This window comes from Ictidomys tridecemlineatus, chromosome 2 (assembly GCF_052094955.1).
Source record: "Ictidomys tridecemlineatus isolate mIctTri1 chromosome 2, mIctTri1.hap1, whole genome shotgun sequence".
NCBI lineage: Eukaryota > Metazoa > Chordata > Mammalia > Rodentia > Sciuridae > Ictidomys > Ictidomys tridecemlineatus.
Genome location: NC_135478.1, coordinates 149,350,054 through 149,422,142, shown reverse-complemented (window position 1 = coordinate 149,422,142; position 72,089 = coordinate 149,350,054). Strand labels below are relative to the sequence as shown.

General features: G+C 40.8%; 1 long non-coding RNA gene across 2 annotated transcripts; it reads right to left on the bottom strand.

Moving 5' to 3' along the window:
• Window positions 1-17,259: 17,259 nt before the first annotated feature.
• On the bottom strand, window positions 17,260-67,528 carry LOC144375370 (uncharacterized). 2 transcript variants are annotated; one of them, XR_013435102.1, is made up of 5 exons: window positions 67,236-67,528; window positions 33,643-33,715; window positions 33,108-33,219; window positions 32,531-32,996; window positions 17,260-17,998 (listed from the first exon to the last, which is right to left on the bottom strand). It is a non-coding gene; the product is annotated as an uncharacterized LOC144375370 (long non-coding RNA). The 2 variants fall into 2 exon arrangements; XR_013435101.1 differs by lacking the exon at window positions 17,260-17,998 and having other exon boundaries at window positions 32,275-32,996; window positions 67,236-67,520.
• Between the last annotated feature and the right edge of the window lie 4,561 nt (window positions 67,529-72,089).

The window sequence follows — 72,089 nt, the reverse complement described above, 5'->3', positions numbered from 1 at the left end:
CCATCTCCTACCTCCCTGCCCATCTCTCCTCTTGAAATGTCAGTCTAGTGATTGAGCACCTTTCTTTAAAATTTAACTCTCTAGCCAACTCCTCTGGAAGGTTCTTTCTGGTTCCCATTGACTTCGATGCTACTCCCCAGGGTTCCTAGAGGAACATGGATTTAGTTATTGCAATCCTATACTGGACCATTAGTTCCCTAAAAGAAGGGCCCGTGTTTCAACACTGATGTTCCAGCGTAACACTCAACTCAGATTTTGACATCTGCTAGAAATTTCATAAACCTTTGCAAGAGGAAAGTGACAGAAGAGGGATAACTCCTCTAGGTAATTACATTAGGGCTATAAATATGTTTTGGGAAAAGTACATAAGGTTTTAAGCTGTGCGTATCCAATCTCTGAGGATGTTTGCAATCTTTGGGGCTGAATTAGTTGGCGTGGATAGAATATGATGGTTAAGAGGAGAACAGACCATGCGCGTCTAAATCCCAGTTGAACCATTTAGAAGCAGACTGCCTCCAAGCATGTTACTTAACCATCTTGAGCCTCAGTTTCCTCACTAATAATGAAAAGAATGATACTGTCTCCTGCTAAAGCTGGAGTGAGGTTAAATAGGATAATTCATGTAAAAGGCTCAGCACAGTGCCTGGGAGCAGTAACTGTTCAATAAATGTCACTAATGATAATGATGATGATAATCACTAGGAAACAAGACACCAAAGTGTTTTTAATAGAACAGCAAGGGGTGTTCCAGTAATAAAATTACCTAGTATATCAACCCAGAATCACATCAGTGATATTTCAGGGGCCAGCCCCCGAATTAGCACCATCATTTCAGGCTCAGAGAGACCAACCAGCTGCTCTTTACTGTTGCATGAGCCAGCATCACAGGAACAGGTAATGGGTTGTTCACATTTCTCACAATTTAACAGCAGTTTCAAAACTCTGTAATCAGAATCATTCTGCAGGATGGCAACATGTCTCACGTGGGAATCGAGTGTTCCATGATCAAAGGGGGAGAGTGAGACCTGGTAGACCAAGTCCCAGAGTGTTGTGCACGTACTTCAAAACCTCTCTGAGCATTCCTGAGAAGGGAATGCCCAATATTTTTATCTAGAATATCTGGTGTTTTTTAAATTATCTCCTGGGACTTCTTAAAATGCCCTAATTCAAGGGAATCTCTAAGGAACAGCATTTATAATCACGAGTTAGTTTTAGTTAGGTTTTTGTCACTATGACAAAATGCCTGACCAAAACAACGTATAGGAGGAAAAATCTGTGTTGAGCTCATAATTCAGAGATTCAATCCATAGTCAGCCAACTCTTGCTCTAGGCCTGAGGTGAGGTGGAGCATCATAGAAGAAGAATACAGGGGAAGAAAGCTTCCTGCCTTATGGTAGTCAGAAAATAGGGAGGATGGAGCCAGGGGACAGGTATAATCTCCAAAGACAACCCCACAGTAACCCACTCCTCCAGCCACACCCCACCTGCCCATGGTTACTACACAGTAACCCATTCAAATTAGTAATCCATCAAATGAATTAATCCATTGACCAGATTAAGGTTTTCATGATTTAATCATTTTACCTCTTACATTAACATAAGAGCTTTTGGTGAGACCTCATGTCCAAACTACAACAAAAGGTCAACTGGGAAGGAGAACAAGGAAGGAATAAAGAAAAAGAACACAAAATCCAAATACATATTTCTGTGGTAATGGCAGGGGTGAATTTTGTATTCCCATCTTGACCCTGTCTCCCTTTTGACCCCTAGTACCTCCTGGAGACACCTGGAGGTGCCTGGAGCTGGGTGCAGCCAGGAGGCTGGGCTGCACCAAGTCGCCCTCCCCTCGTCATTGCCTCCTGGGCTCTTCTCACTTGTATTCATCTGGCTTCAAGTGTCTATGGTAACTCTCTGTGAGTTCCCTTTATTTCAAATTGGTTTCCTGTCATTTCTATGAGAAGGAACTTATGGATGCACTAAAAACTATATAAAAATGTCTTTGAGCCTAAATCTTTCCATAACCACCTTCTCTACAATGTTTATTCTCTAGCCTACAATTTTTCTGTTCTGAATTCTGTGCTTCTGGGTCCAACTAAATGACAGCAGATCTGGGGAAGGCTAGAGTGGGAATGGGGTGAGGGCAGGCAAAGGATGGGGTGGCTCAGGGAGAGCTGCTGCCCCAAGCAGCTGGTTCCCTTGCCTCTCACTGAATAGTGCACTCACCATGCACACAGCCAGCATTACACACACAGCCCACAGCCAGCTGCTGCTAGCTCCAGAGCCCGAAGGTGCCTTTGGGAAGCTGGGGGAAGTGTGAACTGAAAATCCGCACCCAAATGTAAAGACATCACACTTAAACTGGTTTCCCAGTGCCGGCCGCAGTCTGGAGCCAGTGCTGCCCACCTTCATGTAGAGAAGGAAATCTGTCTTTGGCAAGAGGTTCCTTCCACCCAGTGCTAGGGCAAGGGGAGGTGTTACAGGGGAGACTAAGAGGAGGTTGGGGATAGGATTGTGAGATTTGTCAATAATCTAAAAAAGAAAAGTGGGGTGGAGCCCACTCCCTAATTCTAGGATCAGGGCTACACAAATGTCACACACTATTCTCATAAAGGAATGCATAAAGTAGGGTTGAAATTTAATTGAGAAATATAGGGGAAATTCCTCCTGTAGGGTTGAGTGGAAAGAGGGGTGTGCAGAATTCTAATATCATGGTTTGACCTGTTCAAATGTGTAACCAAAAATATACATAAAAACGATGGACATGAATGAAGCCCCCACCTTCTTCTGTTCAGAGGAATTACTGGTGGTATGCAGTGACATCTCGTTATGCAGAAACTAATCCTTAAAGGTATAGAAGGTCCAGTCCTGAGGGGAGAAATTGAAAGCTCAGTCAGATGCCCAGATTTCTGCTCTGGGATTTCTGCATGCCATTGAAGTTCTTAAAATTTGATCTAGCTATTGGCACTACTTGTTTCAATTCTTTAAATTGAACTTTAAAGTTCAGAATTATAGATAAGAAAGTCAAGTTCAATTGGATCTAAGTACTTTCTTTAGACAGCTTTTGTTTTATTTTCATAGGATGATTTGTGCATGCATGGTTAATTAGAAGAATCATTTAGTCCAATAGCACATTGACAGAATAAAGGCTTCCAGTTGGTGATATCTGAAAGACTGATAGCCAAGTTCATGTTTAATCATTCATTCATTCCTTCAAACACAAAATTAGACAACAGTTACAAGATGCATAATGGACCTGGAAATCCAAGTTATAATCTAAAGGTATTTACTCTCTGCTTTATAAAGTACTATAGCCCTTAGTTACTGCCAAAATAATCCATTACATAGATTTCAGTTTCAAAAATAAGTCCTATACTCTCTGGCCAAATTTTAAAAGAGATCAGAACAGGATCAATGGAAATTCTTTTTCTCAGTCAAGACTCCTTGAATTGTGAATGACTTAATTCTTGTGAGTGACTCCTTGAATTGTGAGTAAATCAATTTATAACAAAGGAGGGAATCCAATAGTTCCCATAACTGGGAAGTTCAGAATTATAGATAAGAAAGTCAAGTTCAGTTGGATCCAAGGTCTGGAATGCTAGCATAATCCCCACCCTTTCCTCCATCTCTGTCTCTGTCTCTCTCCCTATAGCTAAAACAATAGGGCAGGCAGCTAAAGAACCATATCCTTACAGCTTTTGTTCCAAATAAAAGAGGTGCACACATCTTTTCTCAGCATCTGTGTATCTCAAGAAAGATATTGACTTTCCTTACGTAAGTTAGGCCATTTCAAGTTTGGGGATGGAGGGCCTGGACTGGCCTGCCAGGATTTGATGCCCTCTTCTGCATCTTGGATCAGGTAGGGTACTGGTGGGACGGGAAGCAGCTCCAGGATCTGCAGCCATGTCAGGAACTCATGGCGTGGGGGAAACACAGGAAAGCCAGGAGCCCTTGAGGACCTAAAGAAGGGGAGGGAAAACCAGATGCAAAAATAATTTCTCAAAGCAACATTGTAAAATGTACCTTAAAAGGAATTAATTCTGTTGCAAATATAATTCCAGAAAACTAAACCTGAAAATCGATAAGAAAGCTGAGCTACTTAACACTGCTGAAATCGAAAATCACCAAGAAAACGTAGTGACTCAAGAAATTTTACTCCAGAAAATACCTTCACAGCAAAAATCCAAGAACATTGCTATAATCTTGATTACAATGTTTATTTTCATAAAACAGGATTCAAACAGACTTGAGGTCAAAACCATTCTTTCTGGAACTGAGGTATTTTAGTCCCCCCAAAGTAGTCCAAATTTAATTAAGATTGGAGAAAGAGCATCTGGACCTTCCTGTCTTGTCTTGACTGTGATTTAGCCTCTAGGCCATGGTGTTTTCTCAGAAGATGACCCTTCCTCTCTTCCCAACTGGTTTTGTCCTTAAGTGGCAGTGGGGGGGGGGAGGGACTGAAATTTGTCATAGGTCCAACACCACCTCACATCTCTTCTCTCCTTGGGGCCTCTACACAGGAGGCAAGAAGGAAGCCCTGCACTCCACAGAAGTATCCAAAAGGCTCTTCACGGTCCTAAGACCCCTGAAGGGGATGTCTGTCACCAAGTGAATCTTGCCTGTCCTGTTTTACAGTTTCATAACTCCAATGAGCTTCCATCAGTTATCTTGTTTTATGGCTACAAATAATAACATAAATTGGATGTCGCTCCTCTTTCTCTCTCTCTCTCCTCCCTCTCCCTCATCCTCCATCACGGTTTAGGACTGGCCCATAAACCAAAGCAGATCATTACACAACCCTGCCCCTTCTGACCTTGTGTGACCTCACCGAGTAACAACCTATGCAGGGAGAATACTCAACTACAGAACATGCTTCTGCTGCCCATTTTGAATCAAAGTCAGCAGAGCTGTCTCCTCCTCAGAGATCCCATCATGCCCCTCTGTCAGGGCTGGTCTCCCTCTGGGTCCAAGGAGGGCAATTTCTCTGATGTCTTTTAAAGCCATCCATAGCATGACTTGTCCAAGTCCCTTGGCCTCCCTGGGCTCATCTGAGATGTGATTTCTGTAGCCTTTCCAGTCCTGATGGCCCATGATGCTCTGCCCTCCACCATGCTCTGAGGTATTTCTCTATGGCCATGACTCTTTCTGGTGTCTTTTGGTGAAAGGCCAGGTCCTAACCCCACCCCCGGAGGAGGACATGTCTGCAATAGCAGGAACAAAAGCTAGGAGATGAGTGGGACAGGCACCAGCTACATCCACTTTAAATTGTTACGGTTAAATCAGAGCATCCTTAGTAATATGGCCATTCCTTTCTCTTGCTCCCCTCTGGGATTAAAGCTTATGTGCTGACTGTCGAAAAAATCAGTCATTAACGGCCAGGAAATGACTTCCCCATCCATCAGAACAATGCTCAGCCATGTTTCAGCCTTTCCCTGTGTAATTATTCTCATCCGCCACTGATTACAGTTTATAATAGCCATAATTCTCTTCAAATCAATCATTACTTTACTTTACCGCGGGGTTACCAGTGGAAACATGAGGGAATGCAGGTACCCCCGGCTGGGTTTTAGTTTTTGGAAATTGCCTGCTTTCATCTGGATCTCATTTAATCATCAGGATGTTCAAAGAAAAGCGAAGATTCTAATTCAAAGGCATTTTTTCCTACTCACCCTTAACTCTCCTCATTTTTTTTTTAAGAGGAAATGATGGCTGGTTTAGGGAAGATAATATTGTGCAAAATCTGCCAATGATGTTGTTCAGAGAGATCGGTGGGGGACACAGTGGGGATTCTTGTCACAAATCTGCATGTTCCTTTGGCAATTTACTTACCTGAATATCGTGTACACTACTCATTCTACGTGACTTCCTGGTAGACTCAAAAAATTGCCTTTTCTCTGCATGAACTGATTAGAACAAATATTCCTACCATGGAGTCAGAGTTTTTTTTTTCTTATACATTTTAAAGAGGTATGACAACCAGTCATTTACACCTTAGTAAGAATTTGAGGCAGTTTAGTTTTATTTCACATTTGCCAAACTAACTATGTACCATATATTATGGCAGTGTTTTGGTGAGTTATGAGAAAAGAAAGAATATGATTTAATCCTTGCCTCCTGGGGCTGATTGACAGGGTAGCTGGAGGTGGCAGGAAGATAGATACATAAATAACCAATTTCTCATTCATTATGTGTACCTTGGTCTATGGAGTACAAGGTGCAGTTGGAGGGTAGGAATGAGGGGTAATTTATATCTCAGGGATCTTAGAATTCCTACAAGAAATGTGATTGGAGATGAACCCAGGAGGAGGGGAAGAACTTGAGCAGTCATTCCAGGAAGGAGAGCCGAAATGAATCACAAATAGGAGAAGAGAGGATGAAGGAGACCAAGGCCATCTAGAATGGCAGGAAGACCAGCTGCCTTGAGCTTGACAGCTGGCTGCAGTGTCAGGACAGCTCAGGGACGCTCTGGAGAACCATAGCACCCCTCTGAGAGAGTCCTAGAAATACTGAAGGCCTTGGAAATCACCATATGACAGGACAAAACACCATTCCACAGGGGAAATTATTGGAGATGTGACCTCGTGGCTAGTGAAGTTAGGGACCTAGAAATTACAATGATGAAAGAAGTCATGTGATCATATTGGACTCCCCCACCCAGAAAAACATGATCTTTTCAGATCCAAACAAAACAAGGTGGAAATTGACAACCTCATGTAAGAATCTGTATAAAGCTCTAAACTTAATATTTTGGAAGGACTGAACCTGCATTGACAGCAAAATCTTCTCAGTCCTATGTACAAGAGGAAGGGTCTGCACACATGGTGGGAATGGGGCAGCTTCCTGACTTTGTGCCTGTCCTTACTAGCCCACTGTTGGTTTATTAGGGAACCCATGAACTCTTGTAAAGCACCTCACACCCTCATTCACCAGGTTAGCCTCCTACGAGACATGAAATACTTTGTGCAGCAGAAGCCCAGGGGGCTGAAGTCGGGGGGAAACTTTCTAGGTAACTGCTAATCTGGAAGTTATTTTCTTTCTCAAAAAGCCAGGGTGGTCCATATTAGTGGTTTCCAGCTTTTTATTTATTTTTTCATGAGCCAGTAAAATGTTTTTTAAAGTTGGGTGGTAGATAGGGGGAATAACATGAGTTTGCCTACTTTTTATTTTCCCGTGTTAGTTCATTAAATAAAACCACTCCAATCTCTTCTCTTCATTTTTCAACACCCAAGAGACATACTTTTTTTTTTTTTTTGGCAGGGGGTAGGGGTGGTACCAGGGATTAAACTCAGGGTCACTCGGCCACCGAGCCACATTCTCAGCCCTATTTTGTATTTTATTTAGAGTCAAGGTCTCACTGAGTTGCTTACTGCTTTGCCTGTTACTGAAGTTGGCTTTGAACTCATGGTGCTCCTGCCTGAGCCTTCTGAGCCACTGGGATTACAGAAATGTACCACCGTGCCCAGACAGAGAGGTATATCTTTTTTTTAAAATTTCTTTTAGTGTAGATGGACATAATATCTTTATTTTTATATGGTGCTGAGGATTGAACCCAATGCCTCAAACATGCAAGATAAGTGCTCTACCACTGAGCTACAAACCCAGCCCCATAGAGATATATCTTGAAAAAAATAAGCAAACCATAATCTCAGCTAAGGAAAATACTTCCAAAAAGCTTTGCTGATTAAAAAAAAAAAAAAGACTTAATTCTCCTGGTTCTTATGTTGCAACATGGTACACAAAGATGTGTTCTTGAAGGGCATGCATCACCTGAGAAATTCTGATCCAGTGATCCCATTCTCCATCCTCTAGAAGAGAGCCCAGATGGATGCCAGCCTGAGGTCACTTTGCTGAACACATGTTGGAAGAAATGGAAAGAGCCGTCTCAGTTCCCAGCATTACCCCAATTGATCAGGAGGCAACTGAGGACTATAGTCTTGACCCACATTCAAAGTGGGACATTTGAATAGCGGGAGACAGATGTTGAGATATCTATCTTTTCAATTAATGATTTCTCCCTGTTGTGAAGAGATGCCAAGTCTGTTAGGATTTTTGTAGAAAAGGACTCATGGGACATAGAAGGCCAGCTAACCACACAGAATTAAGACAGAAAAGTTTTAAAAGATTGAAACACGAGCTACCCAGAAACATCCTCTAACCTAACATTTTCATTAATTCCCAGATTAGGTTCAGAGGGAAAAAAAGGCTTTGTGGCTCTTACTTACATGGAATATCTACTATGTGCCAGAGTTCCATGCTAAGACCTTCACTTACATAATCTCATTTAATCCTCAACACAAGTTTATGAAATAGATATTGCTATAGTTTGGACCTGACATGTCCCTGAAAGGCCCATGATTTGAAGGCTTGATACCCGGTCTATGGTGCCATTGGGGATTTGTGGAAATTTTAGGAGGTGAGGCCTAATGGAAGGAAGTCAGGTTGCTAGTAGGGACAAGGCCTTGTAGGGGATAATGGGAATCCTATTCGCAACCCCCCTTTCCCCCCCTCTTCCTTTCCCTCTCTCTCTCTCCCTCATTTCCCTACTTCCTTGAGGTGAGTAGCTTTGCTCTACCACATGCTCCCCACCATGATGTTCTGCCTCACCACAGGCCCCAAAGCAATGAAGCCAGCTGACCATGGACTAAAACTTCTAAAACTGTGAGCTGAAATAAATTATTAATCTCCTTATAAATTGTTAATCTCAGATATCTCAGAAAGCTAACAGTACTCAATGCAACTTCTTGAAGTGGGAAAAACCAAGTCTGAGGAGCCAGAGTCACACAGAGGCAGGGACTGAATTCACCTTTCTGAACTGAAACTGTACCAAGTACCTCCCTGCAGCACCTGTGGTCTGTAATGAATAGTCACCTGCCTATATGGTATTGGTCTGCAGTTACATATTTAGCAAACTGTTTATAGCATGCTCCATATGTGGCTCTTCTCAATCTCAGTGAATCCTTAGTCTTTCAACCCAGGACTTCATAGAAATGACAATCTTTAGGTATTAGGGTCTAGCCTCAAGAAAGCAGACCAAGAAAGCAGCAGCTTTGTGGAATGGGCACACTGGATCCATCCCCATCTGAGAAGAATGTCCTTGCCAATAGAACTGGATGGCTAATGATTCCTAGGTTCTCAAGAAAGTGTCTCGGCAGGCCTGTGGTCACTGGTCACTGTCTGCTGTGCCTACTGGATTGGACACAAACTCCTGGGAACACCAATCACCTTCTTTCCTCTTAAGCTTTGTCCCATCTTTAGTCCCAAGTAGTTCATAGCAGCCAGTGCCAAAAAGAAACCCAGGGAGAGGGGAAAGTGTGCATGTTAATTCCCCGTGGCCACGTAATGAGGATTCCATTCATTTAGCCTGAATTCCCTGGTGTCCCCTTCCTTCCTTTGCTCATTAACTCTCCCTGACTTGCCTGGAGGCCAATGAATGCACCCGTTGTTCCACAAACATGTCGGGCCAAGGTCTTCGCTTGCTTGCATCGCCCCCAGGAACACGCATGCGCCTTAACACCTGCCCTTCAGGGGTCTTCATCCACATGCAGTGGAGCACAAACTTCTCTAGAGAGGACGACTCTCTCAGTGTGAAGTTCACTCTTGAATCTGGAATCCTTATAGGCGGTGCCATGTTTCCCTTCTCAGTGTGTGCGCGTGTTTGCACCTATGTGCATCTCCTCCATCTCACCCTCTCCCAACACAACGGACACACTTGTTTAACTTGCAAGAGACCTAACTCACTTGCAGTTGAAATACGTCATAATTCTTTTCAGTCATCTGAGTCTCCAGTTCCAGATAAAGAGCTAGAAGTGCAAGCAAGTGTGTAGGGATGGGAGGGGGCTGTGAGTTGGGGAGGAAGTATGAGCTAGAAGTTCAAATCCATCTGAGCAAGGTTAGACTCAACAGCTGATATTTCCATTCTCAACTTAAGTAAACTGTGCTCTCCCATTAGGAAAAAAAATAATCACATTTAAGCTCTGCTAAATACTCTGCCAGAGTCTCTGAAGCACCTGTCCCAGTGTGTGTATGTGTGTGTTGAGTTAATTGACCCCACTAACTAAACACTATAGAGGGAGGCATGGTTCCTCTCTGTCCTGTGGACCTGCTCCACCTGCCACTCTAAGGTAACTGTACCACTAAAAGTGTTGTTCAGGTTTTTAGGGAACAGTGGTGACTTCCAACTAGCTCCTGTACCTAGAAGAGTTCTGTACTTCTTAACATTCTGTACATCTTAACATTCTTAATAATCTAGTTATGGGGGCTCTGCATTTTCATTTTGCATAGTTAATTATGTAGCTGATTCTGTTGAAAAGTGTTTCAGGGGGAAAAAGGGGGAAGGGACTAAAAACACCAAATATAAATTAGCTGTGTGATCCTGGACCGGTTATTTTACCTTTCTGAGAATGAGAATCCTATCTCTCTCTCTCTCTCTCTCTCTCTCTCTCTCTCTCTCTCTCTCTCTCTCTCTCCCTCCCTCTCTCCCTCCCTCCCTCCCACCTCTTCTCCCTCTCCCGCTGGGCTAGAATTTGGTGGTTCTCAGTCCAGGCTGCACCTTCAAATCAACCATAACGCTTTGGAGAAATACCAATGTGTTAGAACCTATTTGGAAAGAGGCCTAGAATCAGTGCAGTTTTGAAGTTTTGTGTGGAGTTCTGTAGATGATTCTGATGCAACATTGGGTCAGGTCTGAAAATACAGGTCTAAATAATTTCTAAGATCTTTCTAAGCTCCATTATTTGGGATCTGTGTTTATGTCCTTTAGCACTTGCTGCATGCTAGTCGTGCTTGTTTTAATTTAAAACTAACATTTTAAATTCGTTATTGTCTAGTAAAACTGACACTCCAGGAAGATGTGTCAACATAATTTAGTGTTAATTTGTATATAACTCATTGCTTTGTGCCCTCTGGTGTGTGTGCAGCCCACTTTGAGAAACTCAGGACTAAATTGATATTTAGGACCTTTATTTCTTCAATTTTTCTTTTCTTTTTTTTTTTGCATTTATGATCCATTGCCCAAAGATCTTTAGTCCATAGACAGCCATATCCATGTGAGAAGTAAATTCTTTGGAGGTATGCAACCTGGCCTAACATCAGTAGCTTTGGGTTTGTGTGGAAGTTCAAGGTCTACCCCAGGCAGGTCAAACCAGGAGTTTTAGTTTAATTCCAAAGAATAAAACTTGAGTTCTCAGCTGTCTAGTCACCTTGGGAAACACCAATACTGTTGAATAGCTGATGCCAAGCTCTACTCTGGGATCACTGTACACCAAAACAGAGCTAAAGGAAGTTTGCCTAATAGGTCCCTTATAATTTGAGGGAACCTACAAATGCCCAATGTGGCAAACTATATTCTACTCACCTAATCAGATGCCCTCCAGAGGGTTAGTACCTTATGTGCCCAAGACCTTCTTCCTTCTCTGAGAATTTTTGTGAACTGATTCTCACCAGAGTATCTATGACAACAGCATATTCTTAGTTATTTCTAACTGTGTCATGTTGTGAGGGAAATAAGGACAGCTCTGGCAGTGGCCTTCCCTCAACCCAAAGGAATAGGACTTTAAGGTGGAATTTCAGGCCAGAGTGGCGAGTATGGAAGGGTATGTTAGAACTAGAGCCGGCTTCCTGAACCCCCTCAAAGAACACAGCCTCCTCTGACAGCTGGTCATGTTTATCATTTCAGCCACAAATAGTGCTATGGGCAAGCAAGTCTGTGAGCATGTGAGTGCATGTATTAAAAAACCAACCAACCAAATAAACAATCAGAAACCCAAGGATGTCATTAGAATTCCTATTCACATTGCTCAAAGCCACAAAGATGAATTTAGGATGCTCCAGTAAAACCTGGCAGATCAACGAGGAGTTAAACACAAATGCTGTGACTAAGAGAAAAGAAGGAAAAGCGACTTGCCCCTTGGAGGGACATGTGCACAAAGGGCAGGCCCCGGGTGTCCCAGGAGCACCTGAGCCCAAAGAAGAAACAGAGGGAGATGTCGTAAAAGGTTTCAAGAGGGAGATGAACCAGGGTCCTCCCAGAAGAGAGAGGAGTGAGTGCTAAAATATAGTGTGGATCCTGGTCCTAGCCACATCCACCCAGAGGACAAGGTGGGTCCCTCTAAAGGGAATGTGATTTTGTAATTAGTCTCAGAAGAGTTCTCTCCTAATTTTCACGAAGATTGTTGTACTAGACAATAATGAATTTAAAATGCTAGTTCTATGCCAGTGGTGGTCCTGGAACCCATCCTCCATAATAGGTGGTCTCTCGGGAAAACATTTCCCAGGCTTCCCCGGTTTCAGGTCACCAGTTACCAGTCGACTCCTGTCTGGAACAGACAAGAAAGAAATGACCTGTCTCTCTTTCCTGCAAGGATCAGCCCGTAATTTAGAACACTGAAAGAAATCCGAGTGGAGGGCTTAAAGGGGATCTCTAGAAACCCACAAGCCAAGGAAGTCACCCTTTTTCATTTTGCTAATTTAATGTGAAAGTGAAATAGGTTCCTTGGCAACCTTGACAGCCAGCGTTGTGGGGAGGTGTCTAATGTAGGACATAAAATGGAGACGTGAATCGATGAGGCTCATTAATATTCATAGACAGCAGATTAAGGTTGGTGGGAAAAAAAATTATTTATGAAACAGGGGTATTGTCTTCCTCTCACCAAAAGGATTTTGTTTAGAGAGGACAGAATTGGGTGACAGGGCGTTGACAGATTAGGTATGAATGTGCAGATTTCTTGGTTTATCTCTCCAGCAAAAGAATCTAAAGCATTTGCAAGCAAAGAATGTCTGGGGCTGAGCACAGTGAGTTCTTGGACACCACATGCAGGAGGTGTAATGAGGTGTCTCAAACGTGAGCTTCCAAAACCTCTATGTGATGGAAAGCCCTGGGAAGGAAATGAAGCGAAGGGCTCAGAGTGTGGTTATGTAACAAAGGCACAGACTGGGAGCAAAATGGGCTTCGCTGAAGTCAGAGAGAGGCGAGAAGAGAAAGCAGGGTTATCTCAGGCGGGGGGGGGGGTCCTTTTTAAATGTATGCATGTGGGGGAATGGGAGATAGCATACAATTGAATAATGTAATAAATATGTAATTTACAATTTCTTGTCTCACATTAAATATGTATTTGTTGTACCGCCTAAGAAACCTTTGTGCTATTTCTGACTGTCATTAGCATGTGCTGTTTTACAATCTAATAAAGCTGAGGGTGAGAGTCAACTAATCAAGAAGTGGGCTCAGATCCTCAAGTGAACTCTGTTCAGGATGTTTTGTGCTGACCCCATGTGAGGATTTATTGCTAGTCCCTTATCTCCATGAACCCTTACTCCTTTATCTTTTGGATCCTTTACAAGGTTGTGGACATAAGTTTCTGTGATCTGCTGAAATTTTAAAATGATAAATGAAAATTATTTCAGAATTGGGCATCAGGAATGGCAGTGAGAACCTTAGAATGGCCCCTGAATTGTCCACAGGTCATAAAAATCCATGGATATTTAAAAATGAAGAGTTTTGTTTTCTTCTTTTCTTTCTTTCTTTTCTCTCTCTTTTTTTTTTTTTTTGTACTTCACAAAATCCAGCAGAATGTGCATGGGCCCAGCCCAGAATAGTTGGGTTGGTTGCCCCAAAGATGACTGGACAAGGGAACGGAACATCTCATCAAGATTATCTACTTGAAAGGTTTAAATAGCTAAGATCTCCAAACTGGCTTTCATTTTATATTTTATGTTTTGTAAATACATGTAGAATTGAAAAACACATGGTTAGGACTTTGATAGGCTTGGAGTACAGGTTACTTAAAACTGAATCTAAGCAGAGCTCTATGTAAAACAGCACCATAGGGACCAACCGGAAGGCACATAGTTTGACAGCTGGAAGAATCCTTTGCCATGATCTACCCTCATCTCTTATAACACACGTGGGTTTCCAAAGAAAATGTATTATATTACCATACAGCTATCAAAATACTTTTCAAAAAACAAATCTGTGGTGTAATAATGTATGTGCTTCCATAATAGCATCATAAATACCAGTAACTAGGAGCTGGTCTAAGACCTTCTGCAATTTCAGAACTGTGATGAGCACATGTGATTCTGTAGGATACTGAAACCTGTGATTTCTGTTCATGAATTCACAGATGCTGCTAATAACGGTTTATTGCTGGTACTCATGATTGAGAGGAATACAAAATTTGAATTAGAAGTCATGAAAATGATGATATGTATTTTCACTTCCAAGATCACAGACCCTCCAATTCTATATGTGGACCACATGGGGCCCCAGTGAAGAATCAGTTCATTGTACCACTTTGGAGGGCATCCTGGAAAAAGTCCCAGGGTCTCAATATGTCTCATCTATTGCCATCAGTTCATAATTTAGGATGGTTTCCAAACTCAACAGACAATGAGCAGCCAAGTAATATCTAAGGACCATTCTCGTCATTCTATGAATTGCGCATAGTGAATTGCCCTATTTCTTAGGTAGACAAGACCCTGAATGTAATAAGGTTCATTGTGTTTGTGTCAGTTGCAATCCAGGTATAAGAAATAATGGAGTGCTGTCTTGAGAAAAATTTGAGGTTCTTTCTCTGCTGGGAACCAATGGTGCCTTCTGCTACAAGTTAGCATGATTACAGATGTCTGCTCATGAGCCTGGACAGAAGGACAGGTTATTTGATGAAATGAATGCCCAGCTCTAAATGCTGAGCTCTTATTCCTGGACATGTGGTCCATCACTTGATTCCATTTGTGGTCAGCAGGTACCTTGGCTTAGGCAATCCAGGCCAGGTGGGTAAATATTCCAGCCATTATGTGATATTGACATCCTCAGCTAAATTAGCCAATGCAGACATTTCATGTGGCTTTTCCTTTTAAAACCAAAATCCTATTGTTTGTTAGATGACATTTCACAGGTATCCTATTGTAACGCTATCAGGAAGTTAGTATGTGGGGAAAGAAATCCTATATATAACATATAGGATTACCTTTGAAAAGTGACACCTCTTGTTTAAAATTCCATTAAGCTCTGCTGTTTAATTGACTGAAGCCCTACAGGTGCACATGGAACTAACTGAAATCCACAGAGAAGTTTCCAGACACCACCAACATCCTAGGTTCTAATCTTCTCACAACCAGACAAATTGTTTCCCCTGCCCTGTGGCTTACAGTCCATGGCTTACAGTCCATGGCAGGCAGCAGGACTGTTTTCAGGGGACTGACCAATAAGAGAGCTGCCCCCCATCTTGGGATTGGGTTGACTGGGCTGACTTTGCTTTTAACCAGTTAGCAAAACAGCAACAAGCCTGACCTAGACCAGCAAGGGATGAGGACTCCTGGCTCTTTTCCAATTTGTCCTCCTCTGTGAGTGATACAGAGGATGCAAATGTGACGTGTGTGTGTATATGTGTGTACATAAATACTTCAGTGATGCATGTAATCTGTATGCAGGTCTGTACACACACACAAATGCCATATGTCTGTATCCACGTAGATATTCATCTCCCTTGTCTCCTTGGACTCACTCTCCCTTCACTGTTCAAGATGGGAAGGTAAAGAGCATTTGTCTAGCTCGTATCTGGTGGGCAATAACTCCAGTTTCCTGCTCCAAGGTCACCAGAATAACTTGACCCACTGGCTTCTACTTTACTTTTCTTCAATTCTTTTTTTTTTTTTTTTTTGGTTATTGGATTTTTTTCTTTATATTTTTCTTTTACTGATTTTTTAAAAAAATAAATGAGAGCAGAATGCATTACAATTCTTATTACACATATACAGCACAGTTTTTCATATCTCTGGTTATATATAAAGTATGTTGACACCAATTTGTGTCTTCATACATGTACTTTGGATAATGATGCCTACCACATTCCACCAAGATTCCATTCTTTTAACAGCCTTTTTAGCAGTGAAGCTGATTCCTGATGTTTCCAAAGCCTGAAATGACTGTGTGTTTTTCACGTTGGTAGGAAGCTGTCCTCCATCCAGTTCATCTCCTCCACTTGTGAATCTGAAGTACCCTTGGTTTTCTTGTTTTGGCAATTTTTTTTTTTTTTTGGTACCTTGGATTGAACCCAGGGGCACTTAACGACAGAGCCACATTCCTACCTCTTTTTTATACTTTGCTCCACTCAACAGGCAAACACCTCATTGAATGCAGGAGGTAGGTGGAGATGGTGCAGAGTGGGGACAAGGAGGTCTGCCACTCCCCTCCTTCTCTTTCACCCTGAGTACATTTCACTCACTGAATGCAAAGCTCTTTCCTGTGACCCGAGATCTAGCCTCAGAATCCTGCTGAACACAGTGAGACAATAGATTGGACCCATGAGTAAAGACTTACTTGCGGGCCTTTCATTTAACCTTTGACAATAAACAGCAAAGGAGTGAGAGTAGGCAACTGACAGACCACCAGAGCCTGGTGCAGTGAAAGGCTGGATCATCCCCTCCCGCCACCCTCACCTCACCCCAGCTAATGCCATAAGGCCAATATATGTTCTTAAGCAACCAAGTTAGATGCTGCTGTGTGAGAGCTTCTCTTAGGCTGGGCACAGTGGCACACACCTGTAATCCCAGCAGCTCTGGAGGCTGAGGCAGAAGGATTGCCAGTTCAAAGCCAGCCTCAGCAATTTAGTGAGGCCTTAAACAACTTTGCAAGACTCTGTCTCTAAATAAAACCTAAAAAGGGCTGGGGATGTGAATTTGTGATTAAGTACCTCTGGATTCAGTCCCTAGTACCTCCCGCCCCCCCCCCAAAAAAAACCTCCTCTTGGGCCACATAAAATGTTGACACTGTCCATTAATACATGTGGTGGTAGCTGGTGGTAAGGAATTCCTGGGAGAAAAGAAGCCAGAAGAAATGTGAGCATGCCCTGCACATCCCCTACACAATTCCCTAGCATGTCAATCAGGTCCTAACACTGCAGGAAAGGGATGGTCCACCAGGGCCCTTCCTGTTCACTGCATGGCTTTGGGGCCCTGCAGTTGCTGTGTTGTTTAGCCCTATAGGCCTGGTAGAGTCGGCTCTCCCATTTTCCCTTCACCTCCCTGCCTTCTCTTCCTGAGCATCATTTGTCTACCTCTGTATTACCTCAGTCCATCCCATTCTCAGATGCCTTAGTTTTTTAAAAAATATTTTTTAGTTTTAGGTGGACACATATCTTTATTTTATTTTTTTACGTGGTGCTGAGAATCGAACCGAGTGCCTCACGCATACTAGGCAAGCATGCTACCACTGGAGCCACATCCCCAGCCCCAAAGATGCCTTAGTTTTAAAGTACATAGACATCATTTTGACCATCACATTTTATTATATTGGTCTAGTATAACCAAGCTCCCTCTTCCCTCTGCTCTTCCTCCATCTCTCTTAACAGCATTCCTGCTCCATTCAGCCACTGAGAGGTGTTTTCTGGCTTAGCCGAGGTATCCATTTATAGTTCTTTACACAAAAATTCAGATTCCCTTTGTCATAGGCTGACTCTTCTGCACAAAAATCTTCCCTCTCAACCTGGAAGCATAAGGGCTTCATCTTCCTTTCTCACCTCTCACTTAGCCAATGAGGGAATCTGAGAGGTAAGTTTCTATCCTCGATGAATCTTCCTGGACACCATTTGCCTGGGGCCTTCTGAGCCTCCCAGTCAGCAAGTCGCACTTGGGTATCTGCAAAATACAGCAGGTTGTGGAGCATGGGGTGGCACCTACCACTGCCCTGTCCCTGGAAGCCAAGTGCAATGAGGTCAAAATAATCAAGCAGAAGGATGAGGCCCGAACCAGGTACAGCTTCTAGTAAGAGGTGCAATAAGATGCCAAGGTCCGGGCCATTAAGAAAACACAGATTGTCCTCAATGTTCCCATTTCCTCAGTATCCAAATTTTCTCGGTGTCTTTCCCATGGTTACTACTCAAACAAGTAGAGGGCCGGCTGGGAGATGAAAACAGCCCTGGCTTTCCTATGAGAAGAGCTGGGTTGAGTCTTGGCTCCTGCACTCTCTTGACAGTGTGACCTTGACAAAGTCCTGGGTACCGCAATCCTGCAATGGAGAGAGGAAACCAATAATGTACTGTAATTGGCATTACGAAAATGACAACTCTTCCTTTCTGTCCTTAATTCAACAGCCCATGTTCCTCCCAGTAGAGCTCTTCCCACCCCTCCCCTGCTTTGCTGTTCTCAGCATTTGCTGGGGCCACCCATGGCCCATGAGTGGGGTGCTCAGTGGGGTGAGCAGGATGGGAGGGTGAGTTCTCCGTGCTTCCATCTCACCCATGCAGATGGATAAGGCAGCTGAAATTAATGACATTCCAAGCCACTGCAGCGCTCATCTGCTTAACAATCCAATTTCTAGGACGTTTTAGAAGTTGTTAGCTGACTGCCAAAAATGAGGATCATTAAAAATAGATTCACAGCTGTTCAGGAAGCCAGAGATATAATTTTACCTTCATTATGCCTTATTGCAGATGTTATTGATTTAATCTCATTGCATTTTACTGTGTAATATCAATTCGTACTGTCTTTGACTTGGAAATCGGGAACTGTATTTATTCTTCTTATTCTCATAGCAGAAGACAGGCTTAGACTGACAGCAAAACTGACACCAGGTTCCCAGGCAGTGGGTACCATGTAAGCAAGGCTCAATTGTTGGCATACACAGGTGACCTAGCACAGCTGCATGGGAGAAAAATAATCTAAAAATGGGACTACTACCTCTCTTAAGATTGTGCCTGTGATCATAGATAACTCAAATAAATGAATTAAAAAATAATGATTTTGCTTGCACATTACCAAGTTGGTTCAACAAATCCTTCACTTGTCTACCAGTCATTTCATCCTGAAAAATCCACACTGAAAATTACTAAAATAGAATTTCATCCAAAATAAATTAGAATGCATTAGGATATGGTTTTACAGAAGTGTTTCTTAGAACTTTTGTTTTAAGATGCTTCTTGAATTCAAAATTTTAAAAAAAATGATTACAAACTCAAAGTTTAGGAAGACACATATAAATAAATTTTCTTTCTAAGAAGTTATAATATATGGTAGCATATACTAAAAGCTTCAGATAGCAAAGAAATTTGGTTGATCCAGCATTTTTGAAACTAATTTGATGCAAAAACATTTGTTTTCCTCATCTATTAGCATCCTTCAGTGCCAGTATATGAAGGAATGCCCTTTGGGAATCTGATTGAAGATAGATCTGGAAGAAGGAAAATCACCTCTTTGCTAGGGGGTCCTAGAGTCTTGTCCACACTGATGGTGCCGCCATCTTGAATCTGCATAAACTATCCTTGAATTACAAGATTTGGTGCTTGAACTTTTGCACCTGAGTGGGTGCTGCTGCATCCCCTACCCCATCCCCTGTTTCACTGCCTCAGCTTCCAAACTCAAATTCTATCCCACTCACTTTCAATCTCCTGTGCCCCAACAGCCTAACCACTGCCCTAATCCAGAAGAGCTAGGGCTCTGTTTGTCACATGAACAAGTGCAGTGGGTCTCAGAAAAACCTACCACATTTCTACTGGGGTTTCAGTCTAGATGACATTAGGGGCACAGTTCTTCCATGTTTGTACCGTTTTTACAACATTAACATGCTTTGTGGTTTTCAGCAAGTCACTTACTTAGCCACTCTGTCTTAGTGACCAGCTGACATAGCATGCATAAAAATGTACAACTGTTTCTGTCTGTTAACACCACTTGAAAATGCTCCATATGCACCTCTTGATGAGCTCACATTGGAGATTTTTCCAACTCCAGTGGGCATCGTTGAGAGTAGTTTGTCTTAGGGATTTTTATCCCCCTTTCTGTCTCTGCCCTGTAGACTTACTTAGCTTTCAGGTTAGTGAATGTCTCTGAACCTAATATATTTATAGCTATGATTCTTTTGTTTCATAGAAAGTATAAGACTATTGATCATGATGTCTAACAATTGCTACCAGCTGGTAAAGAGTGTTAAATGTTTTACTTCGTCTCCCTCCCTATCCTTCCTCAGCTCTTTTCTATCCCAACTTGGATGATCCCACACAAACTCAATCAATCCTTGTGGTGACTTTTAGCATCATCTCTCAGGATGACAACCAGGGGCCAAAGTTTGGTCAGGGTTTAGGCCAAGAACACCGACCTGATTTCCCTTGGCAGTTATTCTTCATTATTATTAACCCTCTAATAGACAACCTGTGGCCCTCAGGGCTGTGGTATCCAGTGCCTAGCCTTGTACTTCTCCACATATTCATCACGGTGTCTAACACCAAGCTCAGGGGCTATTTGCTAATTAATGAATTAGCAAATAGCCCCAGAAAGGGATGGAGCCCAGAATTGGGTCCAAAGTTTCCCAACAAGCAGATCCAGCAAGTTCTCTGTGGTGTGATTCTGCCAGGGCAATTACAGTCAGGTAACAGGGACTGAACAGCTAACTGGGGCTCTTAACTGTTTGTGTTGAGCCACTGAAGACTACTCTGGTTGTTTAAAAAGTCATAGCTTATCTGTATATATTCAAGAATTGTGTTTGGGTCAGCCAGGGGAATGACTATAGATTTTGAGATTGGGAAGAAATCATTGAGGATATTTAGAGGAACTGCCTTGTTTTAATAATCAGGAATTCAAACTCCAGAGAGGGCTCTAACTCACAGACACACAGCTAATTAGCTAAATAATTAAGAATGCTGGACAAATTCTACTTCACACAACCCAAATAGGAGAATTCATCCCCAGCTCCTTTACTCTTTTATTGATAACTATTTTTCTCTTCTTTAGGGTTATGTTATAATTTTGCAGCTCTGATGAGATTCGGAATTGTGTCTTCTTTTAAAATCAAACTAAAATGAAATTTCCAGCAAAGCTCTAAAGAGTATGAACAATAAAAGTCTAAAGAAGGAAAAATTAATTTGGACTTACACTGAAAAACACTGCAAAAGCAAAATAGAACAAATTAGTCTGTATACTATAAGGAAAATATATTAAAATAACTAACTAGTGTCACTTTTCTTATCATACTTTCATAAAGGCATAATGACAGGGCCAGACATATTAAGAAGAGGAGAGGAAAATAAAATTCATTTTACACAGCTCAAGCTACCCCCATTAACTAAAACAAAGGAATAAAAAAAAAAATTAAAAACAGACCTGAAGAAAACTAGCAGAGTGGCGCCACCAAGTGTCTGATTCCTAAAATAGCACCTGACATTTCTGCCCTCTTGTGGTAGAATTTAGCTTTCCACCACAGAGAAGAAAACTGTTATTCTGTTGGGTTTCTTGGGAAGAAATAGCTAGCATTTCAACATATCTTCTAAGCAAGGTACACTTTTGTTTACCATGTTCAAGACAGAAAAAAGATACAATTTTCCATCTGATCACAGAATAAAGTCTTTCTTTTGGTGTAATTTCCAGTGAGCCCTAATCATAAACCTTTAGGATGTAAAGAAAGATCCTTTCAAAGCTTCTTTGTCTCTATGAAATTCTGTTCAGGATGAAAATTTTTCAATATTCTATTGTATTGACATTTTGTTAACTTAAAACCTAAAATAAATTTTAATTTTTAAAGAACTAATAGAAGAAGATCTAAGAGGATTTGAGCCCAAAATAAGTTATCTCCATGTGCCTCAGTTTATTCATTGTTCTAGCCTGACCTACCTTCTTGTGCAGACAGGAGGGAGTTGCTTTGGGCAAGATTAAATGAGATTAATGTCCGTGGAAACTATTGAAAAATAGAAACCATACAATTTACACAAAACTGAGACACCATGATATTTTTTAGTAGGCACAGATTGAGTTGAGGGGGGGAAAATCAGTGAATGAAAAAATTAAAAGAGCAGGATCATGTCCCATTACTTATCCTGGGATGCATCATTTAAGTCTGGGTATTGGCTCTTTAGTTCTGTAAAATGTGGATAGTGGACTAAATGGTACACAATTCCATATAATCCTATGATTACATAATACGGTCGCATTCTCCTTTCACTGGCCCAGCACAGGTCCTCATCACCCTTTTCTGGGGATGATTGTGTCTTTCTAACACTTCTCTCCCAGCTCCAATCCATCCTGGTAGGTTAATCAGAGAAGATGGGTATTTGCAACACATGTCTTCCTACAATGTGAGTCCAATCACCCCATTCTCCAGCTTAAAGTCCTGAAATGTCTCCCCAGTGCATTTTGCAGAGCAATTGGCATTTATTGGCATCTGCTCTGTGCCAGGCAGTATAATTTGTGCTTTGTGCCCAAAGTCATTTCATCCATGCAATGACACTCCAAGAGAGGCAAGACATGTCCTGTTTTCATGAAGGATGACGCTGGAGGTCTGAAAGATCTCCTTCAAGTCCCCAGGGGGATGAGTGTAGATCCTAGAATACAAATCCAAGTCTCTGGTTGCAAAGTTCACAGTCTGTGAGTAACTTAAGAGGTAGATTTTGGAGATAGAAATACTTAGTCTGGAATCCGTGCTCTGCCATAAACTGTTTAATGATGGGAATTTTCCTAATGTCTCTGTGCCTCAGTTTTCTCATCTGTAAAATGATAACCATAATAATGCATATCTTATAGTGAGTTAATGCCTATTAAGCACTGGAACAGCAACTGCTACCCAGGAGGTGCCAACAGAGTGCTCTTTCACTATTTCTACACTTCTCACTGAACTAGGTTTAGAGTTTATCCTTTAATACTCAAGGTGCTTATAAATTTGATCCCAACTTGCCTTTCCACCTTTTCTTCTTGCATTTTTCTAGGAATTCAACAACGAATTGTTCTAATCCCCCAAAATACAAATGTCCTTGATTTACAAGGGTATGGCTTACAATTTTTTGACTTTATAAGGATGCAAAGTAAACCAATACCACCATTCCGTTTTTCACTTTCAGTATATATTCAATAAGTTATGTGATTTATCCAGACTTTATGATAAATTAGGCAATGTGTTAGATGATTTTTGCCCTACTATAGGCTAATGATATTTGGTAGGTTAGGTATATTAAATGCATTTTTTACTTTCAATATTTCAATTTATAGTGGATTTATTGGGACAAATCTCCATTGTAAGCCAAGGACATTTGTACTTCCAAATGCATTGTCCATTTTCCACCCTTCTGCTTTTACAGTTGTGGCTGCTGCTCCCCCATTCGGAAAGTCCTTGTCTACCTCTCTACTGCCCTCTAGTGGTCAGTACAGTGACAACCCTATGGCCTGCTTGAAATCTATGTTAATGGTACTAGGGTTGTCCATGGTAGTATTGCTATCTTCCAAGGTCAATTCCAAAGCACTTTATTCACAGAGTTTTTCCCACCCCATACACATCTGACACCCCTTCTGAGCTCCCTCACACTCGTGTGCTCTGCCCTGGGCCTCTTCTTGCACTCCAAGGTGATGATAAGCCAAATAGTAGTCACCATCCACATGAAGCTCTGGGCACTCGAAATGCACCAAGACCAAATCAGTGTCTGCTCTAAGTGTAAAATGCATTTGGACACATTTCAAAGACTTCATGTAAATAAAAAAGCATAAAATACTTCATTTGTATTTTTACTTTATTTTTAGTATTTTAATTTTTACGGATTACACTTTGGAATACATCAGATTAATTAAATGTTAATGAAAATTTACCTTTTTCTTTTTATTTCTAACTTAAAATTTCATGTGAAATTTGCATTATATTTCTCTTGGAGTTACTCTCCCCATACCACCCCAGCTTGATTAAGGTAAAGTTGATAAATATAAATTGTGCAAATTTATGACATACAAAAATGATCTTTTGATGGATGTTATACATTTGAAGTGACTAAATCAAGTTACTTGACATGTCCATCACTTTTTATTCTTATTTTTGTGGTGAAAAACATTTAAGAACTCTGCAATTTTCAAGTATACAAAATAACATTATTAATTATAATCAATTGTATTGCTGTACAATAAAGCTCCAGAACTATTTATCCTGTACCTTTTGACCATTATTTCCCCATTCCCCTTTTCCAAAAGTAAAGTTACTTTTAACAACTGTTTCTGATTATAAAATGTAATGTATGTTCATGATGCAAAATCTGGAAAATATAGAAAAGCACAAGGAAAGATCCTTTGTATCTCATCACTCAGGAAAGAATATCAATGTACATCTTCCAGGATTTTTATTTGTAAATATGTATTTTTTGACAAAGTCCTGGTCATATTCTAAATGCTTTGTTATCTGCCTTTTTCATTTGATATATCATAAATTTTCCTAACTCATTAAATATTCTTCCACAGCTTCATTTTTTTTTTTTATGGTACCCAGAGATTGAACTCAGGGGCACTCAACAATTGAGCCACATCCCCAGCTCTATTTTGTATTTTATTTAGAGACAGAGTCTCACTGAGTTGCTTAGCACCTCACTTTTGCTGAGGCTGGCTTTGAACTCAAGATCCTTCTGCCTTAGCCTCCTAAGCTTCTGGGATTACACGTGTGCCCCACTCCACTCAGCTCCACAGCTTCATTTTAAATAGCTGCATAAGCATCATGTTTATGAATGTACCATATTCTATTTAGCCAACCTGCATATATGCTGGCTAGACAACAATCTTGTTTCTCTTCCTGAGCATATTTGAAGATTATACTTTCCATTATTCTTTGTAGTTTGTTGTGATCATCTGACCTGGTTCTGGCCAATAGAATGTGGTCGGAATGATGTAAGACATATCCAGCCCATTACTAAGCCTGGCATTCCTCTTGAATCAGTCAGATAAATGCAGAGGATCCACAGGGGGTCTTTCAGGTTCAGAAAGATAGTGGAACTACAAGGCAGAATGAACCAGGATCTTTAAATCACTACATGGAATGTCATCAAATAATTCACCTAGAACTCTAACATAAGCAAAAAAATAAATAGTTATTATGTTAATCCACTGAGATTTGGCATTATATGTAAGAGCAAGCTAAGTTTAATTCCCTTAGCGGCTAATATGGGATATTTGGATTACTTCCAGTTTTCATTGTTATAGTCCATATTTTTAGGATAAATTTCTAGAAGTAGAATTGCCAAGTCAGAGTGCACACATTGTTATGACTTTCGGAAGCTATTGGAAAAATTCCCTTCAGAAAGTTTAACCTAGTATCTTTATTCTTTTGGCACTTGAGACATTTTGGTTTGATTGCTTCTAATTATCTTGTAGATAATAGGTATGTTATATCAAATAATTATTCAGCTCAGTGAGTGTGTGAAGGGAAATACTGTTATTTTCAGAATAATGACTTTGAAATGTAGATTTCAGAAACTGCATGGATCATATAGGTGTTTTCAAGGAATAAGTGCTATAGAAAAATGGTAGCTGGTAATGTCTATGTGTCTGGCTAGGAACTTTTGCTAAAAGAAGGTAGTAGTCATAGTGGAGCTTTAGATATCATCAGTCAGTTTAATTATATATCTCACAACCACAGGTTGGCTGCTTGAACTTGGGATCTCAGCAGGATTTTTCTGGTTATCTAGTCATTCTCTGTACAAATCTCTTTGCATACATCTGAGATCAGCACTTTTTATGGATCACAAACCAGTTTTTATTTGTACCTGTGTTCAGTCCTTTAGGAGATGAAGATGTTCAATTTGGGAAGGGTGAAGATAAAAGGAAAAGAACTTTATGATTCTTTCCAACTCTGAAATTCTGCTTTGAATTTCAGAAGTTGGAATAAGATGGTCTGATCCATGGGTCTGCTCAGAAAGAAATCACAGACCAGTCTTGGAGGGCAAATTTCAACCTATTGGGAATTTAGTTTCCTAGAAGCCCAGGCAGTGAAAATATTGCATATTTCTATTTAACCACAAAACTAGAGTTGTCTTCTCATGTTACAGATTGTTGAAGAACCTCAACCCTTCATTATCCAAGTTTATCCTAGTTTATGTCCAAAATACTTTTGGAAAGGGAAGAAGAAAATAGTATCTGGTAACCAAACCTCACATCTCTTGGACCAGTGTGGAGGAGGTAGGCTTGGGGGGGAGCAAAGCTGCCAGCATAAACATTTCTGTTGTATTTTGATCTTTCTACTCTTGCCATGGTTGTATGGTCATCTCTAAATTGTAAACCCATTGTCTTCTCAGACTAGCCCCATGGCAGGGTTCTAGGTGGGCAGTGACATCCACCAACTTCCTTTGCAGTGTATGGTCTATATGCATTTACATACATATGTACATATATACATTACATTCAGGTAAGGTCAAAGCTAAGAAAGGCCTCTGTGGTAGAAGAGACCTCAGCAGGCCAAGCTTAAACATGACACTTGTGAACCCAGGGGCCTCATTCCCCAGAGCCTTGAAAATGCCTGGTATATAGAAAATGCTCAAAACATATTTTTTAAAGGAGAAAGAAAAGAAAAGCCATAAAACTCTTACTGAGAAACTTTAAAAAAAAAGAATTTACCAGATTTCCTACCACTTGGGTAGCCAATATTTATTGACTACCTATAATACGTTAAAAGCAGCACCTCAAGTATAAACAATAGCAGAAGCAGTAACAGAACAAGAGTCCAATTTTTCTTTTTTTAGAAAGAAGATTTCTCGAATATATCGACTTATATTTGAGAAACCAGTCTCTAAAATGGGCAGGAAAATACTGATTGGAAATAAAATGAATCAAAAGCCTTTGGTCAGGAGCTTGTTCTGCTTGAGCCACTTCCCCTATCTCTGCATTCATTTGTGCACGAGAATGGCTACCCAAAGTCACATCGAATGACACACTCCAAATTTTCTTTGCCATCTTTGCAATTTTTAAAATTACCTTTATTTTGTTTATTTATGTGGTGCTGAGGATCAAACTCAGTGCCTCATGCATGCTAGGCAAGCGTTCTACCACTGGGCCATAGCCCCAGCCCTAGTAAGCAGACAAAGAGAGAGAAAGAGAGAGAGAGAGAGAGAGAGAGAGAGAGAGAATATTTTTTTAAATATTTATTTTCTAGTTTTGGCGGACACAACATCTTTGTTTGTATGTGGTGTTGAGGATCGAACCCGGACCGCACGCATGCCAGGTGAGCTTGATACCGCTTGAGCCACATCCCCAGCCCCGTGCAGACTTTTTTAAATGACAAAAGCTTCATTGGAGCCGTTTTGCATTGTGTTAATCATGGCTGGAATGGATAAGGGTGGCTTGGTGGGATGACAATGGGGATAAAGGATCAAGTAGAATCTTTCTCCTTTTCTATTGGAGAAGGGTTTCACTCACAAAATATTGCCATTCTCTTGCTCATGTCATTGATGATTCTTCTTCATTCTTGGCAAAGCACCAGTGTTGGTCCTTGGTAAGTATTCAGTAAACACAGCATTTATTCAGTTTAATAAAATCCTCCACATTGGGGTTAAGCAATTATCTCAAAAATGCCTTCCTTACCCTTCATCCTGAAGCCTGTTGCTCTTGAGTCTCCTTTTTTTTTGTCCTGGACACCTTTACTATGGCTTTAGCTACATAAGGTACTTGGGAAAATAACTGCCCTAATCATAATCATTAGGATCTCTACATAAGGTGTCTATAACTGGAATTTCCTCATTACTATAATGTCATTCTAGTCACAGCTTCATGGGCCTATTATGTGTAAATTAGAAACACATTATTCCACCAGCGAAGCTTTTCTTTCAAATGCATAGAATTTTATAACCTGTCACAATCTATTAAATTCTGAATTGTTTGTACTGAAACTGACTTTTTTCTGTAAGAAGATGTCAAAGGATCTTAATTTCAGCTAATTCTGGCAACCCAAACAAGTCTCCTCTACTTAATAGTTGGCACCGGTCTCCGCAGCAAAATGCTTCCAGGAAAAATTGGAAATAACAAAGATAATAGTGTGTTTCTTTGGATTAGCATCACCCTCTGAAATGTGAAGTTATTTGCCAATTCAAAGCTGCTCTGCTGTCTTTTTAAAACTGAATTTCCTGAAAAGCTCTTAAATATTAAGAAGGCTTGACATAAGTAAGCAAGAAAACAGAAAACAGGAAAGCAAGTGGACCAAATGTGGGTGACCTGTACTGGGTTCTAGAATTTCAATTTGGGCTACTTCCAAATAAGGGAGACTTGGCCAGCATGAGTTTGGGCATCTTTAGTTTGTAGAGCCTTTTTGCAGAGCCCAATATTATGTTTATTACTATTTCTTTTTGGCTTTATGGCCATCAGCTGGAATATTTCCAGGGATGATATGTTTTGGGTGGGAAAGCCATTGTTTCCTTCAAAATTAACTCATAAAGCATGATGTGATCTGAGTGTTGCAGAGAAGTTTATCTTTAGACATCACTTTCTCTGGCTTTGGATGTAAACTCAAATCTAACACCAAGGCATTGTTGGGCCAACTAGGAAAAACTCCATGCTTGATGAAGAGTAACTGATAATAATAGCCAATATTATTTAATATTATTAAAGGTATGGCAATAAGTGCTTCTTGTGCATTATCATATTCAATCCTAAGAAATTTGCCTGTGAGGTAGAATGCATTATTATTCCCATATTACAGGGGGCTAAAGAGAGAGAGGCAGGATTTGAATGCAGGTCACCTTGGGTATTCCCTCTTTCTGAGCATCTCTGTGTATGATGCTAAAGAAGATCTGACAGGTAGTGTAAGAGATTGCAGTGAGGGAGGGAGAAGCTAAAAAGTGGTCTCTTCCTTTCAAATATGTTAAAGATTAACTTTGAAAACCCAATTGTGGGCTTGGTCAAGATAAGGACTTAAGTCAATTTTTGTGGAATGTCCGATTCATTGACTTCAAGGCTAATCAATTCAAAACTTAATAAATAAATAAATAAAAGAATTCAATAGGTCTCTAAGACAGAGATGACCATTCCTTTGACTGGTACTTAAGACTCTAATAGAAGAAATCTCACATCCTTGTTGCTGTCAGCTCTTCCACCTGCCCAGCTGTTTGAGTGGTAGTTCTCCAACCTGGCATGCATCCTCACAATCACCAGGAAGGTCAGTGAAAGTTTAGATTGCAGGGCTCTATCCCCCAAATTTCTGATTCCTTGGATTCCAGTTGAGGCCTGAGAATTTGCATTTTTTACTAGTTCCCAGTTGATGCAGCTGGTCCAGGGACCACACTTTGAGAAACACAGAGCCAAAGAAATGGTACTTAGGGGCTGGGGATGTGGCTCAAGCGGTAGCGTGCTCGCCTTGCATGCGTGTGGCCCGGGTTCGATCCTCAGCACCACATACCAACAAAGATGTTGTGTCCGCCGAGAACTAAAAAAAATAAATATTAAAAATTCTCTCTCTCTCTCTCCTCTCTCACTCTCTCTTTAAAAAAAAAAAAAAGAAAAAAGAAATGGTACTTAAAGTGTGACCTGCAGATATGAACTATTTATTACTGGTCTGTGACAAAATTTGTATAGGAATTGAAAGTAGGCATTTAGCATTTTTGGTACTTTGACATTTTCATGGCATCCAAAAGCATGACCAGTGAGCATCTCTCATTCAGTAGGGTATTGATGAGTTCAGGGCTGTTGACTTGGCATTGTACCATGAGGTATGAGGTACTGTTGGAACTCACATTTCATTCTGTGATAGACTGAAAAATTAAGCATTGGATATTCACCATAGATAGTGTAAGAAGTACTGGTTTCTAAACTGCCATGTCATACTGCCTCAAAAAAAAATGCTTAGCCCACAAATTCATCAAGTTCACATCTTCTCATATAGTAAAGGATGGGTGGGAGGAAGGATGCCCAGGAGAAAGATACAGGACTGTAGAGACTGACCCAGGGTGTGACTCTACACAGCATGGGATAGATCAGCCATGGGTCCAAAGCAACTTAGACTTCTTTGGGTTTGGAGGCTTGGACAAAGAAACTGACTATTCAGAATTTAGGGTGCCCAAACCTGTGTGAGGAGCAAACTGGTTCTTTTGGGAAAGTTAGAAGCTTAGTTACATGCAGTTGAGGAGACTCAAGACTCAGTACAGAAGGTCTCAACTGTCAGTCACTCGAACTCCAGGGTGGTCTGGGAATATGGCTGGATGTCTGGAATCAGAAGCTTTTTGAGGCATGACTCAGTCTGCACCTAGAGACCAAGGTCACTCCCACCCCAGAGCACCTAGAAAGGCAGAGTCCAGCCAAAGAAGAGACAAAGTCATCCCCTTAGTCTGAGCTGCTTGGCTGGCATTCTTTGATCTCTTTAAGCGTTTTTATTAAAATTCCCAAGGATCTGACTCCTAATTATCAGTATTCAACTATTAACTGACTTAAATTGCAGGATTCTCTTGGGCTGGCTAAAAGGAAGCCCATATGAACGGGGCCTTCTCCATGGTTTCAAGGCTTGACGAATATGCCTCAAATTTACTTTGCTAACTGTCTTTTCAAATGGATCTCCTGATAGTGCTACAATTTTACTAGCAGTGATTTATTTTTTAATATTTTGCACTTCAAGCTCTGATAAATTCAGTGTTCTTTCTAAGCACTTGTACAAATTAAATTGCAGTCAGAGGAGTTTAACATTTTTACATGTTTAGTACATTCAAGATTTGATAAGCAGTCATCAGAGATGTCTGTTTATTTCTCTGGTCCCCATTGAAGTCTGCTCTTTTCAAAGCCCTTCTTGGTCAGAGTCATTACAGGGTGAGGTTTTATATAACAGTCTCTCCTTACATGCAGATTCATGCTATATGATTTCAGTTGTCCACGGTCAACTGCAGCCCAAAAATATTAAATGGAAAATTCCAGAAATAATTCAAAAGTTTTAAGTTGCACACCATTTTTAGTAGTATGATGAAATCTCTTACTATCCTGCTTGGTCTTGCCCAGAATAATCATGTCTTTGTTCAGTGTATCCACACTGTATATACTACTCACCTGTTAGTCACTTAGTAGGCATCTCAGTTATCAAATCCACCATTGCAGTGTCCAAGTTCCTGTGCTAGAGTAATCCTTAATTACTTAATGTTACTTAATTAATGTTACTTAATAACATCCCCAAAGCACAAGAATACATAATGCTAAAGAGAAACTGTAACTTGCTCTCTTTAAGTAAAAAGCTATATTCATTTTCATTAAAAGATATTTAATAAGAAAATACTTTAAGTATTTCCTTATTTTTACTTATAGTAAAAGTATTTAGTAAGGAAAGTAAAAAATCATATACATATGTATAAGTCTCAAAATATACAAATATTTTGAGAAAGACCTCATTCATATAGATAACTATTATTATAATGTTTTAATTTTTCTATTTTTATTATTAGTTGTTAATCTTGTACTATGTCTAATTTATAAATTAAGTTTCACCATAGGTATGTATTTCAGGATTTGGTACTATCCACAGTATCAGGCATCCATCAGGATCTTGGACTATCCCCCCAAGGTAAAGGAGAACTACTGTCTCTAGAAAAATATAAGCTTATTCTAATGGCCACCAGTCACTAATTTGAAAAGTGGCCTTAAATGTTCACCATCTACCTCCTGGAAACTTGACCTTCAGCCAGAGAATGAACTGCCCAGAAATGTTGCCAGCTGGCTGAGGCACAGTGAGGCTGTGAGCTGCTAACAAAGGTGTGAGTTTCAAGCCCATCGTTAGGGAAGCAGAAGGCAGAGTGGCCAGCAGTTTTGCACTAGGATTAAAAAGAACTGGATCTGAATGTTGCCAGATGACATAGAATGCTTTGGAGTTCAAGTAACAGAAAATCCAAGTCACAGTGGTTTAGTAGTAGAGGGAGTTTAGTGGCTGGTGTCGGATCACAGCAGAGCAGGCTCCCGAGTTGCTTATTCCAGTGGTTCCACGCTGGCAATGCCTTTCTCTCCATCCTGCTTCATCCTCAGATGGATTCCCCAGTTTCCCTCAAGGCTACTGGATGACTGCCGGCAGCCATCAAGGCTGTCAGATTCCTCATTAGGGGCCAGCAGGAGAAAGAGATGGAGAGCCGGTGATCTCATTGTGATGGGCTAGGGGGAATGCCCTGCACTGATGAGCTACAATCTGGCTTATCTGAACCAATCACCACCCAAAGGGCATAGGATTACCAGGGTTGGCTTAAACCAATTGGAGTCACTCACTGGAATTGGGGAGTTATGCCTGTGCTAGGCCTCACACACTGTAAGTATGCAATAAACATGAAAGAGAAGAAAAGTACCACTGTATTTAGATATGACATTCCTTTCTGGGCTTGTTCAATTGGGTCTTTTTTCTTCAGTGTGTGCAAATTAAATGGTGAAGAAAAAAAATAAAGCTACAAAAGACTTTGTGTTCCAAGAGACAATGTATACGATGATTTATCAGGATTTGATTTAGGTGAAGAAGCTCACAACAACAGTGTCCAAACACATGCAAGGACTATTTCTGAATAGTGAGTTCAATAATGTTAAAATCAAAAATACAAAATGAAGAAAAATAAAACACCCATAGCAGAAGAGGAGCAATTACAATTTATTAAGCATTTATGAGTGTTATGCTGAGCACTTCACACAAGTGCGAGTCTTTGCCGTTGGTTTTATTATATTTGTACATGAGAAACTGAAAGCTATTAAGTGACAAAACCTGGATTTGAACTCAAATTACTATGACTCCAAAGTTCATTCCAAGTTCTTTTCAAAACAACTACTTGGGAAGGAGGTTACCTTTCATTCATTCATTCATTCATTCATTCATTCATTCATTCTTCACCTGTGCTCTCAGCAGATGGTCCTGGAGTCCCTTCTGTGGTTCAGAGGCTGCTTGGTGTTTGGGGAAAATGGACACAATGGTGCCTTCCAGGACCCCACAGTACCAAGTTCCTGGGACTCCAGGTGTATTTAGGAGTTCCCAGGCCAAGATCTGTAAGTGGCATGAGGTGTGCCCTTTTCTCAGTCCAGTAAGAACAGTTGAATTGCTAATGATGATGGAGGCTAGCAGTTGAGGGGCACAGTGTGCTCCAAGGCCTGTGAGACCCAGAGGACTACTCTCTCCCTGCAGCCCCCTCCACCATCTGCTTTCCTCTATGCGACAATTTATTCTTGAGACATCTCAGGGTAGAAGAGGTCAGATCTGATCGTCAGAGGTCACCTTGGTTCTTCATAACTCTTCTGTAAAGAAGTAACTGTTTCAAGGGAAAAATGGCTGGGACCAGATTCCTCATCATTCAGAATCTAGACTAGAAAACACAGAAGAGTCTCAAGGTTTAAATTATTGATTGTGTTCAAATTGTCCAACTGCACTGAGACAGCTGGTGTGTGGCAGGCTATACTGGGTGCTGAGTACTCACCACTGTACACCGTGTCTCCGGGCTCTAGGCTACTCGGTCTGCCGGGCAGAAACATTCAGAACATGATACGTTTTTTCACTGAGTCCTCTCTGGCGTACCCCAATGGTACAAGCTGTTAAAGTTTAGAAAATAAGTCAAAACTCATCAGCCAACACTCGCTGTCCTGACTGCCCCATCAACTATGCCCCAACTTCCCCATGATCCAAAAACTGGGGCCTCCAAACCTCTGCCCCAGTGCTACAGCAGCCATTGGTTTTGACTGGTCTGCGTCTGGGCCAGTTGCTCAATATTTTGAGAGGTATCCCTAAATAAAGGCACACACTCCATCCCTCCTGGGCCCAAGAGAATGAGGAGAAAAAGCTGGGGCCAACAGAGGGAGAAGGCCCCAGAGAACCTGCATCACAAGAACATCTGTTGCTTCCCTGGATTTTTGAATGACCACACTTCAGTCCTGCTCGGGGCACTTCCCAGAAGTCTCCTTCCTCTCGCCCCACCCTGCAGTCATACTGCTTCCCATCCTACGGCCACTACTTACTGCTGAAGTCAATCACAAGGAGCCAAGATGGATCACAAGAACAGGGGCAACCACAAATGTCTGTTCCCAGAATCTGTAAGTGAAAAGAGAAATCGAGCATATGGTGCTGGCGACCAAGATGCACAACTGGGATTGTGCTGTGAGCAGCTGGAGGTTAAAAGGCAAAGAGCCTTGGAGTAAGGAAACCTAACCTAGGTTATTGTTTCAGGTATTCACTGATATGTAACAACCATCCCAAAACTTGGTAGCTTGAAATAGTAAATATCTATCATGGCTCACTGGTCAGCAGATTAGTTTGGGGCTTCTGCCAATCAGATGAGCTTGTCTGGACTCTCTCATGTGCCTGCAGGAGCAGGTTGATCTAATATGACCTCCACTGGGACAATTCATGCCTGCTCCACGTGACCTCTTATCCTCTAGCAGCCTGGTAGGGGTCCAAGAGAAAGAGCAGAAGTGTAGGTGCTCTCTTTGACCCTCCAAGGGATCAAAGTTTCATTGTAATTTCAGCAGAAACTTGCTCCTAGGTACAGAACTGGGACACTATCAGCAAGGTCTCATTTTATTAGTCAACAGCAAGCCCTCAGACCTTCAAAAATTGCAGAATCATGTTGCAGAGGGTGGAAACTGGGAAGATTGAAGAATTGTGGTCACTTTGGTGTTCAGTCTACCCCAATGACCTTGGAGATGCTTCCCTTCTCTGAACCAGTTTCATCACTATTTGAACAAAGCTGGTAGTAGTATGTGCCTCCAAGTCTTGCTAGAATTGAATGTGAAATGTATAAAAGTACATAACACCATGTTGGGTACACAGTAAGCATTATGTATTAGCTTTCATTATGCATTTATTTATTATTGCAATCCATTCTATTACCATTAGTTATATTATAATGACTATCATGATGTTGGGTATTCATCTGTTGGGTTATGACTCCCCCAAGATACAAGGCCAGTGAGATGGTTTCCAAAAATTCAGACTTTATGGAAACCCCAGTCAGCTCACCAGAGAGCTGCTGCTCAGAAAAAGGTGGTCCCCCATGGTTCTCACCTCCCATCACACTCCTGGTGAGGGTCACTGTGTTCAGATTGTTGCTGCACTGACTACTTGGTGTTCCTGGGGCCCAACGTCTGTCTCTCCATTGGAACCCTCCAAGGGATCAAAGTTTCATTGTAATTTCAGCAGAAACTACTAATTTGGGCCAACACCGCCCCCTGAAGAGGTGAGCAGGCTTCATTCCAAGGATAGTTGAATTTCTCATTTGCTCCCCGTGCAGATCCCTCTCGAGGGGGATGATGTAATTCGAAGTGGACAGGGTGGGCTGTGAGTGAGGGAAGAAGTTTCCTTTCTTCTTTCACTATTCCAACCCAAATCTCCAAGAATTCAAACCAGTTGGCAATTTCTTGGAAAAGGGAATTAGTGTAATAGTTCTGCAGAGAAAGGGGGTGTTTGTTTTAAATGACCATTTTGTTCATGATGATCCTGGCATGGTATATTCTGAATGCCCCACAGAGGGAAAGCACAGGAACACTCTCCACGAGGCAGCATGTTAATTTCATTTACCACCGCAGTCTTCCCATCTGCTAAGGGATGCATCCGGACAATTTTCCACATATAATTCACAGTTCTTTGTCATTGAGGCTCAAACAGAATCAACAAGATTGATCAAGACCCCATGGCCAGGATTTCAAGGGCAATACTGCCATTTTTTGTCCTTGCTTAAAGCTAAAGCTGGTCTTCTGTAGCACATCCTCTGACTTGTCTTTGAGTTTCTGTTTCTCTCTCTCCTCCTACCTTGTTTCTCCGCCCCTCATAATTTTTCTTTGTCCTTCCATTTTATCAAGCATATAATTCTGCTTTGCAAATGTGCAGTCTAAACAGACACCTCCCATAGATTATGTTGCCACAATAACCATTGTCAGGCCCAGACTGGCTAATTGTAGCCCCCGCCCCCGCTTCATCTGGCCAGGGCTAAGATGGATGCTCAATTTGCATTATTTATGTCTTTTTCTCTGTGTTTCCGTGGTGTGCTTTTGCATAACATGTGTAAAATTTTGCTGACATGGAGAATTCATTTGACTTGAAATGCTCAAAATAGTTGCGGGTAGGGGATGAGGAAGAACCTGGTTTGTATAAATTCGTAGCCATCTGACAGCTTTGTGCTCATCTGTTTGAAAAAAAAAAAAAATGGGCATTTGCTCCTAGCATGGGAAGGTGGTATTTCATGAGTTCATGAATTACAGTGGACAATGGGGTGAGATCTGCTGCTTAAAGAGCTTTGGTTCCACTTGGATTGTCAGTTTCCTGCCTTCCGACTGAGGTCCATGTGAAAGTTCAATTGCAGGGGAAGGAACATGGCGGCCGGCGAGGAAGCAGCGATTCTATCGTCTCCACTTTAACCGGATAAGAAAGACCCATCGGAACAGCGGCAGCCTACCTACGGAGGAACTTCTAGCATAATTCCCTGAAGAAGAGAGCTGCTGTGAACTGGTAGGTTTATTGGAAGTGACAGTTTGTCCCAGAGAAGTGGATTTTGGACGGCCACGCGGGCACAGAAATCTAGTCCCACAGACATCAGCTGCTCCCGCAAGCGGCTCCCCCGGGAGGTTCAGCTATCGCTCTGGGAGGAGCCGCATCACCCACCCGGTTCCTAACCATGCGGCGACAGCTACCCGAATAGACAGGTGGCCCCGCGGCAGGTGCAGAAATCATCTTCCGTAAACAGCAGCCGTTTTTTGCAAGTGGCAGTCACCCGGAGCGGCTTGGCCCGCCCCGCCCGAACCGGAATTCGGCCGCCGCCATTCGGGCTCCCCCTGGGAGGCCCAGGGCTCGCTCTGGGAGCAGTCTCATCACCCACCCGGTTCCTAACCACGCGGCCACAGCTACCCGAATAGACAGGTGGCCCCGCGGCAGGTGCAGAAATCATCTTCCGTAAACATCAGCCGTTTTTTGCAAGCGGCGGTCACCCGGAGCGGCTTGGCCCGCCCCACCCGAACCGGAATTCGGCCGCCGCCATTTGGGCTCCCCCTGGGAGGCCCAGTGCTCGCTCTGGGAGCAGTCCCATCACCCACCCGGTTCCTAACCACGCGGCCACAGCTACCCGAATAGACAGGTGGCCCCGCGGCGGGTGCAGAAATCATCTTCCGTAAACAGCAGCCACTTTTTGCAAGCGGCGGACACCTGGAGCGGCTTGGCCCGCCCTGCCCGAACCGGAATTCGGCCTCCGCCATTCGGGCTCCCCCTGGGAGGCCCAGTGCTCGCTCTGGGAGCAGTCTCATCACCCACCCGGTTCCTAACCACGCGGCCACAGCTACCCGGCTAGACAGGTGGCCCCGCGGCGGGTGCAGAAATCATCTTCTGTAAACAGCAGCCGTTTTTGCAAGCGGCGGACACCCGGAGCGACTTGGCCCGCCCCGCCAGAAACGGAATTCGGCCTCCGCCATCCGGGCTCCCCTGGGAGGCCTAGTGCTCGCTCTGGGAGCAGCCGCATCACTCATCCGGTCCCTAACCACGCGGTCGCAGCTTCCCGGCTCTACAGGTGGCCCCTCCGGCGGGCCCAGAGGTCCAATCCCGCAACCACCAGCAGCTTCTGAAAGCGGCGGCGGCCCGGAGCGGAGTGGCAGCCCAAACCGGCAGACGCCTCCGCCATATCGGCTCTCCTGGGAGGCCCTGCTCTCGCTCGGTGAACAGCCAAACCACCCGCTCGGATCTTAACCACGCAGACACAGCTACCCCGCTCTTCACGTGGCTCCTGGTGGCCCGACTCAGCTAGAAGGATCCCCGCATGGCCCCGTACATGGCCATGCCCTCCGGGCTCTGCTAATAGCCTCACACACCTGGCGAACAACCGGGAAACTTCAAAATCTTTCTGTGGGCGTGACCACAAGGACCAAAGGACTCTCGACACCCAGCTCCCCTTACTGCCAGAGTCGGGCAGACCTGAGACCCACCAATGGAACAGGCCTAGAGGCCTGCCAGCATGGTAGATACGCCACTCCATTTGGAGTAGGGGGGCAGAGCAGAGCAGCCGCCCGCATCCGGATCAGGCCCAACGACGCGAGGGGATGATAGTCATATCGCCACAATTGGAGGGGGGACAGAGCAGAGCCGCCACCCGCTCCCGCAGGGTGGGCAGACCTGCGAACAAACGGCAGAGCAGGCCTAGCGACCTGCCAGCGCGGTATTGAGATCACCCCAACTAGAGAAGGAGCACAGCTACTACCCGCCCTGCAAGGGAGATTTTTCAACTATACAGGAGCAATATAAATAATCAGGGGGAAAAACTCATAATCACAACAGTTTCACCAAGCAGAAAGAAAAGTGAGCAGCATGAAAAGACAAGGAAAGAAAGGACCACAAGCAATGCAGGTCAACTCAACTTTCGAAGAGGTAATAGCTGCAACAGATGGAATGTCTGATAAAGAGTTCAGGATATATATGCTTCAGATGATCTGGAGTCTTAAGGAAGACATGAGACAGCAAAATCAGACAATGAAAGATCACATTGACAAACAAATCCAGGAAGTAAAAGATCAATTTCACAGGGAGATAGAGGTAATAAAAAACAAACAAATTGAAATCCTAGAAATGCAGGAATCATTAAACCAACTTAAAAACTCAATTGAGAATACTACCAGCAGATTAGATCACTTAGAAGAGAGAACATCAGACAATGAAGACAAAGTATTTCAACTGGAAAAGAACATAGACAGCTCAGCAAGTCTGCTAAGAAACCATGAGCAGAACATCCAAGAATTATGGGACAATATCAAAAGACCAAATTTAAGAGTCATTGGGATACAGGAAGGCACAGAGCTCCAAACTAAAGGAATAAACAGACTATTCAGTGAGATTATACAAGAAAACTTCCCAGACTTGAAGAATGAGACAGAATCACAAATCCTAGAAGCCTACAGGACGCCGAATGTGCAAAATCACAAGAGATCCACACCTAGACACATTATAATAAAGATGCCCAATGTACAGAATAAGGAGAGAATTTTAAAAGCTGCAAGAGAAAGAAAGCAGATTACATTTAGGGGCAAACCAATCAGGATAACAGCTGATCTCTCAACACAGACCCTGAAAGCTAGAAGATCCTGGAATAACATATTTCAAACACTGAAAGAAAATGGGTTCCAACCAAGAATCGTGTATCCGGCGAAATTAAGCTTCAGGATAGAAGATGAAATTAAAACCTTCCATGATAAACAAAAGTTAAAAGAATTCGCAGCTAGAAAACCATCTCTTCAAAAAATCCTTGGCAAAACATTACAGGAAGAGGAAATGGAAAATAACATTGAAAACCAACAATGGGAGATAGGACAGTAAAGGGGGGAAAATAGTCAAAGAGGATAACAAATCAGGTTTAGAGACATCAATAAACAAATATGGCTAGAAGAACAAATCATATCTCAATAATAACCCTAAATGTTAATGGCTTAAATTCACCAATTAAGAGACACAGGCTAGTAGAATGGATCACAAAAGAAGACCCAACAATATGCTGCCTACAGGAGACGCATCTGATAGAAAAAGATATTCATAGACTGAAGGTGAAAGGTTGGGAAAAATCATACCACTCATATGGACTGCGGAAACAAGCAGGAGTGTCCATACTCATATCTAATAAAATAGATTTCAAGCCAAAGTTAATCAAAAGGGATAAAGAAGGACACTTCATACTGCTCAAGGGAACCATACACCAACAAGACATAACAATCATAAATATATATGCCCCAAATAATGGTGCGGCTGTGTTCATCAAGCAAACTCTCCTCAAGTTCAAGAGTCTAATAGACCACCATACAATAATCATGGGAGACTTCAACACACCTCTCTCGCCACTAGACAGATCTTACAAATAAAAGTTAAATAAAGAAACTATAGAACTCAATAACACAATTAATAACCTAGACTTAATTGACATATATAGACTATACCACCCAAAATCAAGTAGTTACACTTTTTTCTCAGCAGCACATGGAACCTTCTCAAAAATAGACCATATATTATGTCACAGGGCAACTCTTAGACAATATAAAGGGGTAGAGATAATACCATGCATCTTATCTGATCATAATGGAATTAAACTGAAAATCAATGATAAAAGAAGGAAGGAAAAATCAAGCATCACTTGGAGAATGAACAATAGGTTGCTGAATGATCAATGGGTTTTAGAAGACATCAAGGAGGAAATTAAAAAATTCCTAGAGTTAAATGAAAACACAGACACAACATATCGGAATCTATGGGACACATTGAAAGCAGTTCTAAGAGGAAAATTCATTGCTTGGAGTTCATTCCTCAAAAAAAGAAAAAACCAACAAATAAATGATCTCATACTTCATCTCAAAATCCTAGAAAAAGAAGAGCAAAACAACAGCAAAAGAAGTAGAAGGCAAGAAATAATTAAAATCAGAGCTGAAATAAATGAAATTGAAACAAAAGAAACAATTGAAAAAATTGACAAGACTAAAAGTTGGTTCTTTGAAAAAATAAATAAAATTGACAGACCCTTAGCCATGCTAACGAAGAGAAGAAGAGAGAGAACTCAAATTACTAACATACGGGATGAAAAAGGTAATATCACAACAGACACTTCAGAAATACAGAAGATAATCAGAAATTATTTTGAATCCTTATACTCCAATAAAAGAGAAGATAGTGAAGGCATAGATAAATTCCTTAAGTCTTATGACCTGCCCAGATTGAGTCAGGAGGATATAGACAACCTAAACAGACCAATAACAATAGAGGAAATAGAAGAAACCATCAAAAGATTACCAACTAAGAAAAGCCCAGGACCGGATGGGTATACAGCAGAGTTTTACAAAACCTTTAAAGAGGAACTAACACCAATACTTTTCAAGCTATTTCAGGAAATAGAAAAAGAGGGAGAACTTCCAAATTCATTCTACGAGGCCAACATCACCCTGATTCCGAAACCAGACAAAGACACTTCAAAGAAAGAAAACTACAGACCAATATCTCTAATGAACCTTGACGCAAAAATCCTCAATAAAATTCTGGCGAATCGGATTCAAATACATATCAAAAAAATTATACATCATGATCAAGTAGGATTCATCCCTGGGATGCAAGGCTGGTTCAATATACGGAAATCAATAAATGTTATTCACCACATCAATAGACTTAAAAATAAGAACCATATGATCATCTCGATAGATGCAGAAAAAGCATTCGACAAAGTACAGCATCCCTTTATGTTCAAAACTCTAGAAAAATTAGGGATAACTGGAACATACCTCAACATTGTAAAAGCAATCTACGATAAGCCACAGGCCAGCATCATTCTGAATGGAGAAAAATTGAAGGCATTCCCTCTAAGATCTGGTACAAGACAGGGATGCCCTCTCTCACCACTTCTGTTCAACATAGTCCTCGAAACACTGGCCAGAGCAATTAGACAGACGAAAGAAATTAAAGGCATAAAAATAGGAAAAGAAGAACTTAAATTATCACTATTTGCAGACGATATGATCCTATACCTAGCAGACCCAAAAGGGTCTACAAAGAAGCTATTAGAGCTAATAAATGAATTCAGCAAAGTGGCAGGATATAAGATCAACACGCATAAATCAAAGGCATTCCTGTATATCAGTGACAAATCCTCTGAAACGGAAATGAGGACAACTACTCCATTCACAATATCCCCCCAAAAAATAAAATACTTGGGAATCAACCTAACAAAAGAGGTGAAAGATTTATACAATGAAAATTATAGAACCCTAAAGAAAGATATAGAAGAAGACCTTAGAAGATGGAAAAATATACCCTGCTCATGGATAGGTAGAACTAACATCATCAAAATGGCGATATTACCAAAAGTTCTCTATAAGTTCAATGCAATGCCAATCAAAATCCCAATGGAATTTCTTGTAGAAATAGATAAAAGAATCATGAAATTCATATGGAATAATAAAAGACCCAGAATAGCAAAAACAATGCTAAGCAGGAAGTGTGAATCAGGCGGTATAGCGATACCAGACTTCAAACTATACTACAGAGCAATAGTAACAAAAACAGCATGGTACTGGTACCAAAACAGGCGGGTAGACCAATGGTACAGAATAGAGGACACAGAAACCAATCCACAAAACTACAACTATCTTATATTTGATAAAGGGGCTAAAAGCATGCAATGGAGGAAGGATAGCATCTTCAACAAATGGTGCTGGGAAAACTGGAAATCCATTTGCATCAAAATGAATCTGAACCCCTATATCTCTCCATGCACAAAAGTTAACTCAAAATGGATTAAGGAGCTTGATATTAAATCAGAGACACGGCATCTGATAGAAGAAAAAGTTGGTTATGATCTACATACTGTGGGATCGGGCCCCAAATTCCTCAATAGGACACCCATAGCGCAAGAGTTAACAACTAGAATCAACAAATGGGACTTACTCAAACTAAAAAGTTTTTTCTCAGCAAAAGAAACAATAAGAGAGATAAACAGGGAGCCTACATCCTGGGAACAAATCTTTAATCCACACACTTCAGATAGAGCCCTAATAACCAGAATATACAAAGAACTCAAAAAATTAGACAATAAGATAACAAATAACCCAATCAATAAATGGGCCAAGGACCTGAACAGACAGTTCTCAGAGGAGGACATACAATCAATCAATAAGTACATGAAAAAATGCTCACCATCGCTAGCAGTTAGAGAAATGCAAATCAAAACTACCCTAAGATACCACCTCACTCCAGTAAGATTGGCAGCCATTAGGAAGTCAAACAACAATAAGTGCTGGAGAGGATGCGGGGAAAAGGGCACTCTTGTTCATTGCTGGTGGGACTGCAAATTGGTGCAGCCAATTTGGAAAGCAGTATGGAGATTTCTTGGAAAGCTGGGAATGGAACCACCATTCGACCCAGCTATTCCCCTTCTCGGTCTATTCCCTAAAGACCTAATAAGAGCATGTTACAGAGACACTGCTACAACGATGTTCATAGCAGCACAATTCACTATAGCAAGATTATGGAATCAGCCTAGATGCCCTTCAATAGATGAATGGATAAAAAAAATGTGGCATTTATACACAATGGAGTATTACTCTGCATTAAGGAACGACAAAATCATAGAATTTGGAGGGAAATGGATGGCATTAGAGCAGATTATGCTAAGTGAAGCTAGTCAATCGTTAAAAAACAAATACCAAATGACCCCCTTGATATAAGGGGAGTAAACAAGGACAGGGTAAGGACGAAGAGCTTGAGAAGAAGATTTACATTAAACAGGGATGAGAAAAGGGGAGGGGAGGGGAGGGGAGGGGGGATAGTAGAGAATAGGACAGACAGCAGAATACATCAGACACTAGAAAGGCAATATGTCAATCAATGGAAGGGTAACTGATGTGATACAGCAATTTGTATATGGGGTAAAGTTGGGAGTTCATAACCCACTTGAATCAAACTGTGAAAGATGATGTATTAAGAACTGTGTAATGTTTTGAACGACCAACAATAAAGTAAAAAAAAAAAAAAAAAAAAGAAAGTTCAATTGCAAGCCTGTTGCTACATTGTATTGACAAAAGAACATCAGAGAGAGGAAATTATACCCTACATCTGACTGAATCTCATAGAGAAAGAAAGTGAGACTCAAAAACTTCAAATGCTAGCCTAGTTTATCCAACTGCCACCAGCTAGTTAAAAGGTATGCAGCTGGTCCTTAAATTCCCTCCAATAAAGTAGCAACACTGTTACAAGGGACCAGGCAGTATTCACTAGGACATGTTATCATCACCTTCATTTCATAGATATGAAAGCTGGAACACAAAGAGGCTAAATTATTTGTTTTTAAGTTAATTGATAAAGTGACACAGCTCTAAATAGCAGAGCTGAGATTCACCGGGGTGTGCTGGCTCAAGAATCCCAGATCTAACTAGCCTCCTCCTGGGCTGCCCCATTCCCCCACAGACTGGTGCCCAAAGTCTTCATTCTTATTCTACCACAGGCAGCCTTCTCTGATCCTGCTTCTGTTGATTTTTCTCACTTCATTTCTGCATAGTGTAAACTGGTGCTGGGAAAAGCAGTCTCATTTGAGCAAGTGTGGGCCATCTTTCTGCTCCCACTTGGCCAGAATGTGCCTTGGGCCAGGAACACTTCCTTACCAAAAGGCATGCACAGCCTGTGCTGGGCTTGTCACCTTTCCTGGGAAGGAAAACCTTGTTTCAGACTCTCTGAGTGTGCCTTTGTTCTGCTTAGATGCATGTATCAATGGCCTTCCGACAGGCCACCCCCACTTCTGTAACTCAGACTTGCACAGAGGGTGAGAGAGGACTCCTTCGAGTCCCACCAAGTTGGGTGTGTGCAGCCACATCTGATCCAGAACAGATCTGCTGGCCATGGGGGTCCAAAGCATTGCCCAAGTAGAAGTCATGCATGCTCTCTCCCTTCTTGTTGGCAAACCCTGTGCCACTTGAACCTAGGGTCCCTGTGTCTTTTCCTACCAGCCTTGAGTTGTGCATTCCCCGGGTGGCACTCACCTGCCTTTGACTCTTGACTGCACTCATGTCCTATTCTATCTGCTGCCCATCCTGACTGCCCAGTGAATGGCAGGGTGAAATTGAGGTACTGGGGACTGTTTGTTGGCTATTCATGTGCATTTGCTCTTCCCTGGGGACATCAATGATTTTTTTCTTAGGCAGAGAGACTCTGGGCTCCAGGGCACGGCATGTGACTCGGGATTGGCCAATTAGAGCATCCTGTTCCAGTTAGGAGCCAGGCAGGTGATCCCATGAGTCTGAGATGTAGAAAGACATTTGCTGTTGAGAGAAGAATAAAATTCTCTCCTTTTTCACCAGAGCTCCAATAGAAAAGGACAAGAGGCAGGAGTTCTTGGCAGTTATCTTGTCACATGGAACCCTAGAATGAAGACAAGGTCAAAGTCAAGAGGTAGAGACATATAGGTCTTCTTGATACTGCATGAGCTCTTAGTTCGAGCTGTGTCTAGAACCAGCTACACTTCAGATTGCTAAGTTCCCTGAGCCCCATGTTTCCTTTTTCACTTAAGCCAGTTTGAACCGGGTGCTGTTATCTTGCAGTGAGAATTCCTGCCTGGTTACTGAGCTTCACCAGACCCCAAGTCCTTAGTCTTCCAACCTTGTCACACTATCTTGAACACTCTTGTCTTTGAACTTCCTCTTTTCTCAAGCCAAAGTATCAAGAAGAGAATGCAAGTCAAGCATCTTGTCTTATTGTGTCTGCTTCTGTCCTCTAACATGTAAGTTTCATGAGAGAAACAAATATACTAAAACATCTTACCATCTTTCAATGCTGAATCTACAGTGCATTGAAATAGATCCTGGGACATCATAGGCTGTCATCAATAATGTTGAATAAATGAATAGTTTCCGTTAATTCCCCTAAGTAGCTTGGTCTTCCTTCCCTACTTCCTTTGAGCTAAGTGATTCATTCTTATCACACAGAGTCACTATTACTAGGTAACATGGTACCTTTCCTAAACTGTGAGTTCCCTAAGGGTGCTACTACTTAACTCTTTGTATTCCATATGCCTAACAGAGTTCCTGGCATAAATTAAGGGCCCTAAATAATGATTGCTAGAGGGACTTAATTGATAGACTTAACAGAATATTATTTTCATTACACCAACTCAAGCTTTCTTACCTCCCTGGTTGAAGTCTGCTGTCATTCATAATCCCCACATAGTGCTTAGGTATACTCTCTCTAGTGGGCAAGATAGGAACCTGCCTCCTTCATGGATCAAGACAGGATCAAGATACAAAAAAAGGGCCAGCCACCCCTCCTTAGGTTAAGGAATACTCAAGCTAAAGGTGCTGATTCTTTTAAGGAACTTCTAAAAATAATAGGAGGAGGTAAAATACAGTTAATCCACACTATGATGTCTTTTGCAGGAACCATTTTTGGATTCTCACAAAAAAGGAAACAGGAGATCAAGAACTCTTACCTAAGGACTTGTCCAAGCCTTATTCAAATTATAATCTTCACATATCAAAGTTATTTAAAAAGTAAAAATCTATTATTAAAAATTAATGGTAGAATTTTCTGATACAGATCCTTAGAGAAATGATGAAGACAAATATCAATTTCAGATTATGTACATATTTTTACTGCACAGAAGTAAAACAAAGTGTTCAATAAAATTTCTTGGGCAAAAAAAAATAAATAAAATTTCTTAGGCATAAAATATATTCCATAGGAAGAAAATTATATAAATAGAAGTAGAATATAAATAATGCATCTAATGAAATAAAGAAATGGCATAAAATTTCAATAGATTTTTTGCTACTTTCTTAAAAAAATAGCAAGAATCAAATTGTTGAGATACTTAAATTCTATGTCTACTTTTTAAAAAGTTGTGTGACTTTTTAATAAATATGAATTATGTGACTTTTTAATTGTTTACTGTCAGTACCAATGTCAAAAATCATGTCCTTTCTAACTTTTGAAACTTGTGATAAAGAATATAAACATTAGCCTAAAAGTGTGACAAGGTACATGTGCACCAATTTTTTTAAATGTGAAAAAAAGAATATTAAAAAACCCTTTCAGGGATAATAAAGTGTGAAAATCCTTGCTACATTTACTTCTGCTCAATGATTTTTTAACACAAATTTCCTTTCCTTACATAATACTGTAACCCCAGTCCACCACCATCTGTGGATTCAGTTATCTGATGGTCAGCTACAGACTGAAAATATTAAGTGGAAAATTCCAGAAACAAACAACTTATAAGTTTTAAATTGCACACACACCTTTCTAGTAGCATGAAGAAATCTTGCAGCATCCCACTCCATCCTGCGTGTGATGTGAATCAGCTGTTTGTCTAGCATATCCCTGTGTCTATGCCACCCATCCATTAGTCACATGGAGACCCTTTTGGTTTTCAGGTTGATTGTAAGAGTACAGCAGTTCTTGTGTCCCAGTATCACTTATTTTATTTAATAGCCCTGAAGTTCAAGAGTAGTGATGCAAAGGAGGCACCAAAGCACAAAACACAGAAGGACAGACAAATTCTATTTCTATGTGACATTGATACAGTGCACATAGGAAGAACATATTGGATCTAGGGTTTGGTATGATTAGTGGTTTTAGGCATCCACTGTGGTCTTGAAATGTATCTCCCATGGATAAGGGGGGATTACTGTATTTATTTACACTCTTCAGATTGTATTTTGTAAAACAAAATTTAGATAACTCCAAAAGCTTCTAGTTGCTATACCATCATACCAATAGACACATGCTTCTCAGTTTCATTTCTTTTTTTTTAAAATTTTTTATTTTTTTTATTGGTTGTTCACAACATTACAAAGCTCTTGACATATCATATTTCATACATTAGATTGAAGTGGGTTATGAACTCCCAATTTTACCCCAAATGCAGATTGCAGAATCACGTCGGTTACACATCCACAATTTTACATAATGCCCAATTAGTAATTATTGTATTCTGCTACCTTTCCTATCCCCTACTATCCCCCCTCCCCTCCCCTCCCATCTTCTCTCTCTACCCTATCTACTGTAATTCATTACTCTCCTTGTTTATTTTCCCAGTTTCATTTCTTCATCATTAATCTACTTAATAAACACTATCTGAGCAGGTACTAGACTCAGATACCTGTGCCTGGCCCTAGGAAGGTGACTGCTGGAATCAAATACAAATGTTCCAGTTACAGAGTCTAATAGTGATCAAGTTCTCAAGTTGCACTCAGTTGACACAACTGGATGAGAATTGAGAGATTCTAGTCGTATCCTGAAAACCAAACTGGTTTTAGGAGGGTCTAACACAACCATTATCGATTATGAGTTAAAGAGTTAAAAACACATATCACTATTCCAAATCTATATTTCTACTCTTAATTGAAAATCTCCTTGGTTCTCTCATTGCTCTCTAAAAAGAGGAACTAAGCCAACCTACAAGGAGGTCAGTGTCAGACCTAAAAAACCTCCAGCAGAACGGGCTATGTAGGAATATCAATATTCCAGATCTGTCACTGTGTGCCCCTAGATTTTGCAAATGCTCTGAAGATTATGGACTTCTGATCTGTAGATGATTTATGTGCCACAATGTGACCAGCTTTGTTGAACAGAGTCAGCTATATATTTGGGGGCTAGAAGATGACATTAATATTGCCCATATTTATCACTGAGAGGAGACACACAAGTTACAAACTGTGATTCTGAGATCTGTGGGTTCAGAGTCACCAGTGTGTGCTGTTTTCTGATGTACGAATGATGCATGTGTTAAACCCAGCAAGCTTTTCTAAAAAGAATTGTTTACTCTCATATTTCTATCTACCTGCCTTCCTTAACCTACACATGCACATTTGCACATTCTTCACGCTTTAGTGTGTTTCTTGCATAAAACAATCCCTTCTTTGATTGTTCAGAGGTAAGTGCCTATTGGGCTGGAACTATGGTGTGAAATCTCACTATTCCTAACTCCTCTAGGATGGGCTGGCAGGGTATAGTTCTGCTATCTCATTTTGTTTGTTGTTTGTGTTTTGTTTTTAGCAATCGGAGATTAGCTGATGCTGTTTTTTCTCAGTGATTAATTGCAAAATCAAGAAGAGCCCTGGCTCACTATTCTCAGAAACCACCTTTAGGCATTCAAAAAATGCCTTCTTTATTCACTCATTCAACAAATATTTATGGGCCACTTAGAGTATGTAAAGCCTTAGGCCAAGCTGGAGAGAATATTATCTACATGTCTTGGATTTTAAACACTCATTTTTTTACATCTTCATGTCTCCAATGTCTCTGAATTTGGGATGTTTCCATGGTAATGCTTTTTTTTTTTTTTTAACCCTGCTTGGTACCTAAAAACAATGCTGTGTCTTAAAACCAATGGCCTCTTAGGGTTGATGAAATCCTGCATGGCCCATGTCATCTCTGTTCCACCAAAAGAGGGAAAATAAGAGGAGGTAAAGAAGCAAATCAATTATCTTTTTCACTTTTGGAACTTTGGGAGCAAGAGTACCTTTGAGCTGCCATGGTTTGAAGATGACCTGTGAGTATCATTTCCTCGTGCTCTCCCTAGCCACAGAAGCATATCATAGCTTCCCATGGATTATCATGGTTACTCTATGGTTCTTAAATGCACAATTTAAAAATTATGTGTGTGTGTGTGTGCTCGCGCGCACGTGATGTGTGTATATGTATGTGTGTGTGTGTGTGTGTGTGTTGCTTCCTACCAAAAAGCTCATTAGGAATTTTATTTTTGATCTGTTTTGAAGTCCTAATTTGCAGATATTTTCTTAAAATATAGTGATGACAAGTCAAAAGAAGTTAGTTGAAATTATTTTTTTCCAGCAACAGAAATGTTTATTCAGTTGAACATCTACCAACTTCCTATGATGGACCAAACAACAACATGCTATTAGAAGACATGAGGTAGAGAAAGATGGGAGCTAGACAGATGATAAATAATAGGAAGGATCTTATTTTTGCCTTCAAGGGACTTAAAATGAAGAGACTGTAAACCACTAACGCTTATGCAAGGAAGAATGAATGAATCCTGGAACTAAGACCCCAGGACGTCTTCATTGGCTCTGCATCTTCAGGTGGCAACACATTTACCTTTAAATAAGACAAAACAAAGGTCTTTTCCATTTTCCTCTGAAATATGGCTACCTGGGGTGGGGAAAGACCTCAGATAACCAGATACCGGGAGTGCATGCCCAGAATCCCAGAGGCTCAGGAGGCTAAGGCAAGAGAATCACAAGTTCAAAGCCAGCCTCAGCAACTTAGCAATGCCCTAAGTAACTCAGAGAGACCTTGTCTCAAAATAAAAAATAAAAAGGGCTGGGGATATGGCCCAGTGTTAAAGCACTCCTAGGTTCAATCCCTCAGAGGAAAAATAAAAACAAAACAACAACAACCAAAAAAAATTACAAAACAGATCTAGCCCTTCCATCATTGATGTGAAGAAACAGTTCCCGTCCCCTGGGGGACACAGAGGTCCACGTATTTTGAATAGTCACCAAATTTCCTGGGTGTGGTACAATTGCCATTGCTGGTTTCCACCCACTGGCAGTGCCCCCTCCTCCCTCCACAGGGCTGTGTACATTCCTGTTCTTGCTCCATTTACCCCAACCTTGTCATTGTTCTTCAGAATCTTCACCTTGAATCTCCTCATAAAATGATCTTTCCATTCTTTGAATAACGAGTCTGTGTGACCCAGAGTATATATTAAAAGCAAGTTTCCCTGCACCAGGTAGGAAAGAGAAAGAAGAAAAAAAATGGCTTCCCTTCTAAAATGTGGGGCTTTGGGATACTAAAAGAGGCTGAGAGAGTTCATCTTTGGGTCTCCCCTCCTGGAATCTCAATCTAACATTTTGCCCCCACACAGGTGGCAGATGATAGCATGAATGACAGATGATTGTGGGTCAATCTCCCTCTTCCTGAATGCTGACTTCCAAGCTACCCTCTTCTCCTACCTGGCATCCAAGGGATTAAACATGAAGTTATTTAAAAAGATAAATTTGAATCCACTCTAGTTTATAGAGGGAGGGGAGTAAATCACTTGCAAATTTTGCATTTTGTTTTTAGTAACAGATTTGTGGGGACAAATCAGTTTCTGGACAACTCAACTCTATATCTAGCCCCTGTACCCTCCAGGGGAGCTCTTGGGCCACATCGCCCTAGACCTGGAAGTCCAAGGTGACAGAGACTCTTCCCTTATCCAGGACCCAGAAAGGGTTCCATTTTTACTGTTTAACCCATGAAACACCTGCAAGACCTGTCAACAAAAGAAGAAATATAAAAAGAAAAATCACCCATTCTAAATAGGTCCATTTATTTCAAAACAACTCATAGAAACAAAAAGCTTTATTTTCCCCTTAGTATGTTTATGCTGCCTAATATTTGGGACTTCAAGTGTTGGGGCTTTAATATTTTTCAGGTAAAGAAACTAGCTCATCACCCTTCTTCCTGTGATGTGGAAGAATTTGTAGTTTATCTGAAATTCAGATTGAATGGGGTGTTTTACATTTTGTTCTGGCAATCTTATCCTTACAGACCATTGCTTGGGACTCTACAAATACTTTCTACCCACGATTTCTTCTGATCAAAGAGATTTCAAGAAAATAAGTAGGTACTGATGATAGCAATTCAAGTATTGGGCAGCCTATCAAAGAGGAGGATCTCTTAGCATCTCAGAAGTTATAGTACAAAGTCTATTATGAGAGGAGGCCTATATAGACATAAGAAAGAAGAGGAGGCAGCCGGCAGCAAAATAAAACATCAAAGGGAAACACATCATCTTCAAGATCCAGCGGACACTGCATGCTGGTCCCCTGTGCCAGGTCAACATGTGCCACCCTGGAGAGAGCTGACTCTGGTCAGTCTTCTTCACTCTTAAGCCTCTAAGCAAGTGGAAAATGAGACCTTAATTCAGCACTTTGGAAACCATGGCACTCTGACAAAGGCCCAGCTTATTTTCTGTTTTGCATCCCAGCCAGGACTTTCATGCAAGTTCTCAAAGGCAAGGTTAATATTTATAGGTGGAAAATGGTACTAGGTACCTTGATAAGCTCACAGAAACAGTTAAATGTGTGTGTGAATCATTTAATCACAGTATCTGGAATATATAAACATGGCACATATTATCTCCCCCCACCCCACTTTTCTTTTCTTGACCTCAAAATTTGATCCAAGTCTGGGAGTTAAAAAGTCCCATTTTGTGTAATCAGGTTCTGGTTGAACATGATTGCTGAATTATTTTAAATTGAAGACACATGTCTGGGGGTTGAGCCATATGTATTATTTCAGGATGGTGTCCATTAGGTCTTATCCACAGGGGCTATCTTCAACTTTTGCCACATTCAATGCATTCTTTCTACATCAGTATTTGCAAAATGGTGAATCATATATAAGGGAAAATTGGAGGGAATATGGTACTCATTAAAGGGTGATTTTTTGAAATTATCTGAAATGCATTATTCAGACCTGTTTCCAGTCTCCCCTGCTAAGGGTTCCAATGCTGGTTAGAAAAGTTCCAGGGAAAAGAAAGAGAGATTATTTTACAGATAATAACAATGCATAAATAAATGCAACTTTGCCATTATGTAAGCTCCTTTTGCAAGACTCTATCTTTGAAGACTTTACAACTAAATCAACATTTACTTTAATTCCTTCTCAGCCCTCGACACATTAAATGCCTTAATTGCAAATCTAAATTGCTGCCAGTCTCTACAAGCTTTTCACTTTGAATACATGTGTCCCTGAACCATGGCTTTGTCAGACTTCACCCTGTAAGGGCAACAAGTTTACTTTATAAATTGTTGCATCATGTCAAGGGCCCCCTGCTCTGACTCAAAGATTGCTTGCTCTCCAAGAGGAGTAGCCAGGGTAAGGGAGTAACTGGAAGATTGAATCAGGGCAATGATCCAAGCACACCTGACAGCACTCCACTCCAAAGGTCCTCCTCCCCGCAGCAGGAGCTGGAGCTTCTATCTGATGGCTGTTCATTTGTGAAGCTTCATGGAAGTATAATTCACACACCATAGAATTCACTCTTTTGAAGTACACAACTTAACGGTTTTTAGTAAATTTACAGAGTTGTGTAACCATCACTGCAATCTAAGTGGAGAACAATTCTGTCATCCCCCAACGGAACCTTAAGTTCTTCAGCAATTCCTCCTCATTCCCATCTCTAGTCCTAGACAGTCACTAATCTACTTTCTGTCTCTCTAAATCTGCCTTTTCTGAACATTGTACAGAAAAAGAATCATACAATGTAGTCTTTCTGACTTTTTCCACCAAGCATAACTTTTGGAGATTCATCCATGTTTTAGCATCTATCTTACTTCATTTTCATTGCCAAGTAATAGTCTGTTGTATAGATATACCACATTTAGTTCACCCAGGCGTCAGGTTGATGACATCAGTATTTATTTGGGTTGCTTCCACTTTCTAGCTTCAGACAGTTAATAACTATGAAAAATGCTGCTGTGGACATGAGTGTACAAATAGACATTACCAAACGAATTTGAGGTAGGATTGCTATTGTAATTCACAGTAAACTTTAAGTTGAGTTTGATGTGTTTGTTTTAAAAGGTTCCTCATGCTTTTATTAAAATGCCTGTTAAAAAGAACATTCCAGAGTAAGTAGGCACCTGAGAGTTTTAAGAAATAACATTTATCAGAATGAGAAGCTTAGTGATTTTATGACATGAAGTGGTTAGGAGTAAGTAAAGAAATCACTGGAAGGAAGTTTCAAGAGGAAAAGCAACTGGAGTAACAGAGAGAGAGAGAGAGAGAGAGAGAGAGACTCTTCTGCACCAGCTTCAACCTGGAGTTTAAAGAGCTCAGACCCACATGCACTCACTGTGCAAATACTCTTTCTGACACCTTCAGCACATACTGCCTGATTTCTGGAAGTCCTGCTCAATTAAATAACATGGAAGCTACTCGGGGAGAAGTGAAGTTGGAAGTGGCAGGGAGGTGAGCAGGTCACAGCACAGGGAACACAGTTGTCAGGCTTTGTTTACTCCCAGGACTTCTAAGGACTTCAGTAGCTGATAGGAGATGCCAGCAATTCCATTGTCAGGGAATGAGTGTTGTTCCAGTTGGCAAAGTGGCTCTATCAAAAACTGTCCTAACACGCGACCCCAAATCCCCCTGCTAGAGCCATGAAACATCCAGCCTATGGAAAATCCTCTCCCCAGAAAGCACCATGGAAAAGCAGGCATAGAAAAAGCAGTGAGGCTGATGGAAGGAGATAGCAACCAAAGATCAAACCCCAGCATCTTGTCCTGGCTCTGCTCTAACCCTGACTGGAATCTCTAGGCCTCAGTTTCCTCCTTGTGAAATGAGTGGAATGCACATTGGATTTCTTCTTGGAGATTTTTCCATACCCAGGGTTCTGTTTCTCTGTTTTCTGTTTTGAAAACTTACGCTTTTGAAACCCACATTTAAAAGTGAAACCAGCATCATCATCCTGTTAGCAATTAACTTACTTATGTCAAGAGACCGGGTCTGGAACACCAACTGGTGAGTAATTAGCATTTGGAACACAATTTTTTAAAATGCCACCCAGGGTCCCAACGGCACCCCAACTCTTTTGCAGATAGGAAAATTGTTGTTGATTTTGCTACATATTCTCTTGCAGGTTGTTTAGCTTCTTTGTGTAGGAGTTGAGAATTGAATCAACATTTTAGGGTTTCCAGACCTTGATGATATCAATTAATCCAGATTTCCTGAGAGCAAAGAAAATATTCATTCAAGAGCCTGAATAAAAAAAAAAAAAGCAGAAACAAACAAACAAAAAAAACCCAACCACCATTTGAAAAATTTCTCACTCCCTGCCTGCTCCCACCCCCCAAAATAGTCTTTTCCTTCTTCCTGTTTTTACTTTATGGTTTAGGTTCTTATTGGAATGGTGAGATCCTGATAGAGAAAGAAAAGGGAGGGTAGTGGCAGTGTGGAAATACACCATAAGGCCCATGGTCTCCTGAGAATAAAGAACGTTGTCACTGAGGAGAATGTCAACACGTTTCCTCCCTTCTCTGTTGCCTACGTCCTCTCTCACCCATGGAGCAAGCTGATGTCGCCTGGCCAGCTCTCAGACACAAGCCAGCCCCGAAGGCTTAACATGCTTTCATGAGGACAATTCAAGTACATCTCTTGCTGGAAGCCAGCCAGGTCCATTCACTTCCCGGTTGCAAGAATCAGCCACGGAGTCCCCAGAGATGCCTGTTCTGTTGAGCTTCATGCAAAGTATTCCAGGGCCTTGGCATTAGGGCTATCCTACAAAGCCAGTGGCCAGCCTGCTAGTGAAAGAAATCTGGGACAGATGGTATGAAATTGAGATCCCATCATCACTACCCTCTCCCAATGCTGGCCTGTTACTTTGGCAAATCTCCGAAAAGCTCCATGGCACACATGCTGGCCTTGCCAGAGGTCTGTGACTTAAACATGGATGCCTGAACATCACAGCTGATGAGGAGGTGGCCCATGAAAGAGGAGACTGCATTAAGTCATGTGGTCAGAACTGCATGTGCCTTTGAAAAGGACCACATGCTGCTGGACCAGTGGCGAGGTCTCTTTCCACATATGGACCCATCTGTTGCAGAGAGACGAACCTGTATTACTGAGAAGCAGTTCTGTATGGGAAAGGGAGCCTGGTTCTTTAAGGAAAAAAAAATGGCTGCAAAGTTTCTCTTTTTTTTCTGATTTTTCCATTTGGGATTTAACTAAGAGGTAGTTCTGTAGAAAAACCCATCTGAAGCAACTGCATGGCATCATGGGAAGATCCATGCATCCTCCTTTGATTTTTCAGTGGATGTTGGACAATCTCTCTTTGCTTCACTTTTCTCATTTGTGAAATAGAAAGCTCTGAGTGGGATGGGGGAAAGTGGGAGGAGGAGGAAGAGCACCATGGAGGGATGGTTGGTACGAGTGCCAGCCACAATCCACACGAGGCCAGTCCCACTTCTTCCCATCGCCAACTTTCAAAATGCCAGCAATGGTACATGGAACAATCAGGATGCTTTGGCTGGCACTGACTCCCAGCCTGCTGGTGTTAGTTTATTTTCATGGCAAAGAATTATATTTCCTCCTTTCCTAAATATTTCAAAATGATACAAATACTATATAAGTCCGTAAACAAAAAAGTACTTCAGATTCTTCAAACAAAGCCTTTTTAGGGATTCATAAAATGGCATATTGCATTTCTCCAAGCTCTTATTCGAAAAAGCAAACAGAATTTATTAAAAGATGATTATCTTATTCTATCCCACTGTCATCCAAAAGGAAGAGAAGAGGAGGGAATCTGCAGTTTGATCATTTGGATTTAAAAATTCCTGCTCCACTGCTTTTGACTCAAATGATTAAACACAACCGGAGCTTCAGTTTTGTTCTGTATAAAAACAGCATGATAGCAGTAATAACGACAATAACAACTTTTAAGGATTATTGTGACCATTAAATGAGCTACATGCTCTTCGAAACATAAAGCCCTAAATGAAAGTTAGTTATTGCCAAGCCCGGTGGCCCATGCCTATAACCTGTAATTCTAGCTACTCAGGAGGGGGAAGCAGGAGGATCATAACTCTGAGGCCAATCTGGGCAATTTAGCAAGATCATGTCTCAAAAGCAAAAATTTTTTTAAAAAGTTGGGAATGTGGCTGAATGGGTAGACCACTCATCTATTACCAAAGCCCTGGGTTCTATTCCCCCACACTGAGAGAAAAAGTTATTATTACCTGAAAAGGGGGGCACAATTTCATTAAAACATCTGGAAAAGGTTTGTTTTTTGCACAGGATTTTTGTTAGGGTGGGATGCAGAGAAAAATTCTGAAAACAGCTAGCTGAGAATGGAGCCAGTTTGAACAACTTCCTCATCTGTAGTTTTCTCTTTCCAATTATGTCTGCAAAACTTCCTCGTTTCTTGAGTGTATTTCTGCAGGCTTCATAATCAGGGAAACATTGCTGTCAAAAGAACTCAAAATTGTGTTAGGAAATGGCAGGAGGATTTTCTCTATCTTTTTCCAACACCCTTTCCTTAGAGATCAGATACATTTTCCTGGCAAGATGCTCATCATTTGGAGGTTGCTTTGCAAATTTCCTTCAATTTCAGCTCACGTGCAAATTAGACTACACTTTTATTTTAGGATACAGGAAACTCTATGAAGGATGAGAAAAGAAATCTAATGTGATCAAGTCTTAGAAGGGTACTAGTGAATACTGGCTTTGATGGTATCTTCTCCATCATGGTCAATTTTAAATGATTCATCACTTTCTTGTTCACATTGTTTATTGTTAGAAAAAGTGGAGTTTGGGGTTTGTAAAATAATAAATCCCCTTATTTTTTTTTTCTTTGAATTCTTTTTTTTTTTATTGATTGTTCAAAACATTACAGAGCTCAAGACATATCATCTTTCATACATTCGACTCAATTGGGTTTTGAACTCCCCAAATACATAATACAGACTCACTTCTGTTACATACTCACATTTTTACATAATGGCATATTAGTGACTGTTGTATTCTGCTACCTTTCCTATCCCCTACTATCCCCCCTCCCCTCCCCTCCCCTCCCATCTTCCCTCTCTACCTCCTCTGCTGTTGTTCAATTCTCTCCCCTTTAAGAATAGAACAAGAAGGAAGAGCATGAGGAAAAGACTAACAGTAAACTAAGACGAATGGGGGGAGAGAAAGGAAGAGAGAAGGGAAAACATATGGAAATGGTAGGAGACCTTCAGTGATACACAAAATTATAAGAGGTTATGAGGGGCAAGGGGGTGGGGGGAAAAAAAGGGGAGAGAATTAAATCCCCTTATTAACAATTTTCCTTTTATGATTCCTAACACAGATGCACTGTATGAACAGATATCGATCACATTTTTAAATGGATCCAGTGCTGCAGTTTTACCCATGGAATGAGAATTATCTATTCCTCTATTAAGTTGAAAAGTGCCCTCAGGTTTTGCTGCTAATTCAAAGGGAGGAGAGAGAAGTCGGAGCAGGAGACAAGATGGTATGATGTTGAAAGGAAAGGGAGGCTGCAACAGCATGTTGATTAAAAGGCTCTGCTGCCTTATGTTTACGTACATCACCCAAAGTCTATATGAAAGGTATAGACTTTGGATTGCATTGAGTAGGCTGTCATATGAGCAAACCAATAAGACATCTTTTAAAATCTTCATCCAGGTGTTGTAAAGACAAGCAACAAACTATCAATGCTAAGAAGATTTAAACATTTTTTGAGGGCCAGCCTAAAATACTTTTGCAACTCTGATAAAGATCCCTTTCTAAAAAAACAAAACAAACAAACAAACAAAAACAAATATGAAGCATGTCCTCCAATTTCAAGCATTGCATGGATAATCTGCAACCCACATTACAAATCCCTGAGGTATTCTGTACCTCTCGAATTTACCCCTTTATTTGCTATCTGGTTTACATGAATAATGAACATATCAACAATGTTCTTCTGACATTATGAAGCTGTCTGTATGTCATAAATAGTGGTGTTATTCATATGGTCAACAGTATTCATAAATAGTAAGAGTCCTATGTGATAAATAGTAACTGTTTCCAAACACTTTTGGCTCAGAGTATAGCAGAGGACAAACACATCACCCTCTTATTAATCTTTTAGATATCTTTGGATTAATAGAAAGTGAAACTATTTATGGAAAAACTTCCACAATTCTTTGTTCTCGGAAGAATCTATATCTTTGCCTCTATCTGTTAATTTAATTATCAATCATCACCACAATAACACTTTCTTAAAAAAAAGAAAAAAAGTAAAACCAGCTTGGTAGGAAAAATCCTGTAGATAAAGAAAGAGCTAAGGTTGCAGTAATTCTCTTTTGTGGAAAATAGGTCAGAACTAAAGCTCTTCCATAGGAAATAAATTTTCCATGCAAATGAAACCTTGCTTTTATTTTTAAAACAGTGTTCTATTATTTTTGAATAATGGTGGAAGATTTAATATGTCAATGTTTCTTCCCATTTTATGGAGAATTATGATACACCAAAACCTTTTTATACGATACATTAAAATCTCAGAGATCTTTCAAATTTAGCCAAAGGTTTTTATTTAATTAAATTAACTTCTTAGAAGAGAATAGTATCTTATTCTGAAATAAGTGGTATAAATTCATGCTCTTCTTATTTAGCAGTTTCTAAAGCATTTAATATACAAAAGCAAAAGCAACAATACCCAAGTAAAACTTTTAACAATTTCTAGCTGTTTGAAATTAATATTTGAAGTTTGATCTGTAAATGTGTTTGATATTTTATATTAATATGTATTTTGGTTTTCTTGATGATATTCCCAAATAAATTAAAAGTACGCGAGTCAAGAGGTATATTTGTCACAAAGCTTCTACATGTTATTTCCCAAAGAAACAAGAATGAAAATTATTATATATGGGTAGATTATGTAAGGAAAATGTTTCATCCGTATGGACTCTTCTGTTGTAGAATAAAGGTTTCATTTTCAGAATTACAGATGTATAAAAATCATACATCCGTGCTTGTGGGAGACTTGTAAATTTTCTCATGTTGTGTAAAAACTTGAATGCTGGAGGCCAAAACTCACAAAAGTTAATGATCTTTCTGCTTTAAAAAGCCAACAACGTTTTTGGGTTTTTTTTTTTTAAACCAAGAAAAGAAACAAAACATATGCAGCCTATGTGTGGTATTTTCAAAATTTTTTATAAAGGAAGAGTATGTGACATTATCAACGCTATGTATTTAACTTGCTTATGTTTGTTGAAATCACTTCCGTTCAGAGAAATAAATGGAAATGGAAAATAAATCCCAATGTGCCTGGAGCATCTTGTCTCACCTTACTTTTAAGGAAGCCAGTTCTCTTTTGGAAAAAGACTACAAGGTAAATTATGAACTGACTGGCTTTTTAATACTTATAAGACAAACAAACAAAAAAAACAAAAAAAAAACAGTAACCATTTATTTTCTTTTGAACATGTCTGACATTATTTTGGAGAGATTTTATACAACTGGGTGTTTCATCAGTATCCATGGTGCACAACTTAGGAATGAGTTGTAACTTAAGTTTCTCTTTTATTGTTTGGAACTCAGCACATTTTCTCTTAGAATCAAGAGTTCCACTGGCTAGGAAGACTCTTTAGCTAGCTCACAAAATTCAGAGTAACCCACAATTTAGCTTACTTTCTATATGAATAGTATTTAAGTAGCAATCAGCTCTCAGATAAAATATTTTGTATAGAAAAATGCACTCTATATTCCATGTCAGTACCAGGAAGTAGCTCAACCACTGGATCCTGGGGAGTGGCCCGGGTTGGAAAGAAAAGGACAGGACAGTTAATCTGGACCATCATGAACTCCTAAATTCACTATTATTGTGTCTTTTTTTTTTTCTTAAGGTGAAACTGTGACCCTCATACAAAAAAAAAATTAACTCATGTCAAAGACTTTAATTCATTAGATAATGAGGGACAAGTAAGATGCTGACATTGATTCAATAAAGCAATAAGGAAGGCCAAAATGAAATTTATGAAGAGATGCAAAAAGGGTCTATCTACAAAGCAATGATGTATTATATTCCAAAAGATACAAATTTTCATTTCTATAAATGAGTTGTTTTCATCATCAGTTTTCTAAAACTCACAGAACTATAAAATAGCTCAAAACCCGATAAAAGGTAGAGCTACCTCCAAGAATGCATTAGACAAGACTCTTATTACTTTTATCAATTTTAAAGTATTTCATCATTTTCCCTGGAAAGTTATACAACAGGAGAGTCAACTCAGGGCAATCACATCCCTGAAGTTGTAGATTAGGAAGAAAATACTGAATTCTGGTGACACCCACACCATCTATTAACAAAGACTAGGTGAGTATTCTCTGGTAGAAACAGTGCCCATTGCAAATGCAGTCGTTGCATGGGTAATTTAAAATTTTCTGGTAGCCACATTACAAAAAGCACTTATAATCAAACGGAATAAAATATTTAAATAAATATATGCAAAATATCTCAACATCATCACTATGAAAGAAGTATCAATGAGATAGATTACATACTTTTTTCATTATAAGTCTTCAAAATCCAGGGTGTATTTTACATATAAAATACTCTTAATTCAGACTAGCCTCATTTCATGTTTCCTAGCCACATGTGGCCAGAAAATCAAACATCTATGAGCTAGCTAAGTTTTGCATTGTTTGGAACATTAATTAGAACATTGTTGGTTCATCTCTTCCCATTCTATATCTTTTAAGGTAGTCAGTTTCTCAAATTTCTTAATTTTGGAATGATGTATGCTCAATGCCCAAGGAAACTATAATTTGAAGTGGCTGTCCTCTGTGGCCCCTTGAATGTTCTCATTAACACTCTGTACTGTTGCTTTTTCCCAAGGAGACCATACTTACTTACCCATGTGATATGAGAGGGAGTGATGAGCCTGCAGGGAGAGAGACAGCAAGAACCATAATAATAAACATAATATTGCTCTGCCAATCACCTGAGTATGACAGCCACTTCAAATTATAGTTTGGCCCATTAAAATATTAACTTTTTTTATTTTCATATCACCCTTGTGAGGTAAAAACAGAAGATACACTTCTCAAAAGTTCTCTTTCACTACAGAGTAAGAAAGAGATATTTTGCTTCTTAGTAGGGGACTAATGAATGTATATCCAACTCACTGTCCCAGATACTGCAAATGTCTGAGTTGGCATCATCAGTTCCATATCAAAGCTCTGGCCCTACGAGAGAGAAGGGCCCCCTCGCCACAGCATGGCTACCACAGTGCCCACCATGCTGCAGTACAACATAGGCAGGGCCAGGCAGATACTCAGGAGGAAGGTAAATGGAAGTGATCCTGGTTTATCTGCAAGAAACAGGGTGGGGGTGGTTATGGGAACCCTTTATCCTTAAACCAGCTTGATCATTATATCTGTATTTATTTACTCCTCTTCACTGTGTCCTCTCCCCACAGGGCTCTCGGAGAGAAGGATACAAATCCAAGTCAGACGGTCAACTGGGATCACTCATAAAATATCATTCCACAAAGTTCTACGGTAACACTTGGAATTTTTCTTACTCATCATAGTTCTGGGAGTTCACATAATATAATCTGAGTTAGGTGAACATAGGTGTGTGTGTGTGTGTGTGTGTGTGTGTGTGTGTGTGTGTGTGAGAGAGAGAGAGAGAGAGAAAGAGAGAAATGGTCTAACGCTAGTCCTCAGACTCAAGACATATCCCCCACTTCTCATTTTCCCAGGACCCTGGCTAAAATCAGTGCTCCAGAGACCAGGGGTCTATAGATTGATTTTTGGTCCCCTCTGTAACCCCTCACACCTACTCTTGAACTTTCATAAGAGCAAGGAAGTCACTATGCTCCCCACACATCCAACTATTTGGACTCTGGTGGCTGCCATTTGCAATCACCACCTCCTATGCATGAATGGTACTTTCACCGCCGGAGCGACACAGGCATCCCATTCAATCAGCAGCGTCTGTCTGTATTTACCATTAGCTGGCCAATAATAACCCATTGAAGGACTAGGCTCTATAATGTTTGTGTAAGAAGGGGAGGAGGGAAGAAAAGACTACATGCACTGAATTCAAGAAGGGAGATATTTCTTTCCTACTATAAACAGAAATGATTATAAAACCAGAACCCAGAGAGAGTTCCTCACCCTTCACTTTGGCATGAGGGGTTGCAGTTCTGCAAGGCCTACTCTTTGCATGCTGACTTCCCCAGGTTTTTACTACATTCCAGGGAGGGAGATAGAAACCAAAGCAAACAATGTGTCCCCATAGGACCCTCTCCCCCTTTCAGAAAGGCTTCTATGTTTAATTCTCTGCAGCTTTTTAAACAGTTGAATAGGGAGGTTTTGACAGTCTGTGGTTGAAGAGAATGCCTGCTCTCTCTAAGGACACCCACTTTAGATAATCCCAGCTGGCAGCGGGACCCAGGGCTTGGGCAAAGGGATTTTCTTGGCAGTTTCTTCTCCACACATTCTGTCATCGCACAACTGTTTTCTTCTCCACAAAAGAGTAGAGAGCAGATCGAGAGCTGGTTGCTAACTACCTGCAAATGAACCAGCTTCTCCCTCTTCCCCATCCTGTAGAGTGTCTGATTCTAAGGTTCTGATGCTACAAAAACATTTCGATAGTGAACGGTACTTTCTGTGGGTGTTTGCCTTGAAAACAGGGGGTCCCTAAAAACTCTGGGCTTTCTCACATTCTCTCTACATTCACTTCCAGAGACTGGTGGCATTTTCAAGTGGGCAAATAGGACAGACCCAGAGTCATCTTCCCCACCATGTTTTGGATGGAGAACATCAACAACAAAAGGAGATATTCCTTCCATGGCTCTGTCGGATTTGTGACCTCCTGATGACTCTCTCCCAACCACACACTACAGAATATCCAGTGACCATCTGGTGGACACTGATTGACCACATTCATTTGGCAGGCATTTGTTGACCTCTGCCACGTACTCTGAGTCCCATAAGCCAGCTACACCCCCAGACAGGTCTCCTGAGGTGGAAGTAGCCTTGGATAGCCTTTGCACCAGGAGCATGCCCGAGAATGGCCTAGGATTTCCTCTACTTCATCCCAGGCTGCCTTTGCAGAGCTGTCTGTATACCCACAGGGCTCAGGTCCAAAAGACATATTTAAGGCAATTGGCCATAGAAAGCACTAGACCCAAATAACCTCCCAGGGTTCTTAAGGACAGAGCTTGAAGCTCACAAAGGAAGCGCCAAATGAGCTACAGGTGTGAAGGAGATGAGCCGACTCCGGCATGGTAGAGAGCGAAGCAGCCCAGATTGCAAAGTTATGTCGACCTCCTAAGGTTACAGCCATTAAGTGAAGAATTTAAATCTGTAGCCAAATGTACCCTATTTCCTAATACAGAGTTCTTTCTTGGCAAAAACCATCTTTATAAATGTCTCCTGCTCATTCCTCTTCTTTCCAACTTCCAGAGCTCGACCAAAACGCATTTTTATATTAAAGAGGGAATAAAGCAATAGAAGTAAAAAGAACAAATGTGTCTGGGTCTTTCTCTTGTCCCATTATTTCTTATCAACTTTGAATCCAATAAAACTTAATCATAACTCAGCCATGAACTTGCAGCATGAAGTGAGGAAATTTGGAACCTATGTTTTCAATTCATTTATACTTGACTCATCAAAATATTTTTCTTGGTTGTGTTTTTTTTTTAAGCTATTTGATGTTTAAGGAATTGTTTCCAGCTTTTAAAGTAAATCTTTTAGAGCCTTTGTCAGTTCAAAACAAGAAGCTGCAGGATGCTAAGAAAATAGAAACTCCGATACAGGAAGGTTCAGGGACGGTGTAAAACTCAGAGCCATGAATTTGAGAGGGTTCAAAAGTTGGCAAAGTGAACCCTTCTCATCCCTACCCACAAATAATAAATATCACAACAAGGAAAAAGAGAAAGGGGAAAGCCACTGGAAAGCCATAACTTATCCTGTCTCCAGTCTTACAGTTCTTTCCAATAAGCCAAGAGTTCTCTGGAGAACTTAGGCTGTGCTGCCTGCAGGGAGCTGAGCTCGCCTGGGGTCATAAATTACCTTGCCTGGGATAAGCTTTCCTCCAGGTCCAACAGAAGGACAGCTCTGCAAGACCCATCACCCAGCTCTGTGCTTCTTAAATTATCCTTCATCTGGTTATGACATCTGAAAAGCTAGAGGGAAATGATCACCCCAAATCTGACCCTTATATATATATATATATACATACATACACACACACACACACAGAGATTACTATTTATTTGGAGAAGCATATGAAAAGCTCTATTTCTTCTATTTATGCTTGCAAATAGGGTATTGTTGTGTCTTTTCTCAGTGTGTGTATACACATATACACACAAATATATATATATATATATTATATATTCCAAATAAATAGTACAATGTGTTCAAATTGTCCACACTAAAGATTATTTTTTAATTGCAATGTGACCCTAAGTCCTTTCCCCAACTGAGGTAGCCATAGTGAAGCTTAAAATTACTGGAAACGAGGGCTGTCAGGAGACAACTTTTCCCCTTCACTCTTACTTTGTAATCAACATCCCTGTTCCAGTTTTTCAACTGCATTCAGATGTGTAAACACACAGACAGACACAAGCACGCAAACATCTCAGGACGCAGAATACTTGAGTAAACGGCTGGAGTGCCTTGAAATGTGATCAAGTCTCAGAGAGCAGGTATCAGGCCAAGAGAAATAACTCTTATTTGTAAAAAGTTCCATAATAAATCAGAGATCCTTTTCCTCCGCATGTCACCTGACATGTTTAATTTGTCTGCTTTGACAGAATCGTGGCAAGTAGAGTTGACTGTTGGCACAATTAGAATGGGCCTTTGTGATGAAGAGGCAGGATATCAGGCAGAGAAGGGCACAAGAAAGGGGCACACACGGTAGGCATCTTGTAAATGCCGGGGAGAGCTGGCTTGGTGTGGTGGAGGATGAAAAAGAAATGGACAAAGATTTCAGGCTTTGCAGATTCACAGTACGCCAAGCCAATGGGAAGCTAGTAACCTGTCATACCATCCAAGAGATTTAACTTCTTCCTTTCCTTGTTTACTTCTCCCTGGAATCAAGTTTTATCATAACCTTTAGGGAATAATAAAGACCCACTCATTTTCATGTCAGCATTTTGCTTATGGAACACAAGATTTATACCGAAGACAAGGAAATGTACTCTTAGGAATGTCTGCACCTCTGAACTAGGGCAAGCCAGTGGATTTATTAGTGTCAGTTGGCTAACCTTGCATCTGGCCATACAATTTGTTTTCAAAGAAAAAGCTATATATACCAAGAGAAGAAATAGGCTTGATTCTGCTAACAAAATAGCTTTTAAATACCTATACATCTTTTATTTGAATGAAATATATATATTTTTCATATATTTTTTTCCATCCAACTCATAAAGATGGATCATGGCTCCTGTCTGTGATGCCTGATGCTCCCTTTCCTGCACCAACTTGTCCTACCTACCAAGGCTCACATGGCCCCCCAAAAGAGGAGACTGCCGGTACTTCACCCCTAAATTCTTATGCAAATTAGCTCAATTCATCCTACCTTACAATGTGGAAATACACTATCCCCAATTTTATAGATGAGGCAGCAGAGGAATGGACAGAGATCAAGATATTCTCCCCAAATCACCCAATGGCAGCACCAAGACTCAAACCCAGAGAGTCCAGATCTAGAGTGTACATTTTCGACCACTCAGCTGGGCCACCTACATGTGAGCTAAGTTCCATTAATTTGAGATGTTTTCTGTAAGCAGATTATTATTGAATATCCAACAGAAAATCAACTTACCATTGGTTAAGTAGATATATGTAATTCTTTACTTTTGTTTATTTTCTGTTTTCTGTCAATATAATTTAACTGCAATATGCATATACCAAAGTACCTACACATTCAGTCCCATGCATTTTCTATAAGGTTCACATAAGCCAGCATTCAGATCAAGAAATGGATCATTTTCAACAGAGAAGCCCACCCCCTTGCCCACCTTGTGCCTCCTTCAGAGAAGCCCACCCCCTTGCCCACCTTGTGCCTCCTTCAAGTCATTACCCTCCCATCTCTACCCCAACCACTGTAGTTGTTACCATTTTGGAGGTGAGGGGAACGAGGGGGTCTAATACTTGATTATAAGCACATGCTTTGGAAGCAAACTGCCTGGGTTGAAACCCATTAGCCCTTTTACAAATTCTGCTTCTTTGGACAAGTCATTTAATTTCTCTTTTCTCAACTATAAAATGGGGATATTAATTGACCCTGTTCATGAGTCTTGGTGAAGATTAAAGGCTATAATACATCTAAGAACCTGAGACCCAGGTAAATAGAAAAGCTCAGGGTAAACTTTCAGAAAGTCCCAGCTATTGTTATCACTGGGACACTTTCACCCAAAGAAGGCACAAAGGGAGTAGCACAAGGGAGATGGCAAGAGAGAAGACAGAGGGATTCCAACCCAAAGTGTTATCTTTCAATATAAAAAATAAACCCATCTCTAGGCTGGGGACAGGATCAGAGATGAACAGGTTGAGGAAGAGCTAACCAGTTAGTTTTCTGATTGCACAAATTCAAGTTTCCAAAGTAAAACTGTTATTTGCAACTTCATGCAATTTCTCATCATCCTATCTACACCCCATATACTCACACATGCCAAAGCTGAGTATGACCAATACTATTTCAGGTCACCCATGAGCTTCCCACCAGGACTCCTAATCATCTAGAATTGGATGTATATGTTTTAATTTCCGTCTATAGAAAGAGAAGGTGTATATATTTTTTCCACCCAACTCATGATATAATTCCTCCTGTCTTTCGTACCATGCCGTTTTGACCATAAATGTAAAAATCTCTATTCAGCATAGATTTTAAAGAATAGATTCCAGCATTTTTCCATGGCACATTTCTTTACATTTTTGCATCACTCAAAACATTTTTTTTTTACCCATTTCCTTTAGAACTTCTCAAAATTCTCTGCAGCGTAAATCAAAAGTAAATAGCTAGTTTAAAGCACTGATTCCAAGAACTCAGAAGCCTCAGGAAAATAAAAACACAAGACAGAGAACTTGTGGTGCAAATTTCCTTTTTTCTTTCCTGCCAGAGGAATGCATTTACTGCAACTTCTTTTTTATGTCTACATATTTTTATTGTAACTGTCAAAACAACCAAGGTAAAGTTTTTAAAAAAAGGAGAGAAGCATAAAAACATTTTTCAAGCAATATTAAAAATGACAAGTATATAATACCAATTTGAATAACACATGGACTACAATGAAGGATTAGCGTAATTTAGATTCTCAACAAGTATCAAATAGATTGAGGCCTGACATATTGATTTGTTAATTTATAATTGAGTTTAGGAAAATTCAAAATGGATAAGAAAAAGACCCCTGCTTTGTCCTTTCCTCCCCCCTCTCTCTCTCCACCCCCCCCCTGTGTGTCTGTGTCCTTATCCGCCCTTTCTCTAGCCTCTGTATTTTTCTTTGCATATTTGTTGTGAGATAAACAGACCAGAAATGACTATTAAACGCTCTGTACAGTCTCAAGTTCTAATAGATCTTTTTAACGCAATAGAGATAATGTTACTTACAGAGCTTTCAATCGCGTGGCCATATGGCCAGCCAGGCTGTCTGTCCAAAAGGAACAAAATGCTTCCTTCCTGGGTGGCTGGCTGTGGGCTGGAACAGTACGCGATGTTCGAGATAAGAAAACGGAAGTTCCAAGCTCGGAGCTTGTGTGGTTTAACCAAATGAGGTAAAATAAGAAATGGACAGTCCGTCAGAAGCCGCCTTATTTGCAGCATGTGTCAGAGCCAGTGTGGGGATCTGGAGTTGGACAGCGTCTCTCTCAATCACAAGCAGGAAGTCCTTGTTCCAGCACCTTCGCTCTGTGCAGATATAAATATGAGATGAGACTGCTTTGTTACCTTTTAGGGATATTATACATACCAAAGACATCATAATAAATGTCCTTGAGCTTGCTGTGAAGGATAAAGTAAACTAAACCTGTAATGTCTGATCCAGTGGCTGAAGATTATGTCCATCCATTTCTAAAGCTAGAGATCCCGTTTGATGGCTTAGGTCCCTCCAACCCTCAGATAGTTGGGGGCATCCTGGGTAGGATCTACTGATTAACTCAGCCATGGCAATTGGCTCCCAGACTTTATCATGCACCATATGCTCAGTCTCTGCCCAGAACCACCACAGGTCACCAAAGCCTTCTGCTGAGCCTTGGATACCTCATCTGTGAAACAGAGATAACAGTGTTAGTTTCTGCCTTTCGGGGCATTTCTGCAGCTTGGGCACATAAGGAGATATCTAAAGAGCAATAGATACACTTGGCCGTAATTAGCTCTATGACCTTCAGCAAGTTACTTAACTCTCAGGATCTCTGTTTCCTCATCTGTAAAATGGGAATAACAAGACCTGTTTTATATCCCCATGGCATATAACTCAATAAATTGCTATGACTGATGACTCCTCTTGTTTCGCCACTCTTTTTAGTCTCTTGCTCATGCTGACAGGACCCAGTGATACTGTCAGCTTTATCCATTGCTCTCCTCCATGGAAGTCATTTAAATGACCCTGCCTATACATCAAGGGACTCCCATGAAATCTAGCCCTGCCTATCTGGGCCTGATCATCCTCCCCTAGGATGGGTGGGGTGCTGACTGGCTCTGGGCAGGGCAGTATATTCTGTCTCTACTTTCTACTCAGTCCTTTCTCTCGGGAAGCCATTGCTAAGTGAAATGGGGCTCTTCCTCTCCTGGGTCCTTAGACCCTCCTCCTTGTCCCTTTCCTTATGCTGTCTTCTAGGATGGTGTCCTCCAGATTGTTTTTCAGGCTCTCCCTTCAGTGATTTTTTTTTTTGGCACAGACACCAATATATATTTATAAATTATATTCAAAATTTATATGTCTCTGCTAATATGATTTGTGCATTCTGAAAATAGACATGCACCATACAGAAGTTTTAAAAGAACGTGCTTCCATATTCAGTGGAAAAAAAGGAATTCAATCATTTACTTCATGCACCCTCAACAGATGATTTGGGGCTCCTTCTGCTATCTAACCTCCCTAGCCAGCAGGAAGAGTGTTCTTCTGTGGGATCCTAGACACCCCACCTTTGTGAGAGATTTGCATATACCGTAAACTAAGAGCAACTCCACGGGCCAGAATGAGCTTCTGATCTCAGCAAAGTAGCTGTTCCTTGCCACCCCATTCCTGTATGTTTAGAGTTGAGGATGCTTCATGAGAACAGCAATTGTTATGGATTTGGAGTCCAGCAAGATGCAGAGTGAATACAAGGTAAACATACCCCAGCCACCTTCTTCTAGAATGTGGTAGAATATTTCATTTCTTGAAATGTCCACAAAGAATGTAGCTGGTTTTGTGCAGTGTTAACACCTATGCCTGCACAGGCTGTGAAAACGTAACGGTATCATGTCAGTGATTCTGCACACAGGCTCTTATATTTACATTTAAAAGTCATTGCACCATATAGAGATGAGTGGAAATATTTGTGCTAATAATTTAAAACTTTAATTTTTCTTTAATTAGGATGACATCAGACAACTAAAAAGTACCATCACAAGTTGAGAGAGAGAGAGGGGGTGACTAAGGAAGACAGGAAAAAGTTTTATAGTTAGTACTTTTAGTGCACCTTTTTTTCATGCTTTTTGAACAAGGTCCCCTGCATTTTTATTCCACACTGTATCCAACTCTTTCCCTTGTCCTCTGACATCTCCAACATGACCAATCTATTCTATCAGGAGTGAGTCCAACCATGTGCTCTTCTCTTTTTTTTTAATATTTATTTTTTAGTTTTCGGCAGCCACAACATCTTTGTTTGTATGTGGTGCTGAGGATCAAACCTGGGCCACACGCATGCCAGGCGAGCGCGCTACCACTTGAGCCACATCCCCAGCCCACGTGCCCTTCTCTTGCTAGAAAAAGAAGACCCTCCATTCTACCTTAAGAAAGGAGCTGACCTTCCAAGACCATGGCTACACATTCATGCTTCATATTTTATTCGTTCGTGCAACAAGTATTTGTGTATTTTATCAACTTCAAGTGTAAAAATAATAAAATGTTAGACATCGTTCAAGGGTTTGGTTCCTATTTTTCGCTGTTTTGTCACAGCAGAAAACTCCTTTCGAAATGTCAAGATCTCAGTTCAAAGAACACTGCTATTGAAACTTGAGGACTGAGCTCTGAAGCAACTACCCTTCCGAATTCTTCACCCACACCCGGAAACTAATGACTTCCAGAGGGAACCACAGTAAAAAATACTTTGGAACACTGGTCACTCTGTCAAGGATCATGTCAAGAAGAGAAGGTCACCAATTCGAAATATTTCAGAGGTGAAAGGTCATTCTTATAAATACCATGTCCTCCACATTTAGCATACCATGGTGCATATTTTTGTCACAATTTGGGGGCCAGCAGGCATCACCTAAGCAGACCCAGTCTAAATGAAATTCTTCAACCTCCTCCAGCCACATGTCACTCTTACATCTTGGATGATACTTTCTTCTGGGAGTGGACCTGGTCAATTTTTTTGCCTTTGAAATGGATGAAATCATCAGTTTACAAAGTATAGTCTGGGGACCACTGGGGATTCCTGAGGCCCTTCCTCCAGTGGGTTCATGAAGTTTAAACTATCTTCATAACAACAGTGACAAGTTGTTTGCCCTTTTTGTCCCATTCTCTTGTGATTTATTGTGTCATTTTCTAGAGGCTCCACAACATGAAGATTTCATTACCCGGATGGCTAATGCAATGGGTATTCTTGTATTTTGAAAATTTCTCAGTTTTATTGTCTAAAATGGTTAATATTCATAGGCATAGCCCAGATAAACATAAGCCATCTGAAATCATCAATAATTTCTTAAGAAAGTAAAAGGATCCTAAGACCAGAGAGTTTAAGAAGTGTTAAACTAAATGAAATAGGCATCTATCATCTTTTACATTTTTTTCAAAGATGGTTCTACCCTCTTCTTTTACAGAATTCTTTCTCTTAGTCCCAGGAACTACTCTGTTATCTCTAAGGAGACTGCCACATCAACAACCCATGAGCAGATTACTGCAGGATTTAGGTGAAAAGTGGAGAGTCATCTTGTATGTAAGGAAAATATCAGAACATCTAATTTGATTTATGTCTTATTTTGTGCAAGTTATGATATAAACAATGTATTTAGTTAGTAACACAGGCATCAATTATAAGTATTTAAAAATGCACATCTATTAGGAGTAAACCCCAAAATTTTTGCTGATGAAATGGGCAATAAAAAAGGGCAGAACTGCTAATTGAACCCACTCTACTAGGCTTTCCAGTTTGGGGTTTTTGTTTGTTGTTTTTGCTTTTGGAGGAGTACTGTATATTGATCCCAGAGATGCTGACCCACTGAGCTTAATTCCCAGTCACTTTTTAAACTTATTTTTAGAGAGGGTCTCACTAAGTCATTGAGGTTGATCTCAAACTTGCAATCATCCTGCCTCAGCCCCTGGAATTGCTGGGATTACAGGTGTGTACCACCACACCCAGCCAGGCCATTTTGTTTTAATAAAGGATCCATTTGGTCATCCTCATGATCCCTTCCTTGGTTGCTGAGCAGCTGCCTAGGAGTTCATTAGAAAATTAGAATACGCTATTAGTAGGTCAAGCTGGCAGGGAACTGAAAAGTAACCAACTCAACTTTTATTTTACAGAAGAATCAAGGCCCAGTGATTGCCTCTGCTAGATTGGCCAGTTTAGTGAAGGGATTATAGCAGTTTTGAGACTGTGATTCTGAGTTTGCATCATAGTGGGTAGAGCCTTGGAAAATGCAGAATTCTGGGCTGATGATATAGACAGTTTGAATCACAATCCCCTGGCTTATTATTTCCAACAAGCTTCCTTGATGATTCCTCAGCATTCAGAGGTTTGAAAACCCTGGGGATTTGGAAGATGGAGACTTGGCAAAGGCTCAGGTTTCCCTCCTTCACACACAGTGTCTTGGTGTTTAGAGCAGGAACTATGGTTTTCAGTACCAAGACAATGCCCTCAGGGCTTTCCAGATGTGCAGTGTTGTTTAAACCAATACAAATGGCTGTGGATAGTGATTTTGCTAATTCTAGGACCACTTTCTAAAGGCTTGTTTTTTATCTCTTCCTTTGATGTCAAACTATTTGCCATCCTTAGTGCCTGCAGTGTGATCACTACAAATCTCTTTCCTCTTTTCTTGTCCCCCTCCAATTTTCTGCTTTTAATTCACTGTGGGGCAAGAGACTAAATAAATGGGCCTGTTAGGAGTGTGTGTTAATTAAGAGTCAATTAGACCTAGTTAAAGTGCATTGCTTTGTGACTGGTGTTTCCGCTGTTTGAGCCTCTTTTGCTTCCTTCCTGCTTTGCAAGCTGAATTCCAGAAGTCTGAGGTTGAGGGAATGTCTGACCTCTGGTTAAG